The sequence below is a fragment of the Lepisma saccharinum genome, unplaced genomic scaffold (assembly GCF_977018435.1).
Source record: "Lepisma saccharinum unplaced genomic scaffold, izLepSacc3.1 HAP1_SCAFFOLD_200, whole genome shotgun sequence".
Lineage (NCBI taxonomy): Eukaryota > Metazoa > Arthropoda > Insecta > Zygentoma > Lepismatidae > Lepisma > Lepisma saccharinum.
In genome coordinates, this window is record NW_028142990.1 from 7,469 (window position 1) to 79,557 (window position 72,089).

At 37.5% G+C, this 72,089-nt stretch overlaps 1 protein-coding gene across 1 annotated transcript; it reads right to left on the minus strand.

The window, feature by feature from the left end:
• Nucleotides 1–25,339: 25,339 nt before the first annotated feature.
• LOC145982504 (uncharacterized) lies at nucleotides 25,340–55,330 on the minus strand. Its single transcript, XM_083115963.1, has 4 exons — nucleotides 54,899–55,330; nucleotides 46,485–46,645; nucleotides 34,785–34,934; nucleotides 25,340–27,220 (listed from the first exon to the last, which is right to left on the minus strand). Exons 1-4 carry the CDS (start codon nucleotides 55,224–55,226, stop codon nucleotides 25,340–25,342), a joined length of 2,520 nt encoding a protein of 839 aa, XP_082972089.1. The 5' UTR covers nucleotides 55,227–55,330.
• Between the last annotated feature and the right edge of the window lie 16,759 nt (nucleotides 55,331–72,089).

Here is a 72,089-nt window from a genome sequence, read left to right on the forward strand (position 1 = left end):
CGGAACACCCTTTATTATCTTCAAATTATTGTTGTATTGTTATTTAATTTCTCTTCTTGTGTCATTTTGGCTAATCATGATGAGGATAAGTGATTATTGGATGAAATTGATGAAGACACACCCACGAAGGAGATCTATGAACAGGTTGAGACTCAAACCTGGGAATTTCAGTGACACTTTTGAAATGTGATCACCTAATATATTCAGCAATCAAATAGACTATAAATTGCCGTTCATTCTAATTCATAATAATTGTAATCATAGAAACAAAGATTGATGGAAAATAAGATAGAAAATATCTTGCCACTAGTGGTCCTTCCGAGTCTCCCTATCATCAATGCTTGAAGTGGAAATTCCTAGCTGGGCTGGTGGAATGCTTGGGGGTAGGAGGGTGCTTGTATGAACCAACATGGAAACAATGCAGTAGGTGGGAAGATGCCTGTCCAAATTATCCAAACTGATGGATGCTTTATGGAAAATTTTCCATGTTACCCGCCACTTTGAGCACTTGTAACAATTATATACCCAAGTGATCCTGGATTAAATACACCCATGCAACAGTCTTGTTAGGTTGTAAATGAAAGTAGTGCAAATGCTCCTCTTTTGTATTGAGATACAGAAACATGTGTTTTTCTTACTTAAGCATAATGCTTCAAATTTGAAACCAATGATGGATGCATACAAATCTAGAAAGTCCTTTACAATGGCATGTCATGAACAGGGCTTAAAGTGAGCTGGAACTCCGTTCTGGTACTTTTGTGCCAGAACTCAGTTCCTGCCGGTTGTCCATTTTATTTACTACACTACAAAAGTCTGTCCATTGTTACATTCTTTTTTGCAAACAATAGATGAAGTTCTTGTACTAAATTTGTCTCTCGTCAGTGAGCAGTGCGGAAATTTTGAAAAAAATACTATACTTGGGCAAGTGCGGAAAATCCAAATGACAACTTAAATTTTCTGAAATGGTAAGAGTCTAGTTTACGTCCTTTTCCTAAGGAATACGTGTCATATATCATTGAAAAGGTTATTGTATAAGGAATTCAACAAACTAAATCCCAAGGCGAGGAGAAAATCGAGAAAAACCGATGTTGTCCGGATATGTGTGATTGAACATACTGAGGACATTTTTCGATGATGAAGCACATATTTAGAGGTGAAATGAGTGCTAATGGAACCTAACCTAACCTTGTAGGCATACCTCATTCCCGTGAATGGTTGTCTGCTACCCTAAGAGAAGCTGGAGTGCAGACTGTCTGCTAGCAAAGAACGATGCACTGAATTATCACTGGGGATAAATGTATTTTACACTATCTAGAAGTTTTTGGAACCTGTTCTTTAACACGCATTCACAACGTGGACACAAAGACGAGCATGCAGTGTTTTTAACTCCCATCGGTTACCACCAAAAGGCAAGAAGGATGTAAACTAGACTAGCCTTCTGAAATAACAGATGTGATAGTTTATGTTTATCTTTGTATGCAATAATAATAACAATACCAATCACCATTATTATTGTCATCATTAGTAGTAGTACTCATGTTGATTCATTTGTGGTTGACATTCTGGGCTATTGACTGAAACCACTTAAAGCACTGGTCATGAAGGTACGTCTACAAGCAGCACTAGAAATCAGTGCATTAAAAGAGCAAGCAGTTAAACAATACATAAGTTTGTAATACCAACAAATTGTATTTGGCATGCTGTTTCTTCTATTCTGCACTGTGAAACCAGGGATGCTGACTTTGAATCCTGGACAAGGCATGCATGTTTCTTCTGGTTTGCAGGAGATGTAGAAAATAAATATAGATACCAACTTTCTGTGTGTGTGTGTGTCAACCTTGCGGGCGAGAATATTCACGACTAGGAGATGATGTGCTTTGAGATGGGCACTATGGGCTTTTAGGTTACTGCCCTGTGGAAAAGGGCATTCAGGATGGATAGGCATTGTTCCTTGTGATGGAAGCTACGGACTGGTATGGGGAATTTATTTCAGAAAGGTTGTATTTTACATCACATATTAACACCATAAAAACAACCAAGACAAAGTTGGTTGTGACTTTGCATTGCTTTTTTTTTAGGGATATTTTTTACACTGAAGCAACATGTGTCAATTGAGGATGAGACAATCCAATGGTGGCTTGTGCAGTGGATCAGTGTGAATTGTTGCTATTCATTCCAAGTGACACATAATTTTAGTGTGAAGTGTCTCTTTAGTTTAGCCGCGGTGGCTCAGTCGGTAACGCATCTGACTACCATGCTCAAGGTCCCGGGTTCGATCCCCGGCCGGTTCAAATCCGGGAACTTTTCTAACGGTGGAAGCGGCCCCGGCGCCCACCCAGCGTCGAATAACATGGGTACCTGGGGGAAACCCTGGGGGGTAAAGGCGGTCAGGGGCGTGATGCTGATCACATCACCCCCACTCATGACCGGATCAAGACAGTGTGGGGCGTGGTGCTATGCACAGGGGAACACTTTACTTTTTTACTTTACTTTAGTGTCTCTTTAGTTTCCATATGTACCAATGTTTCAGAAACTGGTTCTGCTCCTGTTTTGTGGGTAGTGTACTGTATTTGCTTCCATGTTGTCCCACGTAAGAGTGAGACAGAACCAGTCTCTGAAACATAGGCATATACAAACACTAAAGTCAGTGGTTACATGTAGAAACAATTCAACATACCACTCCTGACCACTTGACTGGAACGTTTGGTGATGAGATCATGAGTCAACTTAACTTTGCTTCATGAAGAGGCTAAATTAAGTCATATGTAAATATATGAAGAATGTATAATGAAGTTTATTGGTCTGTACAGCATGTTATCTTTTGAAGTTTCTTTATATAAAATCTTCTGTGCTCTCCATCCTCATGCCTTTTCTGCATGGCTTAGTATTTCAAGATGTTCATCATTAACACACACATTATATTACCATCGAAAAAAAACAATTTCTTTGCTATTATCTTTTTTATACTTTAGGTGGGAGTTTTTCAGTTAATGAATAAGTGTAAAAAATAAAATATAGTGAAGACAGCAGAACCACTTGAAGTATTGCATTAAAATCAATCATTTTTATCCAAGATAAGAATCATTTCTAAGTTCACATCTATGAAGCAGGATATTTGAATATTAACATTTGTTAAAATTAGCATACTTCTTTCCATGGTATTATTTGTTCACCAATTAGATTCTGTATAAGACTCCATATCAGTTTCTTTATTCACGAACAAAAATTTATGAATTGCGAAGGTAATAAACCTCCAGTACTTGTGGACACTGAAATTATATAGTTGCAGTTGCAAACAGAAATCAACAGTGGCATGTCAGACACTCTGGAGAAACCGTTCTCAAATCTTGGTATGTAAGGTAAAGGTCACTGGTATGTTGAACAAGTAATAAAAATAAATAAATAACAAGCTATAACATGGATACATTTAAAGGGTGGCTACTCTAGGTACATGATGAAATTCAATTATAATTGCCAGTTTTCAAGATGAACTTTCAAAAAATTTAGGGGTATACAGGTATTTCAATCTTACGTATTACTGCCTCTCACCATTCACACATATATACAAAGAGTCCGTGTGATTCAAATTTATCCATCCAAAAAGTCTAATACAATTAAATGGTTTATATACATTTAAAATAATTTAAGGTTCATAATTTACCACTGCACCATTGTGAAATGTTAAATTTGTTTACAATTGTGTGGGAAATGCTATTTAATACATATTTATTTATTTACTGACTAAATTTTAGATACAGCATGGATAGCCATTTTACGCTGAAATTGTCAACAATTTAAAGAGCAAAATTAAGAATATCATAAAAATGATTGACAAATTATCAAAAAATAAGTAACACTACTTGATTATTTACAAGCATGTCATGTGATGGAAGACCAAAAGGTATACCTAGTGTAGGTTTTTCTGTGTAAAATATATTTGTGATATGTCCTATGTGCATAGGCACTCGAAAGTGGAATTCCTGAAGGTGTGTGTTGCAAGGAATTTTGCCATTAACAATTCTGTATAGATAATTGATGTCATTCCGCAAATGGTGCTGATAGGGAGTCTCTAAGTTTAAACACAAGAAGATATGCAGTGTTGAAAGATTGTGTAATGTGGGAACCCTGTAACTAGCACATGATGCTGAGATGTTAACGTATCATCATTACATATTTGGAGGAAGATGCCAGACATGATCGTCATTGCACATGAAGCAAAGGTGTAACAAAAATTATTCATTCTAAGAGCACTGTTCAATGTGCTTGTTCACATATGAACAAATTAGTTTGCTTAAAAACCCTCTACAAGTAATTACAAAGTATTAATACAAAAATTCTTCCACATATGTTTGTTTTAAGACACATTTTGTTTTCTATGAAGTGTACATGCCATATCAGGATTAATTAGTATTGATATTCTGATTTGGATATTGAAAGATAATATCTCAGTGGATAGGAATATCATTACTTGTAGGGATGTGACGAAGCTGAAAATTTACTGATGCAGCAGGTATGCTCAAGTATTTTCTCAGCACTTGCTTCAGGTTTGAATAGTCTTTTTTGAATTTCCAATACAACAACAGAACCTGGTTCAGCAATGTACTGTTTTATTTCCGATTTATAGTTAGGTTGATCCTCTGAATGAGAGTTTGCAATAGTTTTATTACAAAAACTCTACAATAATCATATCCAAATTTTCAATAAATCTTACAAAACTAGAATATAAAACTTATTAGAAGGTAAAACTCTAGTATAATCTGTACCGGTTTAAATATCGGATTTTTGCCGATACCGATATGTCAATTTATGACGATTTTCATACATCTGTAATCGGCTTCGGCACATCCCTAATTACTTGATATTTGGGCAGGCTATTATTTCATGTTGGAAACCATAATATTTTTGTTTACATCTTCAAACAACTGATAACATGAAATAAATAATGTTTGTGTTTGCGAACATATTATGCTATGTCATACTTAGGACAAATAATAGATATGTGTAGTAATCAAATGGTCCCAGGTAAGATTCCTGTACTAGGTACAGGGCCTCCCTGATGGTGCAGTAGTAGCGTCGCCACCTGGTAATAAAGGGGTCCCGATTTCGATACTCGGAGGAGGCACATGGATTCCACTTTAAACTGTAGGTCCAGTCCCGATTAGCCTTACTGTGCATAAAGTGGACTTAAAACAACAATTCAATTCAATGTACTAGATACATTGCACACTAGTACTTAAAGATCCGAAAAGGAACGGTAATTTCAGTGCCGATTAGCCTGTCTGAGCATAAAATCAACGTTTGAAAAAGACACTCGAGAGCTCTTAGGGCTGCTGCAAGTTGTTAATTAATACAAAGTAGTGAAAAAACACAAACTGAAAAGTGAAATCATGTAGATAACATCTTGAAAATATTCACACTGAATTTTCGTATTTATTTATTTATTAGCGTTCAGGTCATACGTCTAACATACCAAGAAAATATTTTAAATTTACTAGCATCTTTGTACTTTTATTATTAACATTAATATGCCGCCTTCCTTTGACATGCTAATTTTTTATTCATTTTGAATTTGTTGTTTTACATATATCACTCTCAAGGAGAAATATAAGTAGTCAGATGCATGTGTAAGATTTCTCCTCCAAATGAAACAGACATATGTTCACATTTGCATTTGATAGTTTTTATCCATTGTGTACAAATTCTGAATAAGAATTCACTAAATAAACTTCATTAAATTTTAGGAACATTTTTATACAAGTTTTCTATAAATATTTTGAAGCCGCTGATATTTTTCCTGAATAAATGTACAAATAATTATGTACCATCTCACGATTTACATTGAAACTTGTAATTAATAAATTGATTTCATTTAGGTGTCTTGGCATGGGAATTGCAAATTATTCAAATTTGCCAGAAGCAGGCATTATTCCAGTAATTTACAGTACTACTCATTGATAAAATATTCCAAGTATATCTATGTTGCTTTCTCTCTCGCAGGTAGAAAAATGAAACGCAAATCAAAGGACGTACAAGAATAATTTTGCTTACAAAGCTTCACTAAGTTGGGAAAACTTAAAGATTCATTTTACGATTTAAATGAATGGATTTTATTTTCTACTAGCTACAGTTACCTTCCGATGAACGTACCATCAGAATAAAAATACTTATTTTCATTAATTTTTTTAGAAAATAGTGTACATTTTACAATTCTCATTAGGCTACATTTTCAACAAATATATCGTGTGGCTACAGAATACGTGTTTTGCTTTCAAAATACCAGCAGAAGACAAGTGTTAGGTCACTTCCGCCAAGTCGACCAATCAGGAGCAAGAATTGTTCCTCCTATGCTGAACTGAGTGGGATCCGTAAATATGCGTACAGTGGGATCCATGAGTATTACCGTGCAAATTGTCCATCACCATGTTCGTGCACCTTATTTGACCCAATAAGAGCTTCAAGAATTAAAAGAAAACTCAAAATAAGGTGTGGACAAAATCTGCACCAGCAAAAATAAAAATCCATAACTTAAAAACACATAGGATGTAAAGAGAAAAGTTAATGAAAATAGTCATGGACAATTTGCACGATAATACTCATGGATCACACTGTACAGTAAACGGCAAAGATAATGGTAGGCAAATTGTCCACCGCTGTTTTAATTACTTTTTTATTCTACATCCTGTGTTGTTTTAAGGAATAAAACCAGGGTTGGCATGTTTAAAACAAAAGTGTTTAAAACACTTTGTTTTAAACGTTTAAAACACACGGCTTTGTTTTTTTTACAGATGTTTTAAACGTTTAAAACAATGTGTTTTAAACATGTTTTTTTTAGAAGTGTTTAAAACACATTTTGGTACTTGATATTTTACCATCAATGATATTTTTTTTGTTTGGCAACCCTGTTTTTTCATTGAATCTGTGGCAATTAATCCGTGCTTTAGGGGTCTCACTTATCGCACAACACTTGACCAACCTTTTGTTCTGACGTCACGGGAGAAAGCTTTTTAATTTTAGGGCACATGCCTACGTTGTATGCACAAGGTAGCAAAACTGTTGTGCGACAACAAAGACCCGTGCTTTACTGTAGAAATCGAAACTTCTCAGTTCTTTGTTTCCTACCGTCCTGTAAGTTTGAGACAGGTGGAAGCTGGAAACTAATATCTGAATACACAATGCGTGATTTTGATCATGACGTGATTTTTATTTCTCTTGCGATACGATTCATTGGTTTGTATAACTGAATGAAGCGCAGATGGTTACTTTTGGTAACATAATTTTGTACTTGGAAAGATAAATTGATCTGGAGAATTTATTATGACACTGCAGGTTGTTTTCTGCTATATAAACTGTTCAGGTAGCAGGAAATATTACACCTTGATTTTTCCAGGACGAGGATAGTAATTCAATAATATTTAGTTTCTTGAAATTTAGATGAATATGAATCCTAACCTACTTTAACAGTGACGGAAAAAGGGGGCTATTACCCCCAACCTTTGACCCTGCAGTAGAGGTGTGCGGGATCCCGAAAAGTCGGGACCGGGATCGGAGGCAAAACAGGCCCGTAGCTAGAGGGGGGCAGGGGGCAACTGCCCCTCCCTGAGAGCATGCTTTGGCACATCTGTGAAAAATTAAGAACACATTCCTACCTGAAATTCTCAATAATCTTTACAATTATATCATGTGTTACTCTAGCAACATAACAAAGACACTTATTGATTTTGTGATTTATTAGGGTGTGTGGGATTCCGTATAATGTCGTATCATGATTGGGGGAGGGGGAATTGCTTCCAGATTCAGTCTTCGGAAAATGATTTCGCAATTTTCAGTATCTAGAAGAGTTGTGACATTTTGAGTAGTCTTGTATTAAAAGTGCTTAAAGGTGTCGGATGTTTTTCTTGGGATGTGTTGCTATGAACTTGGAACTGCTTAAATTTTTGCTTCATGTGATAGAGAGAGGGAGTGGATATTTGAGTTTTGTTACGTATCGTTGCATTTCTGCCACTTCTAGCTAATGGCAACAATGACTGATGACGTGAAATTGATGAAGAGACACTCACAAACAGTGCCGAAACCACAGGGGGACATGGGCATTGCCCCCCCCCCCACCTTGGACGGAAGTCCATTCTATGGGAAGCAAACATTGAAGTAAAAAAACAAGACTAGGAGAATCTAAGAATAGCAGGACAATTGGATACTCATGATGGAATTAGTTTTTACGTGTTCCTTGCATTTTTCTTACAGACGGCCAAGGGGACTTGCAAGGGGCAATAGCCCCCCTCCATTTCAAATTTTATACAAATAACAATACATTTCGTAAAATGTCCTTGCTCGCTTCGCTCGCAATATCTGCTATTCTTATAGTCCAAGTTCAGAGCCATAGCTATGGGGCGGCGGGAGTCGGCCCTGGGAGCCAAATGATCTATAGTAAAAAAAATGTTTACGGGGTGCCATGGCATTCTCTTTAAGTTATTTGCTCCCTATTAAAACAATTTCTTTCTATGAAATTTAATATGAAATATTAAAGATGACACTAATCCACTAATTCTCAGTCAAGGGATTCCTATTTGTTTGTCAGGTGTCAAAACATGTATTTCAACTATAATATAATACAATTCACACAATATTTTGCAAAATGGTTAACGTAACCAGTAGGCAAACATTGTCTGTAGTGATGCAAGAGTCTCCCCTTTGAAGGAAATAGAGTCCGTGGTGGACTAAGGGACCTATGCTTTAATGTTTTAGCAAGTACAAAAAATGTATTACAAATTTTTACATAATCCATCAAAGTGTAGATAATATGTAACCATTATTATTTAATTAATTCGATTTTTCTTACATAACACAATACAATGGTGTTGTTGGATTCACATTAGATACCTTTGTGAGTAAAAATCTTGCATCCTGGAAACCAGAGGGAATCATTATGAAGCATGATTTATAAAGGGCTCCCTTAATCAGTTTTGCAGAGAGGCCCAAAGCTGTTGGTACATATTGATCATCTATTAACATTATCGACCTGTAGATATCAAGTTGATACAGTCTCTATTAGCTTATTTATGTTAAACTTTATATTCTTTGAAGTGGCGTGCCCAGGATTTTCGAAAGGGAGGGGTTATGTCTACATATTTAAGCAGTCATTTTTCATTTTGCCATATTTTCCTGCCTTTCACGTTATTTTTTTTTAAATATTGGACCAAAAGGGAGGGTTATAACTCCCACTAGTCCCCCTTGGGCACGCCACTGATTCTTTGACAATCTGGAAAGATCATTATCGAAATGTTGCTATTTGATGCTGCTCGAAGTTTTTATTGATCGTTGCAGTTTCAAGATATCATCCACTTATCTCTTTTGGGGGAGGGGGCAAGTGCCTCTGTGTACCCTGCTATATATGCCAATGTGGCACAATATATTAAGAAATTACCCCCTCTAGGATTGACTTCGCCCCCCCCCCCCACAATGAATTCCTGGCTACGTGCCTGGGGCAAAAATTCCTGGCCCGTTCGCGACTTCGGGAAATGACTTCCCGACTTTTCGGGATCCCAAGCAGTCGGGAAATACCGAATGGTCATTTTAAAAAGTCGTCAATTCTCGACGTTTTCTGCATTGTAAATATCTGAAACTTATCGGAAATTGTTAGTTTTGTACCAGAAGTGCAAAAACAAGCACTTAAGATGGATATTACGATATTACGTGTAGAATTCGAGATTTCAAGAGCTTTGGGAAATTTCGAACATATCCCATCCCGAATGTCGGGATTTAAAGAATTTCCCGTCACGACCCAAAAAATTATGTCCCGCACACCCTGCAGTATGGTAAACCTTATCTCCAAAGGTAAATAAACTCTCCTTGCCGCCGCTACACTCATAAAAATGAGTATTTTTTCTTTAACGACTTTAACTATAATTTACTGGGAAAAGTTTGACTTTCTTTTGTTTAAAACATGTTTAAAACATGTTTTTTTTAGCTCATGTTTAAAACTATGTTTAAAACAAAAAAAACATGTTTTAAACAAAAAAAACAGTTTGTTTTGTTCTTTTTAAAAAAAACACAAATTTTGCCAACCCTGAATAAAACTATGTTGGTTCGAAGCAGCGCGATTAAAATTAACCGATATGCCATCTGGTGGGATTTTCAGGAAGTACTCTAAGTAGGATACGTTGTGTTGAAGTTGAAGTCGTTTAAAGCATGGGGAATATGCGAGAGAGTAAGGTCTACTGTTCGTTTTTTTTTTCTCTAAATCGTTTTTGGGTCAGAACAAATTAAAAGTTTTCATGTGTTTCCACCAGGGTTGGCAAAATTTGTGTTTTTTTTAAAAAGAACAAAACAAACTGTTTTTTTTGTTTAAAACATGTTTTTTTTGTTTTAAACATAGTTTTAAACATGAGTTAAAAAAAAACATGTTTTAAACATGTTTTAAACAAAAGAAAGTCAACCTTTCCACAGTAAATTATAGTTAAAATCGTTAAAGAAAAAATACTCATTGTTATGAGTACAGTGGCGGCAAGGACAGTTTATTTCCCTTTGGAGATAAGGTTTACCATACTGCAGGGTAGGGGTGTGCGGGACAGAATTTTTTTGGTCGGGACGGGAAATTCTCCAAATCCCGACATTCGGGACGGGGAAAATTCTCAATTTCCCGACAAAGTCGGGAAATTTTCGGGACGGGACATGTTCGAAATTTCCCAAAGCTCTTGAAATCTCGAATTCTACACGTAATTTCCATCTTTAGTGCTTGTTTTTGCACTTCTGGTACAAAAACTAACAATTTCCGATAAGTTACAAACATTTACAATTCAGAAAACGTCGAGAATTGACGACTTTTTAAAATGACCATTCGGTATTTACCGACTGCTTGGGATCCCGAAAAGTCAGGAAGTCTTTTTCCGAAGTCTTGATCGGGACAGGATTTTTTTTTTCCGATCCTGGTCCCGACTTTTCGGGATTCCGCACACCTCTACTGCAGGGACAAAAGTTGGGGGTAATAGCCCCCTTTATCCGTCACTGCTGAAGTAGGTTAGGATTCATATTCATCTAAATTTCAAGAAACTAAATATTATAGAATTACTATCCTCGTCCTGGAAAAATCAGGGTGAAATATTTCCTGCTGCATGAACAGTTTATATGGCAGAAAGCAACCTGCAGTGTCATAATAGATTCTCCAGATCAATTTATCTTTCCAAGTACAAAATTATGTTACCAAAAGTAAGCACCTGCGCTTCATTCAGTTATACAAACCAATGAATCGTATCGCAGGAGAAAAAAAATTCACGGCATTATCAAAATCACGCATTGTGTATTCAGATATTAGTTTCCAGCTTCCACCAGTCTCAAACTTACAGGACGGTAGAAAACAAGGAACGGAGAAGTTTTGATTTCTACAGTAAAGCACGCGTGTTTCTTGTCGCACAGCAGTTTTGCTACCTTGTACATAGCTAGCCTACCAAACCTAACAACGTAGGCATTTATTTATAGCCTAAATTTTAAAGGTAGTGTCTGCTGCCACGTTCTTTTTCTGCTGGAACCTCAAAAGAGATGAGCGTGGCAGCAAACTCGGTCTTTGTTTTATCGTGATTTCATCATGCTATTTATGCAATTACGTCTGTAACACATACTGTGAAGTTGTAGCGATTACTTTCACATAAATATTTTAAGATTAGGTCCCTTAGCATTCTTCTAATAATAAACCTACATGCTCTCGTAGTTAGGTTAAATTCCGTTAGCATTAAAATAATATCTCTAAATGCTATCTAAAGAAAAAGGTTCTAAATTACCTGTATATTAATTCCCATTAATCATAAACTTGCATTTTTCTCGTCTTCATCTGTTCTTAAGATTTGTAACATCCTCTTAGCAGACGAATTACGTGGCAGGAGCAAATTTGACGCTTATTCTTACTGCTGACACGTGCGTGGCAGCAGACTCGGCCAAATTTAAAAAGAGTTTTTCCGTGATGTCAGAACATAAGGTTGCTCAAGTGTTGTGCGATAAGTGATACCCGTGTAGCACGGAATAATTAACACAGATTCAATGAAAAGACAGGGTTGCCAAACAAAAAGATTATCACAGACTATAAAATATCAAGTACCAAAATGTGTTTTAAACACTTCTAAAAAAAACATGTTTAAAACACATTGTTTTAAACGTTTAAAACATTTGTAAAAAAAACAAAGCCGTGTGTTTTAAACGTTTAAAACAAAGTGTTTTAAACACTTTTGTTTTAAACATGCCAACCCTGGTTTCCACCCCGTGGAATCAACAAAATGAAATTTATTAATAAATCAGGGAAAACGTAATTGACAGAAGATTGGTATGGGGATATAACACTGTAATTCGGCAAGGAAATTACGAAGAATACGCGAGTCTGCTTACTTTATTTTTCGAGAGATATATATTACCATGAAAGTGAAGTTTTAAATTGTACTTTATAAATAAAGCTTTTTTCCCCCGAAAATTCATGAAGCGTTTTACCCAATGCGTCCATGTATTACCGGTGCAAGTCGATTATGAGAGAAGATGAAAATAGTTTGAGAATGAATTAATGTCAAATGTAACCAGAAAAAAAAGTGGTCATGCTAATGTTACTGTTCCATTCAGTACGATGTCCTTTCTCAGTGGTATAGCCTGGTCATGAAATCGTGAATATTATTATTAAACCAGCCTTTCTCTTTCGAGAAAGAACTGCAACGATATGTTCGCAATTTTCTCCTGTCCCAGCTTTTCAAGTACAGGTCAATTTCAATTCCTTTATTTTCAAATAATTTCCGAGAACCCCAGTTACAACATGACGTGCAAATGATACAGCACTGCTTTGGACAACCAGTGCGTATACATAATTTCGTCTGCATTTTCCGTGTTATTTTTGCCTATCATAATTAAATGTTTCGTTCTCAGTACAGTTTCACGTTTGATAGAGTACCTGGAATTCACATCGCATTCGCAAATATTTAAAAATAATGCGTAATTTAAACGTTTTCTACCATACCAGTCATGACAACGCGCTGCTATTTTGTGCTACTGCTGTTATCCTACTTGGAGCGGCCATATTGGAAGCGACAGTAGCGCTCAGGTGGTAATTTTAATCGCGAATTGTTCTCTGCTTATAGACCGAATTAAAATGGTGGTGGACAATTCGCCTACTGTTTCTTTCGCCGTTGGGGTACGTACAAAATGGCCACGCTATGAGGCCGTTCAATGCCAAACTTTTCCGCTAGAGGCGCCACCCCCCTTGTGTCCATACAGAATTTCGTTCGTCATCTGGTTACCCTAAGCTTTACATCGGAGCGCGATATGATGGTTATTCACACACGTTATTTTCAACGAAGTTGAGAATTTCGTGTAAATAGATAAAAAAAATGTGTTTAGCAAACCTTTAAGACTACGTAGCAAGTCATAAGTTTCCGAAAATTACATTCTCCTTAACCTAAGAATTAATAACTTAAAGCGCAATGGCAGGATATTCAGACGGGCTAAATATAGTATGCTTATGCACAAAGAGCACTAAACTTGACGTAATTTTGGTGGTCCCTAGCTGTCATAATAATAATAATAAATCGTGTACATTACGCTTTTGTCAGTGATCAGAACGGTACATTTTAAAAGTAGCTTCGCTACAGCTACAGCTACTCTTCCAAAATGTAGCTTCGCTACAGCTACAGCTACATTTACCAAAAAGTAGCTCGCTACGCTACTCCTGTTCGCTATTCGCTACTTCTGCATAAAAAAATGAAAACAACCATATGGGTATTAAAAAAATCCCCTACTACTGGTAAATAGATTCTGTTATTTGTTATCATGATTCCCGTCTTTCGATAATTTTGATAGCAGTGTTACTTCAGTTACTTATTTTTACTATAGTTTTTGAGAATACCATACCTATGCAAGTGGCATATCAATTCAAATTTGATATATGAATATTGCAATTAGGGTGTTACCCAAATTAATTATTAAAACTATACAAATAAAATTGGGTAGGATTACGTATTTATGTTCACATCAACATATTTTTCTTGAGAATAAATATTTCATTTTTTATAGACTGATATGAAGTCAGCATTTTGAATGAAAAGTACCTGGAGCCCTTTGACTACAAAAGGGGCCCCAGGTTCGAAACCCAGCGGAGGCACATAGTGGTTAGGATCCAGTCTCGATAAGCTTATCTATGCATAAAATGCACTCAAAACAAAAATTAGGAAAGACGCCAAGTTGGGAGGATGGGATCCTCCTGCTCTTCCATTCCCCACACTGTTCATCACTCATCATTCTTCCACGTTCTCACAATTAGCCGAAAGTGGCAGAAAGAGACTATAGATAAGAGAATAATTAAATAAACCATTCATCCTCATTGTCATGATTGAGAAAAGTTGAAGAATAGATGAGGAGGTAAACAGAAGAAGACAAATGGGTGGTGGACTATATCAAAGCATTCGAAGATTAATATGGAACAGGGATGTACCTATGAAATGCAAGAAGGTAATATATAACACATACTATGTGCCAATAATTATGTATGGAGGACAATGACATAGAGAGACAAAGAAAAGATGCATTCAGTGGAGATTAAATTTATAAGGAGTCTTTTGAGGAAGACTAGAAGGGATAGAATAAGAAATGAGGAGATCCGACAGACAGTGGGTGTAGTGAAGCTTCAGGACAGAATAGATCAGGCACATATGAGATGGTTCAGACACATGAAGAGCATGGATGCAGAAAAACTACCAGTAAGGGCTTACAATGCACAAGGAGTGGGAATAAGGCCAAGGGGGAGACCAAGATGTCGGTGGAAAGAGCAGATAGCTGAGAGTGTTAGGAGAAGAGGACAAGATTGGAACACTTTGGAAAGAGAGGAGTGGTGAAAGACCAGGAAAAAATGGAGAGGTTTGACTTCTATGCCGACCCAGCCAGAGACAGGAAACGGCAAAGGATGATGATGATGATGTTATGATTAGCAAAAGTTACAGAAAAGTGATGCAAGAGTAGGAGAAATACATAAATTTGAAAACTATGTATATTAACTAAAGAAAATTGTCGTTTCTGCAGGAAAGTCAATAACTCGTACATACTTTTTGCAATATGATAAAATTATTGAGGAAACTGTCGTATAAACCTGAGTGTCTAAACTTATTGTAATTTTAAAATTTGTGAACAAATACTATCGCGAAAATAATTGTAATTCCAGAAACTCTATCATTCATGTAACAATAATTTCTTGCTGGTGAGATCCTATATACTGACGATGATCAATGCTGTTAACGTACTTAGCCATTTATTGCTGGCACTATTCCCTTGTCAGTGCAGTGGAAAATGCATCGCTCGTTTTAGCACTGCAAGTTGTGTCTTACACAGCAATTAATGACATTTTAGTGTCTCTTACACCATGAATATCCACAGGATTTGTTCCGGGGGTGACGCAAACGAGGCACTTTTTTCCAGTGGTGCAGCAAACGAGGCATGTTTCTCCCCAAAATAACGATGCAGCTAAAAAAACGTAGCTGTTAGTAGGAATATATTCATATATGTCAGTTAGTTATCTGGATATCTGAATTATTCAGATACTAATTAAATAAATTACGCAGATATCTATAATCTACAATCTAGATAATCTGTATCTCCATGTAATAGATTGTCTTTATGAACCTCCTGCAAAATTAAGGGTTACTGTCGATCTTTTCTGACGCTGTTGCCATTCAAAATTCATCTCAAAATGCTGAGAAAAAATGTAGCTGTAGCGAAATTTTCGCTACAACTACAGGAATTTTGTAGCTTCGCTACCGCTACAACTACAATTTTCAAGATGTAGCGTCGCTACAGCTACCGCTACAAATTTTGTAGCTAGCTACAGTAGCAACGCTACAAGTAGCTCGCTACTTCTGACCACTGGCTTTTGTTTCCTCTTGTTGCGACTTGCGGTGTAAATCAACGGCTGGAACAGGAATCTGAGAAACTCACAATATTACACTTTAACTGTAGTGTAGATCCGATCCCCATTAGCTTATCTGTTCATAAAGTGGACACACAAGAAAAATCCACAACGATTTGGATCTTGTTAATTATGTCCCTCATTTTAGTTCACTACACAGCACATATCATTCACAAAAAATACAATCCACTCACTGCTGTATTCACACGCTGCCTCTAAATAAATTCCATGCACCAAGACCACTCGACGCAATCTAGACTAGAACTGGTCCTTGTCATTTCGGTAAACCATCCCTGCTCAGCCAACAATTTTCTAGTCCCCACTGTATCTCTAGTTGTTTGAAGGTCAACGACCTCTTTTTCAACTCCTCTGCAAGCTTTCAATAATATGTTCTTGTCCCTGCCACATTACACTTTTCCCTTGCCCGCGATAATTTGGCTTTAAAATTCCCCATTCCTGGGAAAATTACGTGCTGGGAAAAATTGGTTTGCAACATTGACCCGGACTGTTGAGGAAGTTCAGAGGGATTTTTCCCCGCCATATGCAACCCTGTTCTCTCTCCTGTAACAGTTTGACTCCACAATTTCCCGATCCTGAGGAAATTACATTGTGGGAAAAATTGGTTGGCAACATTGATCGGAGCCCTGTCAAGCTTACCCGTCACCCCCGTGGAGTTGCCAGCCAGCTGGAATAGCCGTCTCGCGAATTCAAAGAAAGCGGGCAATGTTTCCAACTTCTAAGAAATAGGTTCATCTTCTTATTGAAATGAAAAATTTTATGCACATTTTTTGATATATATTTTTTCTGCATTTTATTCCCAGAGTCTGGGCTTCGCAGATAGCCTCGGCTTGAAACTCCAACAAACAAAAAAGTTCGAGCAACATCAAATAACAATATTTCGATAATGATCTTTCCGGACTGCCAAAGAATACAAATATAAAGTACAGTCGGGAGGGACTGTATCTATTTCATATTTACAGGTCGATAATGTTAATAAGACAATTAATATGTACCAACAGCTTTGAGCGCCTCTGCAGAACTGATTATGGGAGCTCTTTTCCTTTATCAATCGTGCTTCATAATAATCGTGCTTCATTTTTACACACAAAGGAATCTAATGAGAATCCAACAACACCATTGTGTTGTGTTATGCAAGAAAAATTGCATTAATAAAATAATAATGGTTACATATCTACATTTTGAATAATTGTGTAAAAATTTGTATTTTTTCTTTTTTTTGGTACTTGCTAAAACATTAAAACATGGGTCCCTTAGTCCACCACGTATTCTATTTGCTTCAAAGGGGAGACTCTTGCATCACTACTGACAATGTTTGCCTACTGGCGAAGTTAACCATTTTGCAAAATATTGTGCGATTTGTATTATTTTGTTGAAATACAGGTTTTTGACACCTGACAAACAAATAGGGATCCCTTAATTGATCAATGACTTCTTGGATGACATTGTCATTAATATTTCATATTAAGTTTCATAGAGATAAAAGTATCCTCTTTACATGAAAAATATGTTCCTTAATGACTATGGTACGAAACCAAATGATACAAGGGGCCTCCTTCGCCATACCCCATCCCCGCGGCACGAGGTCTGTGGGCTGCTTATCGCCACCACTTTTTTGAGTAAAAGCGTACAAACCACAAATATCAGTTTCTTTTTTATGATTATACTGATTTCTGCCAGTCATAGAATGGCGCCATGGCATTTTCTTTAATACATTTTTTACTGCATTTAGACCGTTTTGGCCCCATAGCTATATGGCTCTGAACTTGGACTATAAGAATAACAAATATTGCGAGTGAAGCGAGCAAGAAAATTTTACGAAAATTTGAAATCAAGGGGGGCAATTGACCCTCTCTGCCCCCCCTGCAAATTCCTTTGGCCGTCTGGAAGAAAAACTAATTCCATCTTGAGTATCCATTTGTCCTGCTAGTCGTGTTTTTTTACCGAAATGTTTGTCCCCTCCCCTCCCAGAAAGACTTCCGTTCCAGGTTGAGTTGGATAATGCCCCCTGTGGTTGTGGCACTGTTTGTGAGTGTCTCTTCATCAATTTCACGTTATCACTCATTGTCCCGATTAGCTAGAAGTGGCAGAAAAGCAACACTAAGTAACAAAAATTAAATATCCATTCCCTCTCTCCACTGCATGAATCTCTATTACCAAATGGTAGACTTGGGAAACAAATATTATTAAGTAGTTCAAACTTCATCGCAACATATCCAAACACATTAGGCACCTTTAATACAAGACTACTCAAAATGTCACAATTGTTCTAGATACTGAAAGTTACAAAATTATTTCCCGAAGTCTGAATCAGGAATGGATTTCCCCCCTAATCCTAGTACGACATTATTCGGAATCCCGCACACCTCAATAAATCACAAAATTAATAAGTGTCTTTGTTATGTTGTTAGAGTAATAGAGGATATAATTGTAAAGATTAGTGAGAATTCCAGGTAGGAATGTGTTCTGTATTTTTCACAGGGGGGCAAAGCAAGCTCTAGCTATGGGCCTGTATTTAAATGGGAGAACAATTGCCCACCAAAAGTGTGGGGACACAACAGGACTGCTGCCACCTACAATAGTTTGCTTTGACCAGGCCCATTAATGTATTACTCTTTACCAGATTCACAAGAATAAAGCACTTAAATTCTGAAAATTCCAAGTGACGTAAACAAGTGCTGTGCAAAGTTTAAGGATTTTTTAAGTTCCGATATCTTTTCTGTTGTTGACAATCGCCTTATAAAAATTCTTAGTTTCACAGCACTGATTTTATCTATGATATCTATCATGTTGCGACATAATTTCTGAGGTTAAGATGAAATTAAACTTGCAATTTAATGTAATAGCAGCACGTTCAGTATCAAATTCCTCATGCATTTAAATAGAACAACTGCCCATCAAAAGCGTGGGGGACACAATAGGGGTGTTGCCACCACAATAGTTTGCTTTGAACAGGTTCATTATGGAAAAATAAAAATTGAAAGCATCAGGCACACCACTTATTTATTTATTGATTTGCTTTATTTTACTTAGCTTTTGTGCCACTTTTGGTTAATTGCAAAAATGGGGATGAGTGATGAATGAACACTCTCAAACATCCAAGCCCAGGTCGGGATTCGAACCTGGGACCTCTGGCATCGTAGTGCAATGTGCTATCCCAAAGGAACATGCTACAGCTCTAACCTCATTTGTATCCTCACCTACAATATCTCTGGGAGCTTCTACCTGGGGGAAACATCCACATCAACAACCACCGCTCCTCCACCCAAAACCTGTACTTTGCTGTTGTCATTCACACCAATCACAATATTCCCTTCAATGACTGCTTCCAGGTAGCGATTGTCCACTTCTTGCCCCAATCCACCAACACCTTAGTATGCAAAAGATCAGCCATGAGTGCAACTACATCTCCTGGCCTGAAGAAGGTCATCCAATATAGATAACAATTGAAACTGACACACATGCTGGAATATTGCAACAATTTAAAGTTGTTCAGAATATTTAAAATTAACATGTAACTATTCCACTAATACCATGTTGTTCGTTGATGACCTAGTAACATGGAGAAACAGTGAAGTAGTAGAGACAGCTTGATATCTGGAACGAGGAAATCAGAAGAGCATGAAATTCAGCTCAGAAAAGAGTGAGGTGCTAATAACAACAAAAAACAAGAGCCAGAAATGTACTAAGAATAAAGATGAACACGAAAGAGTTGAGAGTAGTGGAGAGTCAAATATCTAGGAACCATAACTGAGAGAAGTGGAAGAATAGTTGAGGTAAACAAAAGAGGACAAATGGGAGGTGGACTCTTATCAAAGCATTCGAAGATTAATATGGAACAGGGATGTACCTATGAAATGGTATATATGGAGCAGAGACTTGGACAATGACAGTGTGTGACAAAAGAAAGATGCAGGTGGAGATAAATTTTAAGGAGTATATTGGAGAAGACTAGAGGAATAGAATAAGGAATGAGGAGATCCGACAGACAATGGGGCTGGGGAAACTCCAGAACAGAATAGATCAAACACAGATGAGATGGTTTGGACACAGAAAGACTACTAGTAAGAGCTTATAATACACAAGGAGTGGGAATAAGGCCAAGGGGAGACCAAGATGTCGGTGTAAAGAGCAGACATTGGAACACAGTGCAAAGAGAGGAGTGGTGGAAGACCTGAAGAAAATGGAGAGGCTTGACTTCTATGCTGACCCAGCCAAAGGCAGGAAACGGCGAAAGATGATGATGATATTTCACTAACACCAGTCTTGCTGAATAGTTACCATTTAGTTATGAAATCCACTTTTGCCACACATTGTTGGTGCAAACTTAATCATATTACACGTTTTGCCTAATACAGAGAAAAATTAGATTTGTGAAAGTGTTGTGTGGCATTCTTTCATATCTGTAAGGTACCTAGCTTCTTGAAAAGTACTGGCCACTATTGGCGATCAAATTCAAACCAATCCTGATCCATCAGTGTCAGCTATGCACGTGTTGCCTACTACAGAGAAAAATTAGATTTGTGAAAGTGTTGTGTGGCATTCTTTCATACCTGTAAGGTACCTAGCCTCTTGAAAAGTACTGGCCACTATTGGTGATCAAATTCAAACCGATTCTGATCCATCAGTGTCAGCTATGCTGTAATCTTACACATATCAATGTCAATTATAAACCCTGAAGTGCAAACAGCCCTTTGAGGGAGAAGACCTGCCGAGTAGTTTTTTGTTGGTGCAATGAGTGGTCCAGGTGCAGATCCACAGGAAGGGTGATAAGGGTGAACGCCCATCCCAACTGCCAGTTTTTTTAATGTATTTTATCACTAAGTTTAACAAGCTCGAGAATATTTCTTTAAAGTTTGAATTAAGCCTACTTTTTGTTCACGACAGGCTAATCGGAACTGGACCTACAGCTTGAACTTGGATCTGCAATATCCTATCTGCAATATAGGGGATCAAACCCAAGACTCCTTGAGATAATAGGTTTTTGTCTTTTTTCATTCATTTTACTCTTCACATCTGATAGTTCAGTTTACCGTGACAATAAGAGGAATTACGATAACAACAACATACAAAAATAATCATCTAATCCAACACTGGACCTCTATTTTTGGAAAAAGAAAAATATGCTAATCTCTTGAAGGAAGTCGGTTTCTGCTAACGGAACCACATGTTTATATAGAACAGTGCAAGTATAGGTTAGAAATGATTCTTGGTGAGGTGAGGGAACTGTCTGAAATTTGCCCCTCCCAACTGTTACTCCACAAGTGGTGCGATCAGTATATCATGTCTCATCACTGCTGTTTGCTGGCTTTATATTCCTAGATCAGGGCCGAAATTTTGAAGCTGCCATCAGGAATCAAACCTCACAACAGAAGTGAGAGAATTAACAATTAGGCTACACAGGATCTCCATGACTGATTACAGAAGGCAATGGTTGGAGAATAATACAGGATGATTCATAAGTCTGAGACACATTTTAGAAATTTACTTCAGATAAACTATGCAACTGACAGTGGTAATTCTGATGCCGATCTTTTTTTTAACAATTACAATTTGGAATGGACAGTTGAATCATCTCCCAACAGGGAGGTCAAATCATTGGGGAACATAAGTTTACGCCACACTTGTATAAAATGAACACATTCCGGAAGGATGTATTTGCCATTTAAATTGATGCCACATGACAAACACAAAGGTGGATCTGTGTTAAGAAGTATGTGAGAATGTGTGAAATGGTAGTGACCGATCCACTTACGTTTGAGAGAGACTTCCTCATGCCAGGAGGGACGCTAGGAGGACTTCCTTGACTGTATGGTTGGCTTGACAGCATGTAGTTTATTTCTGGTATTGAAGACCTACGACGACTGCCATTGCTGGAAAACAAATGCCGGAACATGCTGCGTACATCTGTATGTGGAACTCTTAGGTTGCATGATTTCTGATGCCGGCAGAACGATAATCTCTCCAATTTTTTTGTGCAGCAGATATATAACCGATATTGCATTTCATCCCACATGCATGTTAGCATATCACAGACAGCCTTCATTTTGGAATTTCTCATACCATTTCTTGATATAGTTGTATGCAGGTGACTTCTGAAATTCTACTCGAAATTGTCACTGCACAAGTCCAGAGGACAAGAATCTTGCATATTTCAACATACAACATGCCTTTCCATGTTTACTTAGCACCATGTTTGCTACTACTGCTTCCTAGCACCAAACCATTGTAACTATGCACTTATACAGTTTCCTATGAAAACTTGGGCGAGTTTATCGTTCTATCAGAATTACCACTATCCATTGCATAGTTTATCTGTGGCAAATTTCTAGAATGTTTCACAGGCTTGTGATTCATGGAACCACATGTCAAAAAGAATACTACGAAAAATCCACATCAAAGAAGAAAGAAGGGCAGTTTAAAACTCAGATGATGGATGCTGATGTTGAAGATTTGAGGACGATTAAGATTGGCGACTGAAGAGGAAAATTGTAAATACAGAGAAATGGTGTTTGGTTACAGGAGTATTTGTATCATTCTTCTTCTTCACTTTTGGCTAATGGTGATGATGATAGTATGAAAGATGATTAGGGTAATTCCATGGTCACTTACGTTACATTCAGAGAAGATAAAATGATTTGAAATGTGATTCCACAATAATTTCCTACTTTTACCACAGTTTAAAAATTTCCGTAGCTTAATTAAAATTATAATTCAACTTTCTTACACAAATTTGATCAATATTATTCATTGTATAATGAATAAAAAATGAAAAAAAAATGGTAACTTACGTTACACAAAATGTGACAGCAATATGTGAAAAGCAAACTTGCAATTTTATTCTGGTTCTGTTTTTACGATTTGAAAAATATAACTTTGTGTCAACTTAGATATAGTGTCTTGGAACTCAAAACCGTTTTGAGGTATTAAAAATACTCCTGTGTAGAGAGAGAAAAAATAAAATAATATTCACTTACGTTACCAGTCTGAATTAGGAATAGGGTATTAGTGTGTGAGTAATAAACTTAAGTGACCGTGGAATTACCCCACGGTAATTCCACACAAAAAGGGACAAAATAAACAATTTTTCAAAATACATCTAGTCAAATGTTATCTGTATGGGTAAATAGTATACTTTATATAGTTGTTTGGCAATAGTGTAAAATTACCCAGCATTACCTACTTTCCAGATAGCAGCTATGAAAATATTCCTTGTAAAGTGACTGCTGGTTTCCAAGAGAATTTATTTATCAGGTAATGTTTTTTTTCATTTGAATACATAATGATATTTAATATTTAGGCTTTACCAAGTTAATTGATGGCTAATTTGCTTCAAAATTTAGTGATGTGCTAAATATAATATTTATTGGAAGTTATCTAATTTAGCAGGTTTTTGTAGGACATCATGTATAATTTGGTTAAATGGCTGCTAAACCTAGTCACGGAGCAACTAGCGGTGTTTTTTGGCTGCTTGTTGCAGTGGTTCTCAACCTTTGAGAGACCACAGCCCAGTAAAGTTATTTCTTACAAGTTGATGCCCTGAACACAAAAATTTCACTCATAAATACATTTCTGATGTTTAAAGTTTATATGGAAATTAATATACACCCTTAATTAATATTAATATATCAACTATGACATAATCATAGTTCAATTATGTATAGATTTGTTGTCAAATATAAAATTACATTTAAATTAGTTGTCAACCCCTTAGTGCAAAAAACCTTTTCAAGCCAGGTGGTTGAAAAAAACTGGCACTAAAGCAGAAGCAAATAAGACTCTGACCCCTTCTTATTACAAGGCAACATCATTATTTATTCAAATCCAGAGGCCCATCCATGATTATAAAATGAACCTTCTATTGAAACAATTTCATGATAATCTACTAAAGTAAAAGTGTTACCTTATTTTTTTAATATTAATTAAACTAAACCCTGTGTAGATGGCTCATTATATCATTTTAAACAGCAATTTATTTGTACAACAATAGTCATTTAAGTTGCAAACGTACTGGTCACTTACGTTACAAAAGTACTGGTCACTTACGTTACACAAGTACTGGTCACTTACATTACACAAGTATTGGTCACTTACATTACACAAGTACTGGTCACTTACGTTACACAAGTACTGGTCACTTACATTACACAAGTACTGGTCACTTACATTACACAAGTACTGGTCACTTACATTACACAAGTTCAGCTTACTGTTACTAGATATTAGTTGCTTGCAGTAAGCTGCTATTTTTTTTCAGCACTCAGTCACAGCCTACTAAGAGATAATAAATTTTTAGCTAAATATTTTCATAGCTATTATCAGGACAAAAACTTATCTCTTTTTTGGTCACTTACGTTACAAGCTAGTCTACCTACAAAAACCTGCTTCCAATAAATATTATATTTAGCAAATTAGCCATCAATTAACTTGGTAAAGCCTAAATACTAAATATCGTTATGTATTCAAATGAAAAAAAATAACCTAATAAAAGAAATTCTCTTAGAAACCAGCAGTCACTTTACAGGGAAGTTCTCTTAGCTGCCATCTGGAAAGTAGGGAATGCTGGGCAATTTTACGCTGTTTCCAAACAACTATAGAAAGTATACTATTTACCCATACAGATAACATTTGACTAGATGTATTTTCAAAAATTGTTTATTTTGTCCCCTTTTTGTATGGAATTACACATTAGATAAATTTATGTCAACCTCTGCGGCAGAGTGGTTAGCACAGACTCGACTGATTGATTGAATTGGTGTTTTAAGTCCACTTTATGCACATTAAGGCTAATTGGGACTGGACCTTCAGTTTAATGCGAGATCTGGACCACTATGTGCTCCACTGGGAATCAAACCTGGGACCCCTTGATTACAAGGTGACGATGCTACCACTATGCTATCGGGGGAGGGCTCTGGACTTGAATCCTGACCTAAGACCTAGGCATCCTGTTCTTTGCAAGTGTCCCTTCAATTTCATCATATCATCAGTTACCCTCATCTTTGCAATTATCCAAATGTGGCAGAAAATCATAGTAAATTAAAGCAAATCAAACCAAACCAGATAAAATTGATGAAGAGATTCACAAATAAACATCCATGCCTAGGTAAGGACCTCGTGTTGAGATCCTGTGACTGAGATGGCACTTCTTGTGGTAGAGGTCAACACTCATAAAGGGCCACAATGCATCACAAGCAAATATTTTGTCTGTTTCCACAGACATGCAATACCATAGTTGAGAAACTGAATATGTAAAGGTCAGGTGAAAGAAAAGTAAAAAAATTCCTATTATTTAATAATCCATCTAACATTTATAGTTTTTTTTTAAAAAAATAAAGATTATTCAAGTGCGGGATCCCTAAAGAAAAGCACAGATTAATATGAAAAATGATGCTTCAGTAGTTTATTTTAAGATGTTTTTGCTATTTTTTGACCTGTGTGAATAGCAGGGAGTTTCCTCTTCCCCATGCCTTTAACAGATACATTAACTTTACAAGCTGATATTAATTTACTATTCCACTGCTGCAACACATCCTCAAATTCCGTTAACATGTCAACACTCATACACAAGTTGGTCAATTCAATAGCTTTCTCCAGTTTTTCTTGCACGTGTATCTGTTTTTTCACCACTTCATTTGAAACTGTGAACTCTTCCACACCGCCAGAAGTCAATTCACATTGAGGTGTCAAACCCACTGCATCGAACTCATTGCCATCTTCATTGTCTTTCGCTACGTTGTTTTCTGTAGCAAAAGCTTCAGTTTCAACATCTACCATCAGAAAAACACTCTCCCTGTAACTTTCCGGTAGCTGTTCAAAAGGCCAGCCCGACACAAACAGGAACACGACACAGAAGTGTTGACAAGGATACATCCAGATCGCAAAGTCACTGCATGTACACTTCACTGGGTCGAAGGTGACGATGCACGGATCCTCGTTGCCAACTTCACTTTCAACACAGAACACTCCATCGGAGACATGAGACACTTTCCCCATGAAAGATTCTGCAACTGATATCCTCTCCAGCATATGCTTAATGAAGTGATAAGGACGATTCGCTAAGAACGGAGGCACAGTTGCATAGTCCACTCTAAACTCCGAACCCAACCGTCCATTCAGAGTGGCATACTGACGGAGCGACTCTGGTACGAACTGCTCAACAATGACCGTCAAGACTTCGCTCACAGATTTGTCGAGATGGTCGTGCAAAAATGAATGTGTCAAAAGATGATTTTGTGCATCGATACCATTGTTCATTTTGACATAAAAAAGATAATCTGGGTGGCAAAATGCATCGATCCATCGCCAAGCGATTCGCAGCCATCGATTTCGGAAATGATCATGGACCTTTTTGTTGCTCTTCCAACTTGAGTCATCGTACAGCCTGTCAAGGTTGGCTTGAAATTCTTCTTCGCTGGAAGAAAGGGCTATGCACTGCCAAAGGTATCTCAATTCCTCGCTGGTAGATTCCAGAATACCAATCTTCTCCAACCACTCTTGCCAAGCTTTTTCTCTGTGGAACGCTCCTATGTGCACCCGGCACCCCTGAAACACAGATTCAACAGCTGTTATTTCCGAGCTCGAGCGCTGAGTCATAAAGTACCTTGGTTCCCACTGAGGATTCCACGTGGAGAATATCGTCAGTGCCTCCACTATGCTATCCTTAGATTTGCTCTCTAATGCGAAGCTACCAACCACGCAGTAGTCAACATTAGTTTTCACAGTAATGAAGTATAACTGTATGGCTGGTGTTGATATGGAGTCAAGGAAACAGATGTGATCACCGTAACGAGACAACACTTGTTGCTGCCATATTGTCTGGTGACAGAAGAGAAACGTACACCTCCCCTCATCTTTAACTGGGTTAGAGTAGGGACGGAACAAGACAAAATCATCAGGAGATGTGGATTTCCATTTCTTGATTGCCATCCGAACTGCAGTCTGATCGATTTTGTTTCTATTCTTTCTGCCAAGAAACCCATATATGTGCCTGTAGATTGTGTCCGTTGCCGGGTAGAAGCACGTGTTGGTTAATTCCGGCTTCGTCTCGCTGTTGGCAAACATATTTTCAACCACTAGTTCCAAATGGTACCGAATTACATCAGCAGAACGTACATTCTTCTCGACAAGACTATGTATTTCACTCACTAGCTTTGGGTGCAATCTCGCTCCTTGCTCTGCTATGCTGGTCGGGTGTGAATGCTCTTCTGGTTTTGATAACCAAATGTAAAATCTTGGGAAACTCAACAAATCCTTAGTCTTCAGATCTTCTTTGAATTCCTTAACAACCTGTGGAGAATCAAGTAAAAATAGTCAGGACATTTTCATATACAACTTCTCAAAATTAGAAATGTGAATGAAAAATTCTAGAAAACTGTCAACCTTGAAGGGTCAAAATTTTACGTGTGGGAAGATCAATGTGCTGTACATTGTTTAAAAGGAGAACACCTTTAGATTGCAAATATACAATACACGTGCTTCTAAATTCTAAAATTTGTTTCTAAAAAATTAAGTACTATTCCACCAAATGTGATTCAGAAAATTCAGATTCATAGGTTGCCAATTTGGTCAGATTGTTTACCTTGATTTTTTTTTTTTTTTTTTTTGCAAGATGAAAGACTACTACTTCAATATTTCCTGGATTATATTATTTTCATTGTATGTTCATGAATCACATTCAAAGAAATAAAATAGGAAAATAAAATGCTTCTAAAGTGTCACTCTGTTACCTCTGGAATTGCTCAAATATTACAGATGTATTTGGTTGATGCATAAGTTCTTTTCACCATGGCAAAAGTCTTTCACTTCATAATCATTTGAGATGAACAAAAGAAAAATTAATCAGTATTGTATTTTCCTTCATTGTGTGTTACTGTCTACCAGCGCTGGGATAATTTTTTGATTCGACGCATGAGGAAATCAGCTGATTTAGGTTCAAAGACGTCGTCAAGCCAAGTTTGAAGAGCATTTTTGTTACCAAACGAGTTTCCTTGAAGATTGGTGCTGAAATCTGAAAAGGTGGAAATCGGAGGGTGCAAGATCGAGGAAGTAAGAAGAATGTGGAATAACAAAGCTCTTCGATAGCAACTTTTGTCATGTTAGCAGAGTGAGTGTATTATCGTGTTGTAGCAGCACTTGATGCAGCGTTCCTGGCCTACTCACTGATTTGTGTTGTTTTCCCTTAAAGCTTGCGGTATTCTGAACCTTACCAGTGGAATGCAAATGTCACACGATGATTGAAATGTCACATTTGCTAATTCTCGACTTGACTGACGTGGATCATCGTTGATTAAATAGTTTAAACGGCCTTAATTAAAGCCCAATGGTCTTCCTGAACATGGAGAGTCACTAAAGCCAAAATTGATTGCTCTCTTGGAAATGACAAAAACATTTTCTTTCCCTGCTTTGAGCTTTACTCTTGGCATTCTCCCTGTACAAAGCACAAATGTTTTTAGCTGCATCCGCTGCATTTAATCCTCTGTTAAACCCAGACAGAAGAATATGTTGGAAGTATTCGCTTTTTTCCACTTGATACTTATTGTTCTTTAGCCCACAAATAACAGTCTTCCTTCAAACCTGCAAAAGTCTATGCGTATTCACAAGCATAACAATGCCACTCCAATTGATGAACGTAAAAACAATAAACAAACTCCTAACACCGCAGTGTTGCCATGCCACACACAAATGCTACAAGCTTATGCATCAACCAAAAGACTAATAAAAAGACTAATAATGGATTTGTAGCCTAATATTAGTGGTGGGAAAACTACGTTACAAAAACCTGAATTTTCATCATGTGGGTATGATGGAACCAAAAACTTTTGATGATGATAATCATTGCAAAGACAAGCTCTTTCTCTACAAAAAATAAAATATTTGGTTGTTTTATTCCTTCTAATGAAAATTTTATGTTTTTTGGAAATTGCCTATAATTTCAAGGTCAATCTGTACCAAATGGTCTAGCACTGGTTGCTCGACCATTTTTAAAATTTTTCATTTGTTTGTAACCCCTGTACAAGGGTAGTTCAAAACAGGCATTATTTTTCTAAAACTGGACTTAGTTTGAAAATGGCGGTTATTTTTGTTTCATGACTTGCAGCATTTTTTGCCTATGCAGACAGTTGCGATAATTATGATACCTCAGCTAAGAAAAATTATAGAAACCTGGGGTAAAAATCATTGTTTTCAGTACATTTCAGGCTACATTTTATGTTCTGTATCTTTTTTCACCTCATCTAATGCAAATGGCTGAAATTTTTGGGTCAAAACTGACTGATATTCAATTTTGAAGGGAAATCAATGTATAGGATATTTTTTAGTAGGTAAGCAATGAAATATCAGAGCTATTCTATTTTTTTTAGAGGATACATGTACATCCAAAGTTTCAGCAGAAAATATTTGACACACAGCCGTACATACCTTATATTTGATAATAGCTACTAATGGGCTTACTAGCCATTCGTATATTGCAATTAATTAATACGTACAATAATTGTAAATGCATGATAGTTCATTGAAAGTAAATTATTATAATTGTAACTAATAACGTAAATTAGTCTGTTTTTGAGAAACTTCCCCCTGTTGTAACTTTGTTATCATGTAATATCAATCTCAAAATTTTTTACAGGTACCTCTTTGTGCAGTAAATATCAAATTTTATTCGAGTCCCAACCAGATATTGGTTTGATTTCAGTTTTAAGTCAACTTTACACACGGTAGGCTAATCGAGACTGGACCTACAGTTGGGATTCGAACCAGTATGTGCCTCCACTGGGTATTGCACCCGGGACCCCTTGATTACAAAATGTCGACGTAACCACTATGCCATCGGGAAGACCTTTCCAACCAGACATATATTTGGGACCCAAATTTTGAGAAAAATGAGCATTTTCAAAGAGCTTTAACTCAATGCGGAAACCAGTAACAGAGCTCAAATATTTTCTGCTGAAACTTTGGATGTACATGTTTCCTCTAAAAAAAATTATAGCTCTGATATTTCATTGCTTAGCTACTAAAAAAAATATATCCTATACACTGACTTCCCTGCAAAATAGAATATCAGTCAGTTTTGACCCTAAATTTCAACAATTTGCATTAGATGTGGTGAAAAAAGATACGGAACATAAAATGTAGCCCGAAATGTACTGAAAACAATGTTTTTTACCCCAGATTTCTATAAATTTTCTTAGCTGAGTTATCATAATTATCGCAACTGTCTGCATAGACCAAAAATGCTGCAAGTCATGAAACAAAAATGGCCGCCATTTTCAAACTAAGTCTAGTTTTAGAAAAATAATGCCCGTTTTGAACTACCGAAACAAAAATGGCCACCATTTTCAAACTAAGTCTAGTTTTAGAAAAATAATGCCTGTTTTGAACTACCCTTGTACAGGGGTTACGATGACAAACAAATGAAAAATTTTAAAAATGGTCGAGCAACCACTGCTGCTGGACCATTTGGTACGGATTGACCCTGAAATTTTAGGCAATTTCCAAAAAACAAAATTTTTGTTAGGAAGAATAAAAAAAAAAAAATTCTGTACAGAAAGAGCATGTCTTTGCAATGATTTTCAACATCAAAAGCTTTTGGTTCCATCATACCCACATGATGAAAATTCAGATTTTCGTAACCTAGTTTTTCCACCACAAGAATTAGGCTACAAATCCATTATTAGTCTTTTTATAGGCATTTGTAAACTTTTTTGAGTGCTGATGTATTTTTTTCTGAAATCCTCATTATTTCATTGAAATTTGTGCAAAATTTCAGAGAGATATGATGATTGGATAAGGAGAAAATAAATAAAATATAAGCAAAGGTATTCTTGTGTCGAGGGTCTCAAGAGTGACAGACAACACTGATTTGATGACATTTCAAAGTGCTGTAAAATGAAAACAGTTTGAGATAGAGTGAAAGAAATTTAGGGGGTTTCTTTCAACCATAAAGGAAGGGTGTATACCAAATTTCATCGAAATTGGAGTTGGTGGGTGTCATGACCTCGTTGAAATGGTGTGGAATGACCCTAATGTAACATGTACTCACTTTGTTTAAAGCAAATTGTTAGTGTGAAGAAAGAGATTGTAGTGCCAATCATTTTTGAACGACTCAAGTACAAGAAGGAGCAAATGTACAGTCAGTCACAGAGATAACAGTATTTGTAATTGTTGATCACAATTTTCATTCTTTCTTCTTTGTTATGTATTTGATTTTAGGGAGTGCAATTGCATTGTAGTGGATCAGACACTGTCCTTTACTTATTTGTGCTTTCAGTCTCAATATTTGAAACTCACATTTCAGAAAACAAAATAAATAAATAAAGATGTTGATGGGCAAGTTGCCTATTATTTGATTTTTGTGGGCTAATTGCAATGATGAGGATGAGTGATGATGATGAAGGGACAACTGGGATTCAAACCCAGGACCCCTTGCATCATAGGCCCATGGAGGTCGGAAATTTGCCTTCTATTATATATGACAATGGCTGAACATTGTACCATAAGCATGGATTCATGAAAGTTATACCTGTGCTTGTAAAACTGGCAAGTACCAGTGACATGCCCAAGGGAGGTTGGTGGGCGTCATACAGTTTTAAACTAAGTGCTTCAACTTATTTTAGCTTGGTACGACATGCTTCTCCTCCTTGTTGTGCACTTAAACCTAGCTTACCCATGCTGTACAAGGAATTTACTTACCTGAGAGAGACTCAGAAGTCCATTTTTTATCATTAAAAATCAAGATATCATTTGGTTTTTGAATCACTTTTTCCTTTGTTTATATAGGTGCAGTTATATAATAATTAAATAAATTACCATCATGAACAAAAAATAAGAACCAATTGTTACACGAATGTCACACACATATGTATTATTATTCGCTAAACTTGCAGCATGATATCTCAAATAACTGGCCTGCATATTAACATCAACTTTGAATTGTTTTTGGTTTGATACGTGATTTTTACTATTTGAGACATGCTGATTTAAAAAATAATAACAGTTTTCTTCCATCACGTAAGATTTTTTTACAAATTGGTGGGGAAAATTTATAAATGTGAACTGACATTATGTAATATATGACCCATTATCAGATTTTTTTAAGAAAAAAAAAGAGCTTACTAAACTAAATATTAATATTTATTTTCATATGCAAACACAAAATAAACCTTTAAAAACACTAGAAGTGTGTAGTCAAATGCAAGAAAAAAAAAATTATCATTTGATTCATGTTTCTAGTTCTTTTTCATGCGCTTCATTCTGTAAGCTTTGGTAAGTTTCTTGTGCTCTTCATCTAACGTTTCTCTATTTAATGTCCAACAGTAATCTGCTATCATATTTACACTCCAACGTCCCTGGTATCTTTGTTCCATCTCTTTCATATCTTGGTGGAACCTTTCTCCTTGTTCCTTACTCACTTGTCCTAGGTTTTCTGGAAAGTAATCAAGGTGCAAATGTAAAAAGTACAATTTCAGGTTCATGTTACAACAGACGGTATGACATTTTTCCAACATATTTTTAATAATTTATTCATAGTCTAAGCTCTTTTTGTTTCCCAGAAAATTTTCTACCACACTCCTAAATGCTATCGAAGCTTCTTTCTCAGCTTGAGTCATTGTTGCTTCGAAGGCTCCATCCTTTATTAGCTTTCTGATTTGGGGTCCTACAAAAACACCTTCCTTTATCTTCCCAAATGTTAGCGATGGGAATTTATTGCAAATAAATTTGAAAAATTGTCCCTCCTTGTCAAGTGCCTTTACAAACTGTTTCCTTAACCCTAATTTAATGTGAAGAGGGGAAAGTATAACCTTTACGTGATTTAATAAACTTTTGTATGATCCTGGATTTCACGACTGACGTAGCGGTCACAGTCTTCTTACCCAATTTTCATTTCTTGCTCTACTGTCCCACTCACACATAAAACATGGCATTTTTGTATATCCAGATTGTTATCCAAGTATGATGTCCAAAACCTTCAGATCACCACACACTACCCATCCATGCTCCAAACATTCAATTTTAACCAGAATCATTTTCAAATTTTCGTACGTTTCTTTTAGTGAAACAGAATGTGTAATAGGAACGGACGGAATCTTATTTCAATTGTGCAACAAAACACATTTCAAACTTGTTTTCGACGAGTCGATGAACAGTCTTCAATCAGTTGACACGTAAGGAAAACTTAACTTGTTCATTAAACCAGATAGGTACAACAATACACAAGGGATTCTTCCTCGAAAAAGTAGGACACAAACTGTTTTTCTCTATGTCTGTACCAGGCAAACGTTGTGCCAGAGGCCAGAAGGTTCTTTTCCTGCAGCCTAGAACGAAGTAATTAGACAGACTCCTTAGTTAGCCTCAAAGCTCGAACTAAATAATTTAGTTCACCTTGTGTGAAATGTTTTGGGTCACAAGAGCCTCTCGGGAGTTCATAAATGTCATCTTCCTTTTCACTTACATCTATGTTGTCATTTTCTGAAATAGAATCACTAGCAACACAGGTCTGATAGCTGACTGAATCTTTGGATAAAATATTTGCTTCTTACTTTTAGCACTATGTCCTATAACTTTACACGAACAGAAGTAGCAATCGTTACTATGATTTTTAGGTTCTCTATACCATGGGAACTCCAAAAGGCATAGCTTCCAATTTCTTCTTAGTCCAGTTTCAGAGATATTCCACACAGGAGCGGCATACTTTATGTGGAGCCCATGATTTATCTTTTGAAGTGATAATTGAGTTGATGTTTTAAGTCAACTTTATGCACAGTATGCTAATCGGGACTGGACCTACAGTTTAAAGTGGAATCCGAACCACTATGTGCCTCCACCGGGTATCGAACCCAGGACTACTTGATTACAAGGCGACGACGCTACCACTGCACCATCAGGGAGGCCCCCATGATTTATCTTGATCACCAAGTTTGATATGAAAGTATGCGTAATAAGCTTTCTTTACAAAATCTGTAATGTTCTGTCTTTGTCTTTTAGAAACAAATTCACCACAAATGTAGCAAAACACGTCTGGACTGTTACAATACCCAGGAAATGCCATGTTGTTCGTTATATGGCATTACGGGCTTTCATGAACGAAAACGGGTAATGAAAGTTTTATAAATTAACTACAATAACATCGTTCGCTGGAGCGTTGTTATTATGACAATTAACTTTAAGCATCAAGTAACAGGAAATTTGAAACATTTAAACAAGTTATATAATACTGCTTTTAGCAGATAAATTTGTGAAAGATTTTTTTAAACTATCTTCAGGGTCGTGTAAAAATTGCTGTCAATGTAAGCCTAGACATCTAGCGACCAACGTCTGAACTTCAGAAAAACGTAGCTTAGAGTACCTAGGTTCATAAATATTGAATTGTTAGAAAATCTTACGTGATAAGGGAAACCACTGTCATTTTCAGAATCAGCGAGTTCAAATACATATAAAACACCCACAATTTGAAAAACAATTTTACCCATGCAGACCAGTGATGAGTATAAATGTTTTTTGTTTATATACATGCATTTAAATAGTTTTTATAATAATTATCAACAAATTGTACACAGTTATGGGTATGAGTGTCATGTTGGAACAAATCCAAAGGAGGGAGTGGGGGACTGATAGGCCCATCACATCAGCTCCTATGTGCATTACCTTTATGATTTTTATGAACAAAAGTAACATTGGGAAGACCTTAAGGAACAATGTAATTTCATTTTCAATTTTTTATAAAAATATTCACAGGTGGAAAAAAAAAGAGGTAGTGGGCCTAGCAGCCCCTATCACCAACGCAGTCCTCCCTCAGGTAAACTATGGTTAAAACATTTACTAATTTCTACGTCGAGACAATACTGTATATTTCTACCTTAAGTTTCAATTTATTCCGCTCATACTCTTCTGCTGTTATTGTGTACTCTGGGAACACCCTTACACGTTTTACAACCATTTTTGCTTTGCATCCAATCCGTTTGCTTGCCTTAGATCTTCTTCCCTGTTTTTCCCCGGTTGCTTCTGCCTGAAACAAAAAAAAACAAAAACACTTTTGTATGGATCTGTGTTAATGGTAGCAAAATATTATAATAATATTGATAAACATATTTATTCATTTCTGTGTTCATATGCAGCACCCCCACTTCCTTTGCCAAACCACACTCATTGATCTTCCACATTGTCTAGGAATTTTGTACTAACTCCTCACCTCATTTTATAATCCTTTAACTAAAATATAAATGCTAAATCCCCTAATTGGCTAATAACACTTGTAACATTTCATTACAAACAATAATTTAACAGAACAATGACAGTTTTACCCTAAAATGTAATTTTATTCGAAGAAAATTAATTTGCTTTATTTTACTTTACTTCTTGTGCCACTTTTGGCTAATTTGCGAAGATGGGGATGAGTGATGATATGATAAAATTGATGAATGGACACTCACAATCATCCATGCCCATGCTGGTATTTGAACCCCGGGCGTCGTAGTGCGATGTGCTAACCACTCTGCCATGTGGCCGGCAGTTCGAAGATAAGGATGAGTGATGATGATGAAATTGATGAAAGGACACTCACAAAGAACATCCATGCCATACCAGGATTCTAACCCAGGATATCGGGCACTGCAGCAGGGTATTCTAACCACTCCGCCATGGTTAAGCCGGGCTTAAGCCCTTTGAGTTTGAATGGCAATCAAATAAATAAACTTTACTCAACATTGTTGAAAATGAATACGAACATTTATCTAAAAAATATAATGTGTGGCAGCATTTACGGTGGTAAATGAAAAGGCAATGACGATGATGCTGGCAACAGTGTCCTTATACCGTGCATGAATTGATATTTGCATCAGACTATGCTTCACTTGTTGTGTGTTGTAACTCTGTGCAGTAAGGGTGCCCACATGGAACAATGCAATGCAGCATACTTGTGCTTTCATAAAGGCATACTTTGACTCAAGAGTAATATACTTTGTAAAGAAAAAATACCATCACTTCATTATTTTTAGTTTTCAGCATTTCACTCCTACATTCTCAGTTGTTTTATTGACTACATTCAACTTGATGATTCATTTCATTAACTGTTAAATACTATACTATATCTGTTCAATATACAGAGTGTTAATTTTAACTTGACATATGAAAATAGCGGGAGTGATATGCATGTGAGGAAAATTTGGTCCAAACAAACCATGATCCTTGTCGGGGGGGGGGGGGAGTTAATGGCATACAAATGAGCCCCCGCACAGGGCCCCCTGGGGGCAGGGGGGGCACGTTGTGTTTTTCAAATAGGAACCCCCGAATTTTGTTTCATTTTGGGATTCGCAGAGTCAAAATAAATAATAATTATTGAAACACGTAAATGTCGTGCATGGAAAAACAGTAACAGGACCCCACGAAAATACAAAGAATGGCATGTGCAGAGGTAAATTTCATTGCTGTCGATGGTGTCATTGAAGAGTGGAAGAAGTACCAAAAGAAGAGTGCGGAGGGGATAGGGGGAGGGGGCAGCATGCAACGAACAAAGTGGAAATACATCTGCTGGATTAATGCAGATGCCAAGGATATGAGGGAAACAAAATAACGAACTGTGCCTGTGCCAGAAAAGTGAAGGGGTAGGGGATGTAAATCATGTTTCCAGAACTCACGCGAAGAGTATGTATTGATATGTCAAGTTAAAATTAACACCCTGTATATTATTTAAGCCACAGTTAAGTATACGAATAAAAACAATTTTCCAAGTACATAGACTGATCAAGGGTTTTATGTATCATGAAATGCCAATTTGTAATTATAGTATGTAAATACACAGACTAGTATCAAGTGTGGAGACCCCTGGTCTTCCTAAGTGCTTTCAACCTTCAACGCATGGTACGAGCGACATTTTGACAATAAGCGATGTTAATTTCATGAAACAAAACCTGTTCAATTGCTTCCATGAGATGGTGTTTGTAGGTCTGGTTACCTAGTCTTTTGCACATAAAAGCCCTCTAAGTTCTCTATGGGGTTCATGTCTGGAGAGTTGGGTGGCCACAAATGTCTAAATATTGGTATCACAAAACCAGTTATTCACAAGCTGTGCACAGTGACAGGGTGCAATATAATCTAAATAAATAAGGTAATCCAAATTCTTCCCACAAAAATGCTCTTGTACAGATATTCATCCTGCCAATGCCTTTTGCAGAAAAGCACACCCATTTCATAACGCTGCCACAAAACTTTTAAGTTTCTGAAATGTAAGATTTTGAAGTTCTCCTCCGTTCCACATCCACAATTTCATTTAGCTCTTTTCCCCAGCAGATAAAATAATTTTTGTTTGAAAATACCACAGGTTCACAGTCTGTACCATTCCATAAACCATAACGTCTGACACTCCATGGCTGTTTTTCTTTCATGCATCTGGGATTTTTATATGAAACTTTTTTAGCAACGCCATGTTCTTTTATTCGGGACATTACACTAGTATGACTAAGGATAGATCCTACCTCATTTTGAAGTCTAATAGCAATTTGATGTGACCTAGTTTCTTTGTGCCATGTGTTTTATCTTAGGATCCACTTGAGGAGATGTATGTTTCTTTCTGCCACAGTGACTTCTCAGTGATGATTTTTAACGTTTTTCTTGCTTTTCAGGCAACAGCTACTGTGTAGATTTATGCACATTGCTTATGTGGGGAAATGTCACACTTTCTACCAATGATTTTTTCTAGAAAACCTGTGCTAAATGCACTTCTAACAATCAGAATATGTACTCTCAAATAATGATAACATAGACAAACTGTCAATAACAAACACAGTTTGCAAAATATAACACATCATGAGCTCCACTAGTAACAAGAGTATTTAGAATCCTCGCCAATAGGACTGTGTCAGTTGATTGTAAAGCCCTCGAGCAGAAATTCCTATCACTAGACAAACAAAAGAATAACACTCCATGACATTCTGATTACATACAAATGCTTCAATCAATGGATTTCAAGTTGTGTAGGAAAGATAAAATAAAAAATATATAAATAACTTACATGAGTGAGTAGGAATGTTTCAGAACGACGTTTCGGAAGTCTATACTACTTCCTTCATCAGGTAATAAAATAAAAAAACATGGTACCGCATTGTTAAATCGTAAGTTGAAGATAGAAAAGGTAAAAAACTTACGGTGACCGCATAAAAACTCCGATGGAAGTCTTCGCTGGTTAAAAATTCCCTATGTTAAAAACAAAAACCACAACTAAAACAAATAAAAATCGAAGACCTATTACAGTCCCCTAGTGACTTCCGTCTGTGTTGGGTAGAACACATGGACCTTGTTTTTTACCTTTTCTATCCTCAACCTGAATCCTCAACTTACGATTTAACAACGCTGTACCATGTTTGGCACCTAAAGTTTTTTATTACCTGATGAAGGAAGTAGTATAGACTTCTGAAACGTCGTTCTGAAACATTCCTACTCACTCACGTAAGTTATTTATATATTTTTATTTGAATAGATAGTGAGTAAAACACACCATTGTAATATGTTTGTAGGAAAGATAAGTAGAAGCGAATGCAAACTATTTTAACATTTGTAATAAGAATACAGTAATGCTATTTTTTCATTACAGAGTGTAATTATCTAACAATGCTAAGGAAATTAATTCTTCCCCAATTTGGATGGCTCAATGTGGATATCCACCATGTCTGTGATGACAGGATGACACCACAGTAAACACAGCTTGGACAGACCATTCCACAGAAAGTGATTTCCTATTATGGTGACATCCTGTGGCCTGCTTGGCCAACCAGATTTGCCCTCGTAATTTTTCTTATATGGTTTTCTTAAGTAAGAAATATTGCAAACATGTCCTTGCACACTCAAGGACTGCATGAAACATGAATGCATGCCAAGAACATGTCAGAAGTAGCAATGGATGGTGAGCAACGCCACATGGAACAATGTGTTGCATGCCATGGTACTCATTTGCCAGGGGTCATATTCAAACATTAATTAGTAAATGGTATTCCTTTCTGTACAATTAAGTACTAAGGTCGCTCAATAAAAATACTTTTTGCCATATATAAATGCAATTTCAAATTGTGCTATGAACTTTGCTGCACCCTTTATACGTTTATTTTCCACCACTAATCCTGACATTCAGGTAGTTCAAGTTTCTCAAACATTTGTTCCACTACTAACAGCCTGAACTCAATGTACTTCAGACTTTCTCGACATATGAAAATCAGGACTGATCCTTTGTATGTTTTCTTTATTATACTTTCACGTAGGAAAGGTTAGGCTAGGTTAGGTTAGATATTTCATCATCAGGGTGGCTACAAACAAGCAGAAATGAAATTCCTTGACTTTTCCAGGTTTTCCAGGACAAATTTTACATTTTCCCTGACAATTACAAACTAAACTAAATTGATGTTTTTGCAAATGGAAATAAACTCTTACAGATCCAGGTATGGATTTATTAAGTACCTATATTATATTATGAAAAACTAAATATGCTGACCAAGGCAGTAATTTATTTTATTATAAAACATAAACTAACGTAACGTTTCAACCTTCTAGCAAGGTCTTCTTCAGACTCTGTATCAAGTACAAAAGTAACCAGATACAACAAGAAGGGTAATATATATACACAAACATTACTCCCTCCAGACTATTTAGAAAGTTGGAAGGGAGGGAAGGGAGGGAGAAGCATCTTAGGAATAGCGAGGAATGCTAACAAGAAAAAGGAAAACAGAGAAGAGGAAGAAGAAGGGATTATCTACGAAGTAAAATGTAAAGAATGTCAGAGTGTGTACATAGGAGAAACGAAAAAAAAGGCTGAAAGACAGGTTGAAACAACATAGGGATGATGTACGACTTAAGAGAGAGAGAAATGCAATATTTAAACACACGAGAGAAACAGGACATGACATAGAGTGGGATGAGGCTAAGCAGATAGGAAGGGAGAAGAGAATGCTAGTGAGAAAATGGAAGGAAGCCAAGGAAATAGAGAAGAAAGGCGAAGAAGACACAATGAACTGGAATGGGGGACTGAAGTTAAACAAAGAATGGAAGAAGATGTTGGAAAGAGTGGAAAGGACAAGAGAAAAAGAGGAGAGGAGAAGGAAGAAAAATGAAGGGAAAAGAGCGTGAGATTAAAAAGTCCAACCACATTCTATATGGAAGTAATTGTGTTTAGCCTTTTAGGTGAAAGTAAAGTTGGAAAGTGAAAGTCATCTGCTAGAAAGTTCCTAACAACTTTCTAAATAGTCTGGAGGGAGTAATGTTTGTGTATATATATTACCCTTCTTGTTGTATCTGGTTACTTTTGTACTTGATACAGAGTCTGAAGAAGACCTTGCTAGAAGGTTGAAACGTTACGTTAGTTTATGTTTTATAATAAAATAAATTACTGCCTTGGTCAGCATATTTAGTTTTTCATAATCATGGAAACAAGGCTTAATGGAGTTATATTATATTCTATGAAATTGACAATTTCTCTATGATTTGAATTCAAACTGCAAAATTGTGAATTTGGAAAAATTATTACAATTCACAAGCTAGGGAAGGATTACGGAATTTTATCATACCCAGTAAGTTTAAAATAAAATACTTGATTATTTTTTAAGTTAAGACTAAATGAGATTAGAGTGAAGAGTGATTGATTAAGAAATACATTTTGTAATTTGTCAGTCTCCTTATCCATTCTCGGTATTATATGTTGATATTTCCACTGAGATTTGGAACCCTCTGCTTGCAAGAACCATGAGTGCGGACTCATTTTTTGATGCATAAAGCTACTTCTCTCTTCTTTGTAAAGCAAACAACTTAACTCTTGCATATAAATGAAACAATTGAATTGTACAAAATAAAGTGTCACATTTCCTTACATTATCAATGGGATTTCTGCTTCAGTACAGTATATCCAAGTGAAGTACTGTGAAAATGACAACATGCAGTTATACCATTATTGCTGACGAAAAGGGTATGTAGGTATTTGAAATGTAATGCAAGAAATTTATAGAATTGCATTTACCTAACCAAACATTAAAACAGGAACACTCTGTTAATAACAGCTTCTGAAAGTTCATATACGAGGGGCATCCTGGAAAAAAACTCCAATGATGCTAGTATGCAGCACTAGTGGCCGGAGAGCGACACACATATACAGGCAGGAAGAAGTGGCATGAAGCTGTAATCTGGTACAGTTGCAATGCAGCCGTTTTAGGACAGTTCTAGGTTAAAGAATGCAGCTCTCATACAGTCTCCCACCGACTGCGATGTAGCCTACGTGTAGTAGATTTTTGGAAAGGAAATGAACTTTGTTCAAATCTCAATATGTTTATCCTACTTTTGCGAGATATACGTAAAAAATGACTTACTGACTCAAATAAAAGGAACAAAATGTTGTCACTTTTCACTATAGATATTTTGACAACTCTGACATTTTGTATGGGTACTGCAATGGTTTCTGCATGCAAGTAATTTGCATTCCAAACAACATACCGTCATTTAATTCTTCTTATTTCCGCCAAACTCATGGCTGGTGTGTTATGAACTTATGACTTAAGGTACGAAATGTTCCCTCATATGGTACTGAGTGCAGCTAAAGGGGGAGCAGTCAGTTCAGAGGCATGTAAGCAACTGAAACAATGCCAGCAAAAGGCACGAACGCCTCTATGTTTTCATGGGAATAGTGTAGATAGGTTACCTAGTGTTTTCTTGACCATTATTGCGCTGGCAAAGAAAAAATTCAAAATTTTTGAGAAAGGTTAAAGGTCCCTCTCACCTTTCCACCCTAATATCTTGTGTTTCGATCAATAAGGTTCATGTAATACAATAGCTTGAAAGCATACTCAGAGAGGTGCAGTCTGGCGTTCGGAACAATTCGTAAACCTCCACGGATGACTTCAGCCATGGGACATGTCAAAGACGAGCACCAGCAACGGCATAGGAATTCACACTTCTTCCGTGTTTTCGGAAATAAATTTGTTTTAAAAATCGAATGAATGTTCTGGCGTGTGTGTATAATTAAAGGCATATGTATAGAGCAGACTATATCTAGTAAACTGTGTCGCTGAAAGTTAACTATCAATAGAATTACATGTAATGAAAAGCGGGAAAGCCGGCTCGGAGGTGGAGCAGAGGTTTGTTCAGAATTTTCTATTTGAGTGGTGTAAATTTGTGTTTATGGGGATGAAAAGTTATACTTAGAGCCAAAATGACCACAAAGTTGTCCTTTTTAAAACACTGTGTGGGGCGTTAGGGTGAAGTTGTTGGATAAATCACTGGGGCCGAGACATTATAACTTCATGTTTTATAAGCCAAAAGTTGCTTTTTTAGGACTTTCATCCTGTAGTGTCTGCAGTTTCTTTATTTGTTCTTCAGCACATTTTAATTTCTTTTTCAGTTTCCAACACACTATCTTGTTTGAGATTGGGTATATTGGGTATATTTCCAGTACTCAAAGTCTCTGAATTATGTGCCATGCAAATTCTTTCTCGAGGAGACAACTCCTCAAGTCTTTCCACTGTTCGCTTTCGAATCTGACGTTTATTGGCACCTCCACTCGAATTAATTGTCATTTGGCTGTTGAACACTACAACAATTCACCACACAACCACGCAAATTTAAACATGGTACAGCGTTTCTATTAAGCTGCGGTCTAAAGGTAATAATACTCAGCAGTTCTACTTTTAAGTTCCGTTCGTAATCGGCATCCAGAAAATGCGATGAGCACACTGTCGCTGTTTTGGTGTTAACACGATCTAACCTCTTCACTTTGAAACCCACATCTTGCACGTAATCGGATCCTTTAGGAATGAAAAATAGATTACACCCAGGCACATATCCAGGAATTACTTTCGGGGAGGTGGGTGAACACCATTTTTTAAGGGGTATTGTATGTTTAAGGTCAGTGGTGGCAATTGGGTTCTAAAACGTGGGGGGTTTGCAAGGAAAGTTTACTTTCTCTTGGTAGACAAGGTTTAGCATTAAGAGGACACAGTATGGAGGCAAGAAAATTGGGAGCAACTATCTCCTAAATCATCGCCACTGTTTAAGGCTCTCACTTTAATCAGAACGTGAAATCGGGACATTTTTTTACCACTCGACTCCTCTGTTTCCATGCTATAACTCAGGAACCATCTCAGTATGTGTGTTTGTCAATTTCTTCTGATAAGGATCAAACCATCTGTGTACCAGAAGTGCTTTTACGAAGCTGTTACACATACACAAGATGGACAATCCACTCGACAACGCGAGATTCAAACTGTGGGCTGCGAACTGGACACAGACAGTTCTCGAATATTTCTCTCCGATTCGAGCCTGAACACTACTAATGTGTCTTGTCCTCCCACGTTTGCAGCTCTTATAAAAGCAGAAACCCACCATATTGTTCATATTCAGGCCCAAGCACTTGCAAGTGTTCAAAATTGTCTGTCACAGCTTCCACAATCTTCTCACACATCGGCACGAAACAAAGGAAGTCTTCTCGAATACAGGTGGATCACAAAACAATTAATGCACAGTGAAAACCCTTCCGTTCCCAACACATCTAATGTTTCGTCTCCAAATATGATTACTTATTTATCTCCAGTGATGTGCCCAAGGGAGGGTTGGTGGGGTCATAGCCCCATTTGAACGTCAAAGACAGGAAAAGATGGCAAAATGAGGACTGACCACCCACCAAAAATAGTATGCATAACCACTCTCCCTTTCGAAAATCCTGGGAACACCACTCGTAATCTCGTACACATTTTTTGAAATCAAGTCACCAGAAGTTTTTATGATTTCGTATTGGAGACTGAAGTAAAGCGCCTTGTACACAATCAAATAAATCATGAACAAGTCCTTGAATTGAACGCTTAAAAGGAAATGACGTCACAGACAACGCCATTTTTCTCATTGGATCCAAGGTCCGGTCAAAGAATATCTATTTAGGAATGGTTCTAATTAATGCATATTTATATCCTCATTATATTCTAGAATGTTCCGCAGATAAACGATTCATAGATATTGCCAGTAGTTCGACTCCTCTTATTCAAGAACATTCCCTCTCGCGTCTTCCAGAGATTAGAAAAAACAACGAATCGCCCTACGTGTGGAGCTACCTTTGTTGTGCAGCTTCCAAATACTGACAAGTCTCTACATAGTGCTCAAGTTCGCTGCGACAACACTGAAAGCTCAAGTAAAGTTTATGTTCAATATTATCAACAACAGGGTAATTCTCCATCTTGCTTTCATAAGTTTTCCTCTCCTTAAATTATCGTCACATTATTCAAGAAGATAAAAAACTAATTTTATGTAGTGTAATCTGAAAAATTACCTGATGGGACTTGAGCCACTTGATCCTCATCTTGGATACGCGCAAGTAACAATAACAGTGTTATAGAACATTCTCAGTTTTTTCTCGGTAATTATTTCTCTCCTTAAATTATTGTCATATTATTGACAAAGCCGAAAGCCTAATTTTATCTAATGTAAACTGAAAAATTTCCTGGAGAGAGAGGGGGGGGGGGTCAAGCCCCCTATACCCCACTTTAGATGCGTGCTATTATCAATAACAGGGTTACAGAACATTTTCCGTCTTGCCTTGATAATTATTTCTCTCCTTAAATTATCATCACGTTATCTTATTTAACACCACAAGAAACCAAAAACCTCATTTTATCTAGTTTAAACCGAAAACTTTAGCTTGGATACGTGCCTGTCCTACTGTATTTCTTGCGCTGTTCGGGCACAAAGCAACAGCACAATTGCATGGCATTTTCCTGAAATGTTATTGTTGTTGGAAAAAAATTCTCCACTAACACACAAGAGCTACAGAAAAAGGAAACACAAGGCACTTTCATGTTCCCTCACACAAATGCAGATCCTATAACAAGCGGAAAGGTCAGCGACAGCATCACCTCTGACCCGTGAGAGACGTCAGGGTTGGGACCGCCCACGACCCTCTTTTTTCAGCTTCGGGAGGGAAGCCTGCGCTACTTTCTCAACTATATTATATACTTACTTTGGGCATACTTATAAAAAAATTCAATTCACAAATTTGAAACCTGTATCATAATGAAGAGACTTTCATGTTTTGCATTTCATTTTAAGTCCACTTTATGCATAGATAGACAAACCAGGGCTGGACCTACAGTATCAAGTTGTATCTGAACCACTATACTCTGTCCCAGCTAACTGTGAAGCAGGCAAACGAAAACAAGTCTCTGCACAAATAGTGACGCGAGATGGCTCCACTAATGAACACGTAAGAGGAACAGAATTGCGTGGAGTGGGGGAAAGCGACAGCAGTTATCAGCCTTCACGGTAGTGTGCACTGCTTCGCTCTGGCCACTCTATTTCCTTCGCTTCTCTGACGCTATGTGCAGCCTTGCTCCACAGTTAGATGGGACAGGGTATATGTGCCTTCACCAAGTTTTGAACCTGAGACCTCTTGGAACAAGGCTCTTGGTGTCTGGAACTATGGCCGTATAATTCTGTGTGTTGTCCTGTTTTTTGTCCTTGTGTGTTCTGATAGCCCCTTTGCAGCCTCAGCTTTTAACCGGTCAGAATATTTTAATTACATGACATTACAGTTACGTTATTTTAGTCAAGGTAAGGGGCTGAATCCCGTATCATGTGATGGGTGCAAAATAGCCTAAGTGCTGAAGCATCCAAAATTTTAAATTCAAATTCACTTTTGACTAATTACGAATATCACGATGAATGGTGATAAATTGAAACGGATAAAAAGACAAACACAAAACCCAACAGAGGATTATACTCACTGCTATGAAAACACACAGAGCAATGGTTTCAACTGTGTAACAATTCTTGCACATTTTACAGGAACACAAGGTTGAGAAGGTAGTACATATGTTTCTGAGGAATGTCGTCATGAAAATCAGGGTGTGCAAGTGCTTATAAGTTACTACTGTCTAAAGGGTTCTTGTGTATGGAAAATGTACACATGTGCCCGAGATGAAGGCAAGTGTGACAATACTAAGACAACCACACTAACCTAAAAAAAAAAAAATTAAAAACTTGATTATCCATGACTTTTCCAGACAGCCTACATGGCTGTATATTCAAATTCCATGATTTTTTCTTGTCTGTGGTGTGTTTCATCCAGTGGGGTATTCTTGCAAGTATACTGGATTACTTGCTGTATACCAATTTTTTATATATATATATAGAAATGCTTGGAAATTTGAAGCTGTCAGACTGTTCTTGTTTTCTTGCATGCATGCATTGGTATTTTATTTTTAATACATCAAATTAATATAAAATAAATACATACAAAAAATAAGAATTGTTGCAGTAACCCAGGTCAAATTTTCAGAATATGCCACTGATTTCACATATAAAAATACTCAAATTTTGGTTTTAAATTACAAACTTTAAAATGTAAGAAAAAATGCATTATGACAATCAGTAATTATAAATAATGCAAAAATTTATCATAAAAGAAGTCAAATTTGTGAGAACTTTTTAAACTGTCATTGCATGATTTCACACTCATTCTTTACAGAAACACAAGAAATAGGTTTACCCAACAGAAGTGCCACATTGTAGAATCTGGAATATTACTGTAATGGAAGCAAAAACTCACCAAGTGTTGAAGTGCGTCCACTGCTACTTCCTTATCTCTCTTCATGTGATCTTGCCCATGTATACAAGAGTAATAGTAAACACCCTCAGGTTGGAAAATAGAGCCAAAGAAAGGTATAAGAGTGTCCCTAGTTTTCAGCTGAAAATGGTAGGTAGCAGCATCTGGTGAGGAAAAAGAGAACTATCAATTTGATTAGTTAAATTTCACGTCTGCTGTACATGACAAATGTGATTTCTGGCAGGGAACAGATTTATATGTAAATACACATCTTCATATGATGCTAAAGTCAATGTTATGTTGTATTATCATTACAACATGGAAGCTCAAAAAATGCAATTGTTTAGTATTACATATATAATTTTCATATATTCATAAAGATTATGACATACATACAACCCTAAACACAAACAGAATGTTGAACATGACCAGATGACGAAAATTACATCTGTGTTGTTTTATTCATAATCTTTTACAAACCAAAACACCTAGAAACTTATTCCAGAAATTAAAATTCAGAAATACATGATTACAAAACAAGGGGAAAATCGAAACTTGAGCTTCCAAAGCACACACTAGTGCTTTTCGAATCATCATTTACATATTCGGCTGCAAGAGCATGGAATGAACTTCCTCCTTCCATGACGTCCCTCACTAATCGCAACAACTTCCAAGACAAACTAAAAACTCTATTGTTAAATGAACAATATCTGTGTTCCAACACTCACGAATAATAGCTCACATTTCTGAACCAACTTCCTAATAACAAGTATTTTCATCTTCATCTTGCTTGTTTACTTTTCCCCTTACATGTTGCCAACCCTTAACGATATTTTGTCCTTTCTCTCATATTAAGAACATTTATATGTTTTTACACATAACATTAATATTAATTTGTATTATTGTTAACCATATCACATCAAGCACAATTGTGTCAATCAATTTGTGTATTTATTTTCAATCTTTTTTTTTATTATTATTATTTTTAGTGTGTAGACGAGCCTTTGTTCTCATTTTTGTGTCTTCTTTATGCTTCTCTCTATATTCTTGGTTTGTTATTATACAAACATTTAGTAGGTAGAATGTATATGTATCCAGGTTAGGTGGTAGAACAGCCGCAGGCTGAACCTCGCCCTTTAATAAAGGAAAATTGAATTGAATTCACACAATTAGTACTCTATGTTTTTCCCTTCTTGTGTTAAATACTGAAGGTTTTCTGTTCATCAGTATTCTGTTGGTTTCGTACTATGTCAACAATAGACAATGCAACTGATGACAGGGAATCAAGCTCAAATTTTCATGGTGAATTCCATCGACAGTGTGTTCAGTTAGGATCAGGGCCAACACAGCACATAACTACAGACAGCACGGTGCAGATGCCGGCATTTTCGATCTGTATTATATCGCTTATTTTTACGCACATATCTTTAGCATGCAGATAATTATATTTATATTGCATAACGAGTACTAACCTGTTTCATAAAGAGTTATTCAAAGTGGTTAGCAACTGCATTCACACATTCCAGGCATCTTTTGACAAAATTTTGATTGACATATTTGTGCTGTTTCCAAGTTGGTTTCTTACCCTGCAGGACTTGAAACCCTCTGGTGGTACGTAAGGATGCATGCTGGGTGAAAAAATACCCAGAAGAAAATTGCTTCGTAAGTCTGAATTATAATTGTTTCAAAGCATCTATATCTTCAATGGTACTAATTTTATTAAGTTTGAAATTTTTTATTTCTCTACGCAAAGATAAAGTTGGGAAAAAATGAGATAGGAAATACAGTAAGAAGAGCATTTTCTGCTACAGGTAAAAAGTACCCAGAAGGGCAGGAGGAACAGTTTGTATCCAGCAAGATGGAAGGGCCCTAAATAGCTCCTTCCCCACCAACCTTTCCTAACAGTGATCTGGGGAGAGAAACGTCTGCACGCTGGATTGTCGTAGGAGGAGAAAACAGTATTATGGCAGTATTATTTTACTTGTTCTCTTAGGAATAGCAAACTTCTAATGGCATAGAAATATACATTAACAGAAAGAAGACGCGTGGAATATTTGATTTGTCGTCGGACAAATCAAAACTCCATTTGAATAGAGTTTTTTTTTCGCTCCACAAGGAATGCATGGGAATCACATTTTTTCAACCATAGTTTCCAGCTTAATATGGAAACTTGAAAAATAACTTCCACTTGTAATATGGGGAGAAAATTCATACTCTCCTGTATAGTCATGCTTCCTTTTACTACCAGTGACCATTCCGACGATATTGAAATAAATGCACACCTGCTGCACAACTGTCACTCTTCGCCTTAAGTCCAAATTTTAATTGTTTTATAGTATGTAATTAGTAGAGTTGCAAAAAAGCCGGCTTTTTTGAATGGACAGTTTTTTTCCAATAAAAAGCTGGCTTTTTTTAAGAAAAAAAACCAGGAAATTTTGGCTTTTTACCAATTACAGCTAACCTATTTCACTTGAAATTACTGTTATGAGTTTACAGATTTGTAGTGACGTATTTTACAACTAGCTAAAATAATTTACATGATGTAGCAGCCAAGAGACGGATATTGGCCAATCCCAGTGGACACATATTGCATAGTGGTTCAGATACAATTTTAACCCTAACTGACTTGGAAACAGACCCTCAGTAATTCATTCAACCTTTTGAACTGAAGTGCGACAATGAGCTATACATGTCACTTGCACTGACTATACTGATCTCTCAAGAGCGAGCATCGTGCCACTTCAGTCTGTTGCTCTTACATGCATTGTAAATGTCTTGCTTTATATTGAAGGAGACTATCGCTTGTCATGCGTGACATCAATCTGAAAGCTCCTTCCTTATTTGCTTCTACTTCAGTTTTAGTGCCAGTGCCAGCAAAAGATCCATTACACCCAGGGCTTGACGACTAATTTAAATTTAATTTTATATTTGACGCAAGTCTACACATAATTGAACTATTTATTACTCTTTATAATTATGCCATAGTTGATATATTAATATTTAATATTAATTACGGGTGCATATAAATTTTCATATAAACTTTAAAAGTTAGAAATGTATTTATGAGTGATATTTTTTGGGTTCAGGGCATCGACTTGTGAGAAATAAATTTACTGATCTGTAGTCTCACAAAGGTTGAGAACCACTGCAACAAGCAGCCAAATCACGTCACTACATTCTGTAAAGAAAAAATAGCGACACTTGCTCAGATATGGTTTTCACAAGATTATGAAGTGAATTAAAACAATAAGAAAAGCAGGATTTATCTACCAGCCGTATTTGTGAAGGAGCGTTCTCGAATGCATTAGTAAACTGTAGAACGAGCAGGGGTGCTGAAGCGTTGCAAGGGAGTGGATAGGAGGGAGTGAGAGAGGCAGGAGGCATCATCGGTCGTGTTCGTTCGATGGAAAACCTCTCGTCATGTGATGCCTCTCTCATTCCCTCATATCATCGCAGAAGAAACGGGAGGTGGTTTTTCAAAAACGATGACATTTATCCAACACCCCCAGTTCTTTTCTATTTCCATTAATATTTTTATGTTTCAATGCAAGAGGCTCCCTCTGGTGCTACTCTGTTGCTTTTGAGGTGCATTGTGCAGTCGGGAAGTTCGCATCGCACGAAGCACTCATCGGCCTCCATGCAACAGAGTAGCACCAGAGGGAGCCTCTTGCATTGAAACATAAAAAAATAAATGAAAATAGAAAAGAACTGGGGGTGTTGGTTAATGAATGTTGTGAAAACCTTATCCGAGCAAGTGTCGTTATTTTTTTTTACAGAATGTATTTGCTCCGTGACCAGGTTTAGCTGCCATTTAACCAAATTATACATGATTTACTGGAAAGTCAAAATACAAATATATTTTACTGAACACAAAATTTAATGTAGAGAGATTTGATACTAGATTTTCAAAAGGCAGAGGGGTATTTTCTTTTTGCTTCATGTACATGTTCATATAACAAATTCAAACATTGAAAATCATAGGTTCTATTAAAAACACATACAGAACTACTCCAGTTATATGAATATGCTTATACTACATAGATATATTTAATAAGCCTGCTGAAATATGAAGATAACACTCAGAAAGAACCGCCCATTCAAAAAAGCCAGCTTTTTTGAAAGCACTGTTTATGTCTAGCTACGAATTTCACATTGTAAATTGTATTTTATATTTAAAAACTAGTGTCTATTTTACAGTAGAGATATAAATGAAAACCATGCAACAGGAAAGATACTGCCAACTGCTGTATTTTCATTGATTTGGGATGCTTTTTTTGAAAAAAGCCCAACCAAAAAAGCTGCGGGAAAAAAACTGTTTTTTTTCGACCACTTCCAACTTTAGTAATACCTTCAATGACTAATAAAATTTTATTAATTTTCAACATTTTGAATTGAATCACACAATTTATAAAAATGACGAAAAAATAACATGTTGGAAGTACCAAACTGAAACGTATGAGTGCATGTTGGGTGAAATTTACCCAGGCAGAGTTTCTAGGGCCCCGCAAGCAGAATTAACTGACAGCTGATTCAAGGTCCTGACGTCATAAGGGTTCATTGGAAAGGTACTGAGAAGGGTAGCCTCAGACAATAATCGGAAGTGATCAAAAAGTTATATTTCAAAAACTGATTTTTACCCATACGTGTCCTTATGGGTTAAACTCTAAATGCAACTTGTGAGCGTAGTTACACTGTTACTATTCGTTAATTATTGTGTGAAAGAAAATGCCATCATCGCATTGGCATGCAAAAGTTGACTGTTTAGGCACCGGCACAAAGTGTCACATTGTCTGGTGCAGTTGTAATTATTGCTCACTTATCAGTCCAGTTCTGTTCGTTTTAGCCTGCAGTGTAATTTCTCTGTTTAATTTCAGTGCGTGTGTATGTGCTCGTTTGTCCAGTATTATAAGTCTCTCATAGATCACATATGTTACTTTCAGTGTTAATATTTTCTGTGTAATTCCAGTCTGTGCTTATTGTGAGATAATTGAAATGCCAGTCGAAGAGTTCACGCAAAAGCAAAGAAATTTTATGTATAAGACTTATGTGAAAACAGAATCATGTTGAGATGCAACTTGTTCTGAGATTAAGGGAAACTGAATTTCAAGAATTACAGAAGAGGAACTTTTGCGTGTCAATAAAAATTTCGGTAAATTTCTTACATCTGCAAGACGGCTGAAATTTGCTAGTTCATTTAATTTGAATATTCGAACTGAAGTGTTCTGCATTGAGAAACATTGTTGAAGGTGGCATTTCGCTTATTTCATAGAAATAAGCTCTATTTACGACATATCGAGTAAGATTTCTTCGTTTCTTTTTGCCTTCGGTAACATGCAAAATGGCGGTCACAGCTTCACTACCATACTCGGCAAGCAGTGTTTCCACCCCACTGCACCCAAAAATACCTACGTAGCCCCACAAACCATTTTCGGTAAGGTTAGGTTAGGTTGGGTCACGTTTAGGTTAGAATAGTTAAAAATTGGTTTAGAAAAAAAATGCGTAGCCCCACACACCATTCTCGCATAGCCCCACGAACCATTGGCACAAAGTACCACAAACCATTTGCGGAAACCTACCTTCTTCAGTTACAAAAACACATGTTTGGAAACACTGACTGGCATTGATCGTGATTACGTCATCCACACAGGCAACATCCGGCTGGAAAGAAATGGATGCAACAGTTTTCGTGCGAGACACACATTTATATCGAAAAATAGATGAATTACCGGCAAAATTCAATCAACGATGCGAGAAAACACTTCCCCGAACTTCCACAACTATAAAGAAACTGCATTCGGTAAGTAATTTCTCCTGTAAATTTGAAAAGAAATCCATCTTGCGGATATAAGAAATTTACCAAAATTTCATCAAAAGATGCCGGGAATGTGTGAATGAAGTTGGCCACAGCTTTGAACAATTCTCCTAACACAGGTTAGTGGGCTACTTCTTATGCAATATAATGATCAGAAACTATAGGGACAAACTTCAGGACGTGATTCCTGACAGGAAAAGGAACAAAAAAGTTCATATCAACATAAGTCCGGAAACGCATATTTGCCAAGGTAGATGACACTGAAGAACGACATGATCCTCTCATAACAACACTCACAGTGTGCTAATTTGTGTGATTAGAGCTACGTCGAAGAGCCATGGTCCGTTATTCATACCAGGAAAAAGCCGAGATGGTTTTTGTATACGGTCAAGTAGATGGAAACGGTCGAGAGGCCGTACGGATTTATCGAGCCACGTACCCGGACAAACAGCACCACTGGGTCCTTTCATACAGGTGAACATGGAGGGCGGCCGCTGCATGTGTGTACACCAGATCTGGAGGAACATGTGCTACACGATATTGAAAACAACCCCAGTACAAGCTCTAGGCAAGTGGCTCGCCAGCATGGTGTAAGCCAAACAACGGTGTTGTGTATCCTACATGACATTTTGCATGTCATGACTAATGGAAAAATAGTAATTTGGGTAATTATGCGATATAGCCTGAACACCTCTCACTCGTTTACTTCGTTCATTTTAGCATTGATACTTACTTACCTATTCTGCATTGCGGAAGATTCTTTGAGGTGAAGTTATGCCTTTTTCCATAAAATTGTGTCAACTTTTCATATTACGAGTCATTATTTGTCTTCCTTGTTCCGCTTGGGTAACAGACAATATGGCGTGCACTCGTCATGGATCATTGCACGTCGTGCTTGTGTTTTGTCGATTTGGAGTGGAGTGGAGTGTTTCAACCTTCTTAACCGAAAAATACCTACTTCGTGTTCATTATGTCATCACAAACCATTGACGGATAGCCCCAAAAACCATTCACGATAGCCCCACGGTATTGCGGAACATAGTTCAAGGTGCCATTATGCTTTTTACACGAAAACAAACACAATTTTTCACATAGAGTAGTTTTTGTTATTCCTTTTTTCGCTTCCATAACACACAATATGTCGGGCAGAGGTTGACCAGTGTTGTAGGTATGCAGTGTTTCCAACCTTCTTCACTGAAAAATACCTACTATCGTGTTAGTCTCCTGTGCAAATTGTACATTATGCACGGGTAGCCCCACGAATGATTTCCGATAAGGTTAGGTTAGGCAAGCATAGTTTAAAAAAAGGGGGGTTGGAAACACTGACAGGGGGTTAATGTCATCAAACGTATACAGCATCCGGTTCACGTAGCCAAAGCAATGGCACTTGTGAGATATTTCTCTTGAAAAACACATGATTTCCCGATCAAATAGATTCCACGATGAAAGAAAAGGTATAATTTAACAATACAGGGAATTTCTCCAATTCGTTTGAAATTTCGGATACTTACTAATTTGGGTCTCCTAATCACGAATCTGCACTTAAAATTTGGCGCTCACGTAAAAATTTGGCGCTTATTTGGGGCAGGTGAATCCGGCCACTTTCTAACATGCCCTTAACAGGGAGTCTATAGATATAGGCGGGAAGCCGGAGCGGAGCGGAGGCGGGGCCGCGATAGCGGTTGGGGGCGGTAGGTCGATTACCCCAGGGGCGGAGCCCGGAACCGGCGGGAAATTCGGAAATCGAGGGTGTGGAAATAAGAACTTAATTTCGATTATTTTGCTATTTCCACGTGTGAGCGCCAAATTTTGACTGCAGATTCGTGATTAGGGGGCCAAAATTAGTGAGTATGCCGAATTTCAAACAAAATGGAGAAATTCCCTGTATTGTAAAATCGCTCCAAAGAAAATACTTCGACGAACGTTGGAAACCTTAGAGAAACTAATTTCCGTAGTCATTTTGTTTTATTGCGATTTCATCATCCTATGAATGCAATTTTTACATGGTTCGATTTCGATTTATGTCTGTTAACACATACTGCGGAGTTTTAGCGATCAGTTAATATTTTGTTCAATATATGCTATCGTGGTTAGGTTAGGGTCCCTTAGCATTAAAATAAAGTCCCTGAATGCATTCTACTAAGGTTACAATTTACTTCTACATTCATTCCCACGCTTCTACGATATTTACTGTCGGTTGTCGACAGAGAATATCTTGTCCACGAGAAGTGCGTAAGGTAATTTTCAAGTTGTTTTTTTTCAACATAAATAACATTTTTTCAAGTCCAAACAGCGCTCATTACTTTAAGGAAGGTTCAAATTTCGTGTGACAATGATTTCCAAAATTCTACGATAATTAGTTTTTGTGCTAGGAAAAACCATAAAACAATCGTAACCGTCACCGTAGTTTCTTCTGTAAAAATGAAGAAATGTCTCTCCGATACAACGAACCTTTACCTTTACCGAGTACTTTACATGTGGTGCACCCTATGTACGTGTCGTAACATTCATAATTTCGAAGCAATGCAAAGTGCATGTAAATTCATATACGAGAACGTAATCTCAAACTTTTATAACAAGAGTTATGCATTTGGTTTAGACTTACCCCTTCGTCTTGTTGTATCAGAGTACGTTCTAGATGTTCGTCTGTAAAAGTAGTAACCTGAAGCATTGACAAATTTCAGGAAATCTTGGAATTTATCTTCGCTGTCAACATATCCATTGCAATCTTTTTCCGTAATTTCGAAATTCTCAAACTTCTGCTGCAAGAGATCAGTAAATGACTTCTCAGTTGCTTTACCCGCGACAATTTCCTCAACCTCCTCAACCCAGTTTTCAGAGTTGGTACCGTCACCAGTGTTTTCAACATTTTGCAACAATTGTGTTTCTGCAGACGTAAATAGATTCTGAGCTTTTATCCCTATTTCTACCATACTAGCTTTTTACACAACATACTTGAACAAACCCGCTGTTGATGCACTATTAAAACTTTTCACACAGCGTGATAACCTTCCTTGAGCAAGAAAGGTGTAGGAAAAGGATAGTGTGCATTTGTATGCGTCACACACTGTGCAACATCTTACATCTTGCTTGAATAACAATAAGAAACATAATTTTAATTTTAGAAAAACTATCGCGTCCTTCGATCATTACAACACTGGTTATGATAATTTAAATATAATAAAATAGGTTTACGTGTTACGAACTTCTGCTCGAAATAGAACTATCTTTCATTTGATAGCAACTTCGATCGGTCAGCACGTGGTCATTTTGTACGGCAAACGAATAATTTTTGTAATGCGGGCAGGCCACCCCACCGGCCAGAGAGAATTTTTTGTTCGCGCATCTCGGGGTTGGATCTTACAAGTAGTGGCGTCACCTGGAGGGGTTGAAGGGGGTAATATAATTTGCGGCCTGCCCGCAAATTCCAAATGCCGAAAAATATAGCACATACAATCATAGAATAGTTAACTTAAAACTTAACTATTCTATGATACAATGCAAAGCTATCCCCTGCGTACTGCACTCTGTACATTTGTATACATTTTTGTTATTTTTATGTCGCATTTCTGCTACTTACTTTTGATTAATTCTCACAGTAAGGTCCAAGTGTTCAGAGAGCACCCATCCTCATAATTAGAGCCCGGAAGTTCAGGCATTTATTTTCGTTAAAATAGGCAGGCAAAAAGGCATTAAAGCCCCTATCACACGGAACTGGATTTCTAGTTAGTTGGCGATGAACTAACTTTCTGGGTAGTAATCATGGCCGCCTGGCTGACTGCTTGACTGGTTTTGAGGAATAGGACATGTTCTAATTGCTACTAACTTCTTCGACTAGATTCTGTGGAACAGCCAATCAGAGCAAAGTTTGGCCATGTGAAGATATTCTGTGAGTTTGTAAAGTAGCCTTTTTTTGTCTGTGGCTTCCGAGTGCATACAACACGAAAGGCAAGTTTACAATTGAAAAAGCTAAAATATTCTTCCATACGTGTATAGTAAACGTTGTAAAGTACGTATTTTATCAGCGCCGTTCTTCTCTACCTAAAACCATTTAATGCGATGAGATATTCCTCTCGTTTGGATAGTTATCGTATTTTAAAAGTGTGAAGTGATACGTTGTTTACATCTCGCGCGGCCGCCATTATGGAAACGAAAGACTATCGACAAGTACGGTATAACAAGTACCGTGTGAGGCGAAAACTAGCAAATGGGTAGTCAGTCCAGCATCAACTAGAGCATTCCTACTAGAAATCTAGTTCCGTGTGATAGGGGCTTTATAATGTGGAAAATAGGCACTAAAAATGGGGAAAAAGGCAAAATAAACTGAAAAAGGCACATTTGAAAGTCACTTACTTTTATCTATAATTTCTGGCAAAATGTTAATGAAGCATACATAAAACAAGCAAATGTAGCTGGACTCATTTCGATAACAGCATTTTCACCTTTTAGAATATCACAAATTGTTTTCAATTGTTTCAAGTCATAATTTGCACACACGGTACTAATTTACTATCCTTCGGACACATTTATTTATTTTTACAGAAGAAACTACTTACCGTAATTAGTTCCTGTAGCATTGTCGAACATCAGGAAGGTGTTTTGTGTGATTTGGGAATGTTTCAGAGCTGAAATTCATGTTGTTCGTTGAAAATTAATTCTCCGACGGAGATAGCGTTTGGCGCGTACATCTGCGTATACCATGAAGTTCGTACACCTTCATACACCATCACCTTCATACACCGTCGTGACTATCATGACGTGTCGTGATTGTGTTTTGTTGGTATCCAGTGTTTCGAACTCCCTGCGTTTGCGACGAGAGTTAGAACTGTGGATCGAGGGTTTGGAGAATGACGTGTGGTGGGTGTGTTGTAAAGTTTGTGCCGGGTGTGGACAAACCATTGGCGCTAGCCGCACGAACCATTGGCGCGTGGATAGGTTAGTAGGGCCACGCAAAGGTTTCAATAGTGAAAAAGATAGCCCCACGAACCATTGGCGCTAGCCCCACAAACCATTGGCGCGTGGATAGGTTAGCAGGCCACGCAAAGGTTTCAATAGTGAAAAAGATAGCCCCACGAACCATTGGCGCTAGCCCCACGAACCATTGGCGCTAGCCCCACAAACCATTGGCGCGTGGATAGGTTAGTAGGCCACGCAAAGGTTTCAATAGTGAAAAAGATAGCCCCACGGACCATTGGCGCTAGCCCCACAAACCATTGGCGCGTGGATAGGTTAGTAGGCCACGCAAAGGTTTCAATAGTGAAAAAGATAGCCCCACGAACCATTGGCGCTAGCCCCACGAACCATTGGCGCTAGCCCCACGAACCATTGGCGCTAGCCCCACAAACCATTGGCGCGTGGATAGGTTAGTAGGCCACGCAAAGGTTTCAATAGTGAAAAAGATAGCCCCACGGACCATTGGCGCTAGCCCCACAAACCATTGGCGCGTGGATAGGTTAGCAGGTCACGCAAAGGTTTCAATAGTGAAAAAGATAGCCCCACGAACCATTGGCGCTAGCCCCACAAACCATTGGCGCGTGGATAGGTTAGTAGGCCACGCAAAGGTTTCAATAGTGAAAAAGATAGCCCCACGAACCATTGGCGCTAGCCCCACGAACCATTGGCGCGTGGATAGGTTAGTAGGCCACGCAAAGGTTTCAATAGTGAAAAAGATAGCCCCACGAACCATTGGCGCTAGCCCCACGAACCATTGGCGCTAGCCCCACAAACCATTGGCGCGTGGATAGGTTAGTAGGCCACGCAAAGGTTTCAATAGTGAAAAAGATAGCCCCACGAACCATTGGCGCTAGCCCCACAAACCATTGGCGCTAGCCCCACAAACCATTGGCGCGTGGATAGGTTAGTTGGCCACGCAAAGGTTTCAATAGTGAAAAAGATAGTCCCACGAACCATTGGCGCTAGCCCCACGAACCATTGGCGCTAGCCCCACGAACCATTGGCGCGTGGATAGGTTAGTAGGCCACGCAAAGGTTTCAATAGTGAAAAAGATAGCCCCACGAACCATTGGCGCTAGCCCCACAAACCATTGGCGCGTGGATAGGTTAGTAGGCCACGCAAAGGTTTCAATAGTGAAAAAGATAGCCCCACGAACCATTGGCGCTAGCCCCACGAACCATTGGCGCGTGGATAGGTTAGTAGGCCACGCAAAGGTTTCAATAGTGAAAAAGATAGCCCCACGAACCATTGGCGCTAGCCCCACAAACCATTGGCGCTAGCCCTACAAACCATTGGCGCTAGCCCCACGAACCATTGGTGCGTGGATAGGTTAGTTGATTAGGTTGGGATACATAGTTAAAATTTGGTGTCAGAACGCGAAAAATAAAGTTAAAAAGAAATAGATTTGATTAAGTTTGTCGACGGGCTTTTCTTGGGTTCCGAAGGTTGAAACACTGCATAACAATTGAAAATCGAGAAAAAACAAGGCCGATGCGTCATTCCTACGCGTTATTATTTACGAAGGTGTGCGCGCCATGTTGTGTGTGAGGCAAACGGAAAGGTAGGAGGAAGAAGTAGTCGTAAGGTGAAAAATTGCTCTTACTTTCATCAAACCAACGTCAATACACGTTCAGGAGTGTTCCGCGAAGCAGATACGTAAGTTTGAATGTCAAAAATTTGGCAAAAGAGAAGCCGGACGCGCAATTATGTAGGAAGGTGTACTCGCGATATTGTGTCTCAGGCAAGGGAAAACACCTACCAGAAAGACGTTCTGGTAATGTGAAAAATTGCAATTAATTTCATCAAAACAACGTTAATACACCTTCAGGAATGTTCCGCGAAGCAGATACGTAAGTATCAATGTCAAAAATTGACGAAACCAAAAAAATAGAGGTGTCCGAAGGATAGTAAATTTTTACCGCACACACTACCCACTTGCACTTTTCCACAATTCGCGATTAAAATTAACCGATATGCCATCTGCCGGGATTTTCAGGAAGTACTCTAAGTAGGATACGTTGTGTTGAAGTCGTTTAAAGCATGGTGAATATGCGAGAAAGTAAGGTCTACTGTTCAGGTTTTTTTTTTTGCTCTAAATAGTTTTATGGGTCAGAACAAATTAAAAGTTTTCATGTGTTTCCACCCCGTGGAATCAACAAAATGAAATTTGTTAATAAATCAGGGAAAACGTAATTGACAGAAGATTGGTATGGGGGATATAACACTGTAATTCGGCAAGGAAATTACGAAGAATGCACGAGTCTGCTTACTTTATTTATCGAGAGATAAATATATATTTCCATGAAAGTAAAGTTTTAAATTGTACTTTATAAATAGAGCTTTTTTTCCGAAAAATCATGAAGCGTCTTAACCAATGCGTTCATGTATTACCGGTGTTACGTATGTGTGAAATTTGGAACAGGTGCAAGTCGATTAAGAGGGAAGATGAAAATAGTTTGAGAATGAATTAATGTCAAATATAACCAGAAAAAAAGTGGACATGCTAATGTTACAGTTTTTAATTCAGTACGATGTCCTTTTTCAGTGAGTAGCTATAGCCTGGTCATGAAATTGTGAATATTATTATTAAACCAGCCTTTCTCTTTCGAGAAAGAACTGCAACGATATGTTCGCAATTTTCTCCTGTCCCAGCTTTTCAAGTACAGGTCAATTTCAATTCCTTTATTTTCAAATAATTTCCGAGAACCCCAGTTACATGACGTGCAGATGATACAGCACTGCTTTGGACAACCAGTGCGTATACATAGTTTCGTCTGCTTTTTCCGTGTTATTTTTGCCTATCATAATTAAATGCTTCGTTCTCAGTACAGCTTCACGTTTGTTAGAGTACGTGGAATTCACATCGCATTCGCAATATTTAAAAATAATGCGTAATTTAAACGTTTTCTACCATACCAGTCATGCCAACACGCTGCTCTTTTGTACTACTGCTGAATGTAAACAAAGATCTATCCTACTTAGAGCGGCCATATTGGAAGCGACACTAGCGCTCAGGTGGTAATTTTAATCGCGAATAAGCTGACCCCCATTAATTTCTCCTGACACTTCCATCATCTGCTGCATAGATTCCTCGAAGATTTTCATGGATGCTACAAGAGTCTCGCCTTTTTTTTCTAGCTTTGTAATTGTCTCTGGCAATGCACCATAATGTGCAAAAATAAACGACAGTTCATTCTTCAGTTCTGAATAGCACAGGAGTGTTTTCACTTCACGAATTGAAGCCGCTTCATTTTCTGGAAGAGCATCGATCACCTCACTGATTTTTTCAAGGTGGTTAGCATAATATATAGCTGCTGATATCCAGGTTCCCCATCTCGTCAACACTAGTTGCGGCGGTAAACTAAGCTCAGGTGCAACTTCCTGAAATGTTCGGGTTCGAGAGGGAGATTTCAGAAATATCTTCTTTGTGTTCGAAATCAACCTGTCCACTTCTGGGTAACACTAACTTTTTCGGCGATTCTGTGCATTGCGTGGGCTACACATGTGATATCAGGTGATATGAAGCATGTTCGGGAAGAGAATTTTCAATGCTATGGCAGCCTTCTTTATATAGGGAGCTGCATCACTGATAAAAAGTAACACGTCATCATGATGTGCACCATCTGGCCAGAGCAGAAGTAGGGAATTTGAGAATAACTGAGCTATTGACGAACCATTGGCTCTCTCTAGTTGTTCTGACGTGAGAAGAAATGACGAGGATTCTCCGCATGTTGGTTCCATAGTTCATATGATGACGTTGGCTATTCAGCGTCTCATAGCGTCAGTACTTTCATCTGTTTAAATCCAAACCTTCTTTCCACCAACTTCAGCACGAATTCTTTGCAGAGCTTCTTCGTAGCAGATGCTTAAATATGTTTTCCGCAGCTTAGATTCCGACGGCAATGTTTCTTTAGTGTATTTATCCAGGAATTTCTTCAGTGACTTGTTTTCCACTTTCGAGAAAGGTATCCCCGCTTCCATGAAAGCTTTGCACAGTTCAAGAGAAAACTGAGATTGCCTGTTGGATGAAGTGCCCACTGCTGAAATTAGGGATATCTTCTTCTGTCCAACCTTTTTGGCAACTACAGATTTATGTTTTGCTGTTGACACATGCTGAGATATAAAGTATTTTTTCTCATGGTTGAATGTTTTTTTACATATCTTGCAGAGAAGAATAGTACCATCTGTCAAAAATGTGCTTTCACCAAATTCATGCACGTAACCATGTAACTTACCACTTAATAGCACACTAAATTTCGGCATGATGACAACTACACGATCCTTTCCTTCCAAAGTGCAGAACTAAACTAAAGATAGATAACTTGATTTTGGAATCCATGCAAAGGCCCCTGGGCATTAGTGCTGTTTCTTGTCAATAACCTCCTGACACGGACGCTGGACGTGATGACGTAATTGTGCAGGTGTTCTGCAACAGGTTTTCAGCAGTCAATCATTCACAAGGACATGTTAACGGAAAGGCAATATCTTAACTCAGCATGAAATACTATTTTTTTTAAACACACTTTTCTCCTTCAGCAATGTTGAAACATACGTGAGTTCAATATTTCTTAAATAAGGTAAAAATTATTCACGTAATAAAAGGAAAAAAAAAAAATGCCAACAACGTTTTTTGGGAGAAAAATAATTTATTTACACATTTTTTAAAAAAATGATCAAATTTCATTGAAAAAGGCAAAAAAAGGCATTATAATTAAAAATAGGCAGTGGGGTCCCAAATAGGCAAAATGAAAAGGCTTCTAAAACATTCGAAACAACATAAAAAACATATCCGGAAAAATTTTATCAATATATGCAGTAGATAAAAAGAGGCATTTTGCCAAACTTCCGGGCTCTACTCATAATAATCAAACCTAGTTCTCCGTCATGGTATTTCTTTGTAGAACCACCAGTGATAAACTATTTGTGCATTCAGCATGTAGAACTTACAAGCAGCCAGAAACTCGTTGGGATGCTGTAATTTACTGTGGGTGGTTCCTTGAATTTTAAATTCATCAAGAGAAGAAAAGCATTGTCTTCAATTCGACCTCAATTATCTATTTCTGGTTGTAGATTAGGTATCAATATAACTTTTCTACGCATGTGTTTATGAAGATACTAATCCTCCATTTCGTAGTTTCAAGATGGCAAGGTGAAGTTAAGCACTGACTAAACAATAATAATGTCATTTATCTATATCAATGAACATCCTGCTTGTATTAGCCCATTATATACAGTGTATTAAAATAATGCTAAAACATATCCACTGTCATGAAAATTACATGCTGGTAATGCTTCAAACCAAATGCCATAATTCATCATCAAGACAGAGTTGCATTTGTTTAGTGACAAAGACATGCTTGTGGCTGGTAAATTTTAAAAAGCTGGTATGTGTCTTTCAAATATTGACATTTGGTCTTTATTTAAGCTTAAACCAATAATGCTCAATTTTATTTAAATAACACGCAGCACAACAGGGTGTGAGGGCCATGGCCTATCTATCGACTACCGGCCTCACTCCAACCTGCCGAGGTGGGAGATCATCAGACCAGTTATGGTGAGACGTGTGGTCAACACGACAAAACCCCAGTTATTGTTGTAGGTTTCCATGGCCGGTTACGCTACTCATTCATGGCTCTCCAATTTTCTCATGATGGTGGGTGGCTACTGGTCCTATAATTACACAGGCAGAAATCTCAGGAGAAAAGTTATTTGGCTTCTGCCAGGAGACTTGAACCTGAATGTGTCCTTTAGCCGTAGCCCAAAGTGTGATGGCTTAGACTGCACGGCCATTTTATTTAGATCAAGAGAATAGGTAGGCAAGAACAAAAATAAATGAGCTATGATTTAGCAATTAAGTTTCATCTTTGGTGACCAGGTCCATACATTAAGAGTTTCAAACTCTGGTTAACACACATAATATAATATAAAATATGATATTTGTTTATTTCAGTATGTTTAAAGTACAAAACTGGAAATAGCCATGGGTATGGCAACAGGGGCATTTTAACATGATAATCAACTCATAAATGAACCTATGAAAATGGTTTACATATATTGCCGTGGCTTTATGTATTACAGGACAACCTCACCTGCTTAACCTCCTTGGTTTAGACATTTGTGGCTATATTATTAATTATTAAATGAAATCTAATGAGAAAAGAATATGAGGTATCAAGTCTCATGTTAAAATGCTGGAAGATGTGTCAATGATGCTTATGTGATTTATGAATGTCATCACACAGCAAGGCAAGCACAGTTATTAACAATGGCTTTTTCTTAGAAATTGTGACATTTCACAAACTCCTTGTTTGCACCATCCTTGTTTGTTTGGCTAATTGCGAAGATGAGGATGAGTGGTGTGGTGGAATGATGAAGTTGATGAAGGGACATTCATGCCCAGACTGGGATTCAAACCCAGCACCCCTGGCATTGTAGTGTGCTGTGCTAACCACTCCACCACGGATGTTGCATCATCTATCAGCTTCAATGGAGTTGATAAAAGAAGCCAGTAGAGTAGTAACAATGTAACTTTCAGATAAATGCAAGTCCTCAGAAATGTTATCAATGCTCTCTATACTTTCTAAAGTAACTATAGGACACACTATCTGCTTCAATCTGAAAGCTTGCTAAATCATGGAGAGATCGGTGCAGGAAGACGATGATGTGGCATGACCTCAGGTTACAGCAATGGGTAATTTGGAGAATCAACCTTTCTAGAAATCTAGACCTTCAGCAGGGGATGTGAGGCTTATTGAATGATGCAGATAGCAGTCTGGGGATGACACTGTGCAATGTTTAACAGAAATGCTGGAGTGAACAAACATGAGATATAGTGATGCTTAAATGTGAACCTTAAATGCACAGCAGACAGCTGTCCAGATGAGGTGTTTGCATGAACACTGAACTGGGATGCTGTCTACAATATAATTTTAAAATCAATTTAAGGCAGCCATGCCAAACTGGCGGTCCACGGGCCACATGCAGCCCCCAGCATCCCTTAATGAGGGCCACCTTAGCCCTACGTACATTTCATGCATGCATAACACCTGCAGTTATCCCACTGTTCCTTTTCTCACGAAACAAGCTTTGACTCATCTGAACTTCACCAAATAGGCCTATTTTCCTTCCACAGATACATTCTTACATTCCATTAAAGGGTAGGTGTTTGTTAAGAAAGCCAATTGACAGGTTAGTCCTGAAGTACAAACATATCTTGCTGGCTGGGAAAGGGAAGCATGCATACTTTGTTGCCAATGAGTCTGTTTCTTGATTGTGAAGAGTTTGCTTTGAAGGAAAGTCAGTTTCTGGTGAAGTTTCAGACAACCATGTCACTGTCCAAGTCTTTCGGGAGTGTGTGGCAAAAGAATGCACGATTAAAAAACCTGAAAATTTTGTGCCCTGAAAAAAGGACTCATTCAGAAACATTTTCAGTCACAATAGATGAAAGTACGGACACCTGTGAGGTAGCTCAGTTAGCTGCATTCATTCATGGATGTAATTCTCATCTCAATGTGACAGAACTGCTTGACATGATTTCTCTCCAAGACATAACAACAGAATACATTTTCATGGAAGTGGAGGCTATTTTGCAAAGGTATAGTCTTTTTTTATCTAATAGTCCGGCCGATATGTGCAGATATTTTGCTGAATTGTGCATTTTTGTGATCATAAAACTTCGAATGTAGTTTAAAGATTGGAGGCATTTAAAATACCCTGTTGGTCAGCAGTGGCAGCCTATTTATGAATATATCTATTGACACAAGCATTGTAAATGAACTTTTATTGGTCCTGTTTGAAGATTTATCTCTGTTATTGGTCAAAGGAAAGGAAAACTTTCCAATAAGGCCTACGAAAGCATTATAAATGCGTACTAATGACGAAAAATATCTCGATTGCTTATGTTTAAGGGAAGTGTTTTTCAACATTGTTTATGATGGCATGTTTCTGTTCAAACAGCTTCAGTTTTGAAGTCTGAAGTGTAATCATGTTAATTATCAACACTTTAGTTACTAATTATCATATTTCACAGATGTGGATATATGGGTTGTTCGAAAAGTTCTAAGGATCGGTCAGAGATGGCGTTGCAATCGGAACAAAACCATGTGCATTAGAAGGCCACATCTGTTCTGAACGTGCAGGGAAAATTTCATCGCCACTCTTCCAATAGTCTGGTTTCCCTAGGCACGTGAAGGAGCAAAAGTGCAAGTGAAATGACAACATGGAACAAAAGGAAGTTTGTGTGGTCATCAAGTTTCTGGTTAAGAAAATATTAAATGTGACAGCCATCAAAGCCGAATTGGACACAGTGTTGGGAGACTCTGCCCATCATTTGCCACTGTTAGCAAGTGGACGACGCTGTTCAAGCTTGAACGGGACAGCATTGAAGATGACCCCCGCAGTGGATGTCCGCCAACCGCCGTCACACCAGAACAATCAATAAGTCCATGATATGGTGCTGACTGACTGAAGATTGAAAGTGCGGGAAATAGGTCATGAAGTGGGCATCTCAGTGGACTGAGTACACCACATTCTCACTGAAGAGTTGGACATGAGGAAGCTTTCGGCGAGATGGGTGCCGTGCCTGCTCACACCGGAGCAAAAACACATTCCACCAGAACAACGTGCCCATGCATTCAGCCATGGTCACAGGCCGGAAACTTGATGAACTTTGCTTCCAAGTGCTACCTCACCCCTGTACTCTCCTGATCTTACCCCCAGTGATTTCCACCTGTTCCTAAACCTGTAGAAATTCTTGGGTGGTAAGAAATTTCAGTCCAATGAAGAAGTCACCTCCACAGTGACAGACTATTTTACAGACCTCAGACTTCAAAATTGAAGCGGTTTGAGCAGCAACATGGTATTATCAACAATCTTGAAAAACATGCCCCTTAAACACAGGCAATCAAGGTATTTTTCGTGATTAAAATGCTTTTGTAGGCCTTATTGGGAAGTTTTCCTTTCCTTTGACCAATAATAGAAGTAATTCTTCAAATAGGATCAATAAAATTTCATTTACACTGCTTGTGTCAATAGATATACTAATAAATAGGCCGCCATTTTGAAAACGTTTCATCATTGCTGACCAACAGGGTACTTTAAATGCCTCCAATCTTTAAAAGATATTAAGACAGATATTAAGCTACATTCGAAGTTTCGTACTTTTATCACTAAAATGCATGATTTTACACATATCTGCCATACTATAAATTAGGTTGTGTTGTCACAGATGGAGTTTCTGGTGTGACAGGAAATCTTTCCGGTTTTGTAGCTAAACTTCAGAGCAAGCAGATTACAAATTCACCTGGTACTAAGACTCGCCATTTAAATTATATTATTAATCAGTAAGTTCTTTGTTCAAAAGTTTGATAACGTGTAGAATGAGGACTGTAATTTCATACGTCACATGGACTTCATCAACGGCAGTTTCTCATTTCTTAGCGACAGTGAATGCAAATTTGAAGGTTTGCCTTACTATGTCGAAGTTCGCTGGCTTTCCTGCTACAAAGTTTTGCAATGATTTTGGAAACTATGTGAAGTAATCAAATGTCAGCAGCCGGATTTGCTCCACGTCAATTAGCTTCTAGGTTTGGCTTTTATGGTAGACAAATGAGGCATTTAAATGGTCTGAATTTGAAATTTCAGGGAAGAGATCAGATTGTTACTTCATTGTATGACAATGTTAGGGCTTTTTAATTGAAACTGAAACTTTGGGCAAACAATTGTGTCATTTCCCAACTTGACAGGAAGGCCAATGGTCAACGAATGAACCTGATTTAAGCTGATACTCTCCACCAGTGATTTATCCACACCCCCTAACACCCCCCAAGCAGAAAAGTGGGGGGGTGTAAATATGGATGTTTATATCAACAATAGAATGACAATACTTCAACATTAACAGAAAGGAATCATTTGTAGCTGAAGAAGCATAGTCCAATGGACCTCTCGATCAACTAAAACCAAAGTGTCAAGGAAGGAGGGTGGAATGTGCAGCATGGTCATTTCCTGGAAACACTAGCTCCCTTGACAAGGCTTCAGTCAGCTCCAGGGAAGGGACACTGCCATCTGGAAAATGTCAAACTGACCTCTCGCCCTCCTTCCAGGGAGCACATTTCGCGCACAGTGTTGACAGTTCAGCGTTTGGATACCTTATATATTTCTTACATACGTTACAGATTCGTAAATTCAATTATTCAACCCCTGAGTCGATGAAATTTACATTTTGTTGCATTTTCCTTTCGATTCCTTCATGTGAAAAATGTACGATAAAAGTAAGGGAAGAAATTCAAAGATACAGGTTTGATTCCTTGTAATGAATTCTGTTACTATGGTTAGCAACACTATTTTCTGTAACTTGGCGAGATGAATGATTTTGGAGTGGTAGAGAAAAGAACAGTCAAATGCCTTTGGCCTTAGGTCAGTCTCAGTGTAGCATCTCCATTCATGTGTTGTCGTACTGTTTAGTGTATAGCAATGTCTGAAACTTTATTGCAAAACTGTCTGAAGAAGATAGAGAAAATGAAAAACCAGACAGAAAGAAACCGAAAGTGGTGAGTAGAAAATCAGTGACACTATATGTAGGTATAATTTCTTCCAACCGATATTCATAAAGTACCAATATAAAATTTACTGACCGAGTATTCGATATAAAATGGCAAGTATTTCATGAAGAACCTAAATGATTCATTCACACCTATACTTGATGACCATTTTTGTGGCTCCAAGAGTTCTTACTTTGTAAAAGAAATTATATACTATTAGAAAGAGAGTTGTAAAAGGGGGAGGGTCCATGTGGGGTGCTTACCTGGGCGATAAGTACAAATGGGGTGCCGAACCAACAAAACAGATAAAAATAGAAAAGCGTTAACGTTGTGGTGCCCTGTGAAATTACTGGCACCCTATTAAATTAAAGTTATTGTCAGTTTGCAAAGATATAGCTTTAGTAAAAGTTGTCTTTCTCTTTGTATCTAGTCGGTTCCCTGACATAATGACATGTTTAATTTTATTCAACTTTTCAGAGGAAGCAAAGGAAGTGTAAGTAGGCCTGTAGCTAGAGGGGGGCAGGGGGCAACTGCCCCCCTGTCAAAAATACAGAACACCTAAGAATTCTCACTAATCTTTACAATTACTCTAGCAACATAACAAAGACACTTATTGAATTTGTGATTTATGAAGGTTTGTGGGATTCAGTATAATGTCGTATCAGGATTGGGGGGGGGGATTCCCTTTTTGGTAATAGTGATTCATGTGGTAGAGAGAGGGAGTGGATATTTGATTTTTGTTACTTAGCGTTGCTTTTCTGCCACTTATAGCTAATCACAACAATGAATGATGACGTGATATTGATGGAGACACACATAAACAGTGCCACAACCACAGAGCGGCAGGAGGCATTGCCCCCCCTCCCAACCATGGATGGAAGTCCATTCTAGGGGAAGCAAACATTGAAGTAAAAAAAAAACAAGATTAGGAGAATCTAAGAATAGCAGGACAATTGGATACTCATAATGGAATTAGTTTTTATGAGTTCCTTGCATTTTTCTTCGAGACGGGCAAGCGGCACTTGCAAGGGGCAATTGCCCCCTCTCGATTTCAAGTTTTATACAAATAAAAATACATTTCGTAAAATTTTCTTGCTCGCTTCGCTCGTAATTTCTTCTATTCTTATAGTCCAAGTTCAGAGCCATAGCTATGGGGCGGTGGGAGTCGGCCCTGGGAGCCAAACGATCTATATGAAAAAAAAAAGTTAAAGAGAATGTCATGGCGCCCCCTAAAATTATTTGCACCCTATTAAAACAATTTATTTCTATGAAAATTAATATGAAATATTAATGATGACACTAATCCAAGAAGTCATTGATCAATCAAGGTATTCCTATTTGTTTGTCAGGTGTCAAAACATGTATTTCAACTTATGATATAATAGAATTCACACAATATTTTGCAAAATGGTTAACGTTATCAGTAGGCAAACATTGTCTGTAGTGATGCAAGAGTCTCCCCTTTGAAGGAAATGGAGTCCGTGGTGGACTAAGGGATCCATATTTTAGCAAGTACAAAAAAAAATGTATTACAAATTTTTACATAATTCATCAAAGTGTAGATAATATGGAACCATTATTATTTAATTAATTCGATTTTTCTTGAATAACACAACACAATGGTGTTGTTGGATTCTCGTTAGATTCCTTTGTGCGGAAAAATCTTGCATACTGGAAACTAGAGGGAATCATTATGAAGCATGATTTATAAAGGGCTCCCTTAATCAGTTCTGCAGAGGCACCCATTAATCGTCTATTAACATTATCAACCTGTAACTATCAAGTAGATACAGTCCCTATTAGCCTATTTATGTTAAACTTTATATTCTTTGCCAATCTGGAAAGGTCATTATCGAGAAAATGCCATTTGATGTTGCTCAAAGTTTTTTTTTGTCCGTTGCAGTTTCAAGATATCATCCCTTTTCTGTTACTTATCTCTTTTGGGGGAGGTGTCAAGTGCCACTGTGTACCCTGCTATATCTGCCAATGCGACACAATATATTGAAAATTTGCCCCCTTTAGGATTGACTTTGCCCCCTACACCCGTACAAAGAATTCCTGGCTACAGGCCTGAGATGATTCACAAACTGGAATAAAGTAATGAAACTCGATATATTTTGAGCATGGCCATGACGACGTTAAAATATAATGGGAAGCTGGGATGCACGTTTGAGAGATACCTGATATTGCTTTTAAACTAAATCGGTCAAGGAATTTCATATTGAAGTCTTCAACGAACGAGCAAAGCAAGATTGTAAAGAGTAAACATCATGGGATACTGTCGCTATGTTTAACTAATAACATGCATAATCAGTTTGCAAAGAAATAGTTCTAAAAATTTTCTTGCTCGCTTCGCTGGCAGTGTCATAATTTATTTAAGTCATATTATATCAGTATTTATTACTACTACTTCAGACAGGCAAGTGGGCGCACACCCATGCAATGCATTCTCGTTGATATTTCAATTGGGCACCCCCAAGTTGAACTCCGAGTTACACCTACGGCAAGAACGTTACAAATACAGTTAAAATATTGTGCAAGTGTTCCTAATTTCTTTATAATTAGCTTAAGAATTGCATTTAATGATTCCTGGTAATAATATGTTAAAATTTTGTGTTTTTTAATGTCATGCCTTGTGTTTTGTCTAACGATTGATTAAATCAAGTACTGAACATTATCGGAAGGAAAGCAATACTCTAAAACGTTAAACTGAAATGTTAACATTAATCTATTTTCCATCTTTTTCTGTATTTGACATCTTTTTTCTTCTGAAATGTTACGTGAAGGGAAGGGAGGGGAGAGTTAATCTCTAGAAACATCCATGAACAAATTCGATTAGGGCGAACATTTTTAAAACGGTCCAAAATATGCACTTAACTTCCCCAAACTTTCACCCCCCCAAAGGAAAAATCCTGGATAAACCCCTGCTCTCCCCGATGTGCCTTCGCCACGAATCAAACCTGGGACCACTAATTTACAAGGTGACAGCGTTACTACTACACCATCGGGGATGCATTGATTCATTAACTTAGATATTATTGATGAAATTGATGAGGGGACACACTCAAAGAACTCCCAACCAAGAGGTCGACACGGTGAGCCAATGATGTATGTCATTGGAGGGTTAACAGCCTGCTCTCTTCTTGTGTTTTTACCCACATGGTCAAAGTATATTTATTGTTAATTTTTGAAGTCTTTGGGAGAGAGGGAGTGAAACACTTAATTTTGGACTTCAAGGGATTGGGGTTCGAGATGTGTGGCCTGGAGTGTATTTTGACATCACCATTATACTTACAAATTGAGTTTGACATGGCTGACTTAGGAACTTACTGTGGTTCAAACAATGTTCAGGAGGTTATTGTTTGCATTGTTACATGAGCTTATTTCAAATTTTGATCTAAAAACAGGTTTGGCACTGCAGAAAACACAAACATCTAAGTGCTAAAAGCACTGGCTGTGCAATAGCAGCCTGTCTTTTTACAGCACCTTTCCTCTACTAAGAATTCCATATTATTATTATTATCATCATTCACAGAGGTTGGAAGTAGCTTGCTACTTGTAGTGGCGCTACTGTAGCTATCTACAAAACTTGTAACAGTAGCAGCGCTACATTTTGAAAATTGTAGCGGTAGCGAAGCTACAAAATTCCTGTAGTTGCAGTGAAAATTTTGCTATAGCTACATTCTTCTCAGCATTTTGAGGTAAATTTTGAATGTGACAAGAGTACCGAAAAAAAATAAAGAAATTGGACAATAACACTTATTTTTGCAGGTGGTTCATAAAGACAGTCTATTACATGGAAATACAGATAATCTAGATTATAAATATCTAGATATCACTGATTATAGATATCCACGTAATTTATTTAATTAGTATCTGAATAATTCTAATATGCAGATAAATAACTGACATATTCCGGCTAAGAGCTAAGTTTTTTTTTAGTGGCATCGCTATTTTGGGGAGAAACATGTCTCCTTTGTGGTACCCCCGAAATAAATCCTGTGGACATCCATGGTACAAGAGGCTGCAAAATGGCATTAATTACTGTGTAAATCACAACTTACAGTGCAAAAACGAGCAATCCATTTTCCACTACAATGCAATAGTGCCAGCAATCAATTGCTCAGTACGTTAACAGCATTTACCAGTGTCAGTATATAGGATCTCACCAGCAAGAAATTATTATTACAAGAACAATAGACATACACTTTCTGGAATTATAATTATTTTCGTCATAATATTTGTAACACCATTAAGCCTTGTTTCCATTATTATGAAAAAATATAAATATGCTGACCAAGGCAG

Bases quoted from the DNA above. Each gene is read 5' to 3' on its own strand.
- LOC145982504 (XM_083115963.1), bottom strand. From the start codon at position 55,226: ATGGTAGAAATAGGGATAAAAGCTCAGAATCTATTTACGTCTGCAGAA. The intron at 46,646-54,898 runs GTAAGTCTAAAC...TTTCCTCACCAG, and splicing joins TGATACAACAAGACGAAGGG to ATGCTGCTACCTACCATTTT. The intron at 34,935-46,484 runs GTGAGTTTTTGC...TTTTTGTTTCAG, and splicing joins TGGACGCACTTCAACACTTG to GCAGAAGCAACCGGGGAAAA.